Source organism: Lacerta agilis, chromosome 3 (assembly GCF_009819535.1).
Source record: "Lacerta agilis isolate rLacAgi1 chromosome 3, rLacAgi1.pri, whole genome shotgun sequence".
NCBI classification, from domain to species: domain Eukaryota; kingdom Metazoa; phylum Chordata; class Lepidosauria; order Squamata; family Lacertidae; genus Lacerta; species Lacerta agilis.
The window spans coordinates 78,383,613-78,455,701 of record NC_046314.1 but is presented as its reverse complement, the minus strand read 5'-3'; positions in this window follow the sequence as shown (position 1 = coordinate 78,455,701).

The following is a 72,089-nucleotide window of genomic DNA, read 5'->3' as shown; positions in this document are numbered from 1 at the left end:
CTGGGATGGCAAGGGAGCCAAAGGAGGATAAGGATACGTTTTGAACTAAATCTCCCATCATGCCTGGTGGCTGGGGCTGCTGAGAGCTGGAATCTATCCACCTCTGGAGGACATCAGGTTGCAAAAGGCTGTTTTAAGAGGATATTCTGAGCACCAGCATGGTAGTTTTCAAAGAAGCAATGTATCCCTTGAATCCCTTATTTGCACTGCCTGCATTGTGAGGCTCTATCCTAAGTTACTTTGAAGCCTATGAGAATAGCACAATCATATTTTTCTACATAAATTAACTTCTAAATAATTGAGCTTTCAATAATGTGTGTGTGTGTGTTCAGCTACACGTGCTTGTTTTTAATCTTGTTTGCTATGTTGCTAGATGAAAAAGAGAAGTTCTATACAATGAGAAATATCAGGCCCTTTAACAGGTGCTAAAATGCTTGACATGCAGGTCTAGTTGCATGCTCCTGCCGTGACAGAGTTATGTCTCGAATAGATAAGCAAAAAACTGCGGTGAAGCCAAGTGTTACTACCTGAAGGCTTCGCACATGGCTGGTTTCTTTTTTCCTACTTAACCTCATGTAATTTGTTTGGCAGCAAAATAAGATCATTGAAGTTAAATTGCAGATTTACCTGAATTAAATGTTTCCAACTTTTTATTTCTTAACTGTAAACTACTTTGAGTTTCCCTGTAGCTGAAAAACCACCTATAAAGTGAAGAAACACAAACACACACACACACACACACACACACACACACACGTACTCAAAAGAACCCAAACAAATGCACACTATTGCCTTGACAAATGCATGTTATATTAATGATCTAATGCTCTATAAAGTATAAAAGCAAAATGGACAAACAGAACACCTAGCCTTTCAAACCATCTTCTGTGGATCCTTGGTACATTTTTACAGAACTAGGCATGTGTTAAGAGCTGCCGCCATCACCCAAATTCAAATTTAGTAAAGGGACCCCTTACCATTAGGTCCAGTTGTGGACAACTCTGGGGTTGCGGCGCTCATCTTGCTTTACTGGCAGAGGGAGCCGGCGTACAGCTTCCGGGTCATGTGGCCAGCATGACTATGCTGCTTCTGGCAAAACCAGAGCAGCGCATGGAAACACCATTTACCTTCCCCCCGGAGCGGCACCTATTTATCTACTTGCACTTTGGCATGCTTTCGAACTGCTACGTTGGCAGGAGCAGGGACCGAGCAACAGAAGCTCACCCTGTTGTGGGGTTTTGAAACGCCAACCTTCTGATTTGCAAGCCCTAGGCTCTGTGGTTTAACCCATAGTGCCACCCACACCCCAAATTTACTTTACATCAAATCACATATACTGATAGTGTCTCAATTGTCTGAGTGCCAGTCTTTATGTAGCCACCATGGCAACATCAACACACAGTAGGGTTGGGAAAGCCCTGAGGTTTGCAAGAATACAAAGAGGAGGAGGAGACCCTTAAAGGGGAAGCTGGCCAACAAGAATGTCAGATGAACCCTGCTTGATCAGACCAAAGGCCTATCTAGCATCCTGTTCTCTCTTTGGCCAACCAGGTGCCTATGGAAAGCCCATGAGCAGCATCTGAGTATGAGGAATGAATATTCTCAATGGCCACGCATAAGTTCCTGTTAGGAGGAAAAACTGAAAATTGGAGAGGAGGGAGAATGCAGTGGAATATCTGGGATTCTGAAGAGGAGGAGTTCACACTGTAACATTTTGTTGAGGATCCCACTTTTAATCATTAATAGTAAACTGAGAAGCCTACTAGGATGTTCCGTCCCCCTGCAGTTATCTTTAGTGTTGTCACCAAACCTTGCATAAAATGGAAATCGAGTTTAATTTGGAGGTTCCTGCTTAGAGGGAAATGTCTGAGAAATCATGAGTGAAGCAAAATTGAGTTTTTGGTAGGACAAGGAAAATTCCCCTCTGGCATTTCACACAATATTAGGTAGACATTGGTCACACACCAAAGAGAACATTGAGGTTCCTACTTGGGCAAAATGTGAGAGGAATTTTGAGGACAGCTTAAGTGTGTGTGGTTTTTTTTTAGCAAAGAGGCAATACTCCCTCCACGTGAGTGAAGTAGGAAGAGTGCCTGCCATTTGCAGATTTTCAAATATATTTACGTGACAATGAAGCAGAAATGTCTCTTTTAAGATAGTACCTGTCATCCTCAGATATTTATATTAATATTAAGAAATAATAATAAATAAATGCATCCAATGTAGTGCTATGTGAAAGTTCCATCAGCGTTTAGTTTTCAACCATAGAGTAAAATTCCTTCTTAGCATGTTTGTGTGAGTGTTTTTCTGTGTTGAGTTCATACAAGCTCCTAGTAGCCATTTGCAATCACTCCCTTAGCAAATAAATTCCTTAATGGAGGTGTTTTATTTGCACATGGCTACCAAAGAAGCAGTAAAAGCCTGGCCTGTGTTGTATGGAAGGAAATGAGGCTTTGGCCATTCACTGCAGTTGGGAAAGGATCATCAAATCCTATGATTGCAAGGCTGTAAAATACATTTCATCAGCATAAGGAGCTATAACATTTTGTAGGCAACATGGCGACATCAAATGAAGTCAAGACTGCAAAGGGAACCCCCCCCCCCCAAAAAAAAAAAACCCAACACCCTACCCATGTTCAAGATATACAGGAGCACAAAATTTAACCTTCTGTTTTGTCCCTTTATGCATTGGGGAACTAAATTAAGAGGAGAACATATAAACGAGAGGCACTGAAAGCCACTTACCATTTTCAGCCCTTGGCTACTCTGTAATGACTTTCTATTATGGGCTAAAATTAAACCGTTATAAAGAAGTGATAATTTCATGGCTAACCACCCAGGAACTTGGTTGAGTTAAAACAGCAGTGCAGAACTTGGAGATAATGTTTTCTGAATGCAAATAAGTGCCATCTCATTTAGCTTCCAGGGATTTTTTAAATTTTTTTATTTTAATCCAGAAAATGTGGCAGTAGTCAATAGGAACGCGGAAGAATCATGATCGGTTTGAATCTCAGAAATGCGTAATAAAATACAACTGCATGTAATTCAATCCAGGAATGGATGAATTCATAAGTAATAAAGGAGTGAATGTTGATCCATTTGATCACAAGAGAGATACTCTGAGGCTTTGAAAACAAGAAATAGCAACAGGACAGGTTGCAGTGGTCTGCCAGGCTCCTAGGTTAGTTATAACGGACAAGTTTATTAATTACAACCCCTTTTCCAATTTTAAGATGTTTTCTGCAGCCTTCCAGTCTACTTCATAGTTGCAACACACACACACACACACACCATGGCACCCCTGAGGCTCTGTGCCCAGGGCAACCAAGCAAGTCATGCTCCCCTAAATCTGCTTCTGCTGTTACATGCAAAGCATGTACTCTCCACCAACCTTGTTTCAGGTGGAATAAAGATAGAAAATGCATCTGGTATACTCAGATGGTTTGTAAACAGACCTGTTTTAACTTTGTGCCATTTTCCCTTTAAACAGTTACTGCTCTGCCTGCTGCTTTACAACTTAGAAAGGCATTTCAATTAATGTTTTTAACTGCCTCTCCAGTATTGGCCCTTGAGAACCTTGTCCACTACTGTGCTGACATTCAAAAGGCAGCTACTCAATTTCCTGGCTCACCAGTCAGGACAGGAATCCTGGCCGTTATTATGTAACAGCGCATTCTCAATAAAGTTGTGCAAGCCTTAAAATGCCGGGGCACACCTTGGGACCTGCAGGTTGCCAGCAACCCAAAACAAGCATTATGGATTCACATCTGGCTAGCAATGAGTGGAAATGGGACACTCAATCCAGATGGGGTGGGAGCTTATTGTGGGTGTTAATTAAAAGTGAATGGGTTATTTATGGCAGGCTTCACCAACATACTGATTCAAGTGGCTCAAGTACAGATATATAGTTATTTCTGTGCTTGCAAACTTTGCACATTTACACGGTTGTTTACTGCTCATTACAACAGGCAAATAAAAGTAAGGGGGGCCAATCAGCATGTGTTCACACCCACACTGCCCACAACATCTAGTGGATAAGCATATTATGTTACACTAAGGAATTTTTGATAGGGCGATTTTCTTGTATGTGCAAAGTTGCTTTATGATAGCTAGATTTGAGAACCTATGTCATGGGGCAGCTAACAAATGAATGAATAAAAAATGCGTTACTAATTTCTGTTTTAAGTGAAGATAATTTTTTGCTAACCCAAAGGAAACCCAGCTGGCTTACACTACACACAAACAAACCTGAATAAAATAGAAGGAAATGAAGAAAGGGGAGGAAGGGACATTGCAAGGTTATAAACCTCTGTAAAATTATGAATACAAAAACAAGCAAAAGGCAACTGCGGTCAGTTCTGGAGATGCAGAAATGTCCTCATCAGTCTGAGGTGCACTGGGGCCCAGTGGACTTGCATGAGGAAGGAGTTCAAAAGTGGGGACCTTAAGTGGCCAGAAACCTCGTCAGCATGACAGCCCGACTCCATGGGTGGAAAGCAGGGCACAGAGACTGGTTCTGCCCGTGAGAAAAATACAAGGTCTGGGTTTATGGCCAGTGTGGTGTAGTGGGTAAGAGCGGTAGACTCGTAATCTGGGGAACCGGGTTCGCATCTCCGCTCCACCACATGCAGCTGCTGGGTGACCTTGGGCTAGTCACACTTCTTTGAAGTCCTCAGCCCCACTCACCTCACACAGAGTTTGTTGTGGGGGAGGAAGGGAAAGGAGAATGTCAGCTGCTTTGAGACTCCTTGAAGGTGAAGGTGAAGGGACCCCTGAATGTTAGGTCCAGTCGCGGACGACTCTGGGGTTGCGGCGCTCATCTCGCTTTAGTTGCCGAGGGAGCCAGCATACAGCTTCTGGGTCATGTGGCCAGCATAACTAAGCTGCTTCTGGTGAACCAGAGCAGCGTACGGAAATGCCGTTTACCTTCCTGCTGGAGTGGTACCTATTTATCTACTTGCACTTTGATGTGCTTTCAAACTGCTAGGTTGGCAGGAGCTGGGACTGTGGGATCTCCCACAGTTGCAGCCTTGGGTTGAAGCAGAAACCAGCCATTGCTCTTTGATCCTCTGCTCCAGCTTGCTGCCTTTTACAGCCTGCAGCTTTTTGCATCCAGCTTCAAACTTACAAACCAGTAAAAACTCCAGTGACTCTGGCACTTTGGTCTTCCATATTCTTCCATCTTTAAACCGGGGCATCATTTATACACAGCAATTAAAAGCAGCGGCTTGTTTGGGGAAAATATAGGCTAGTTCATGAAGGAATTCTTTTTGAACCTCTGCAACCCAATCCTATGCATGTTGTCCAAGTTCAATGGGCATTATTCCTATATAGGAGCACATAAGATTGCAGCCCAACTAGTTAACTAGCCCGCTAAAGGTCCCAGGGGCAATCCCCAGCATTTCCAGGTGTAGCTGGGAAAGATGTTCTTTTGAAAACCACTGTCAGTCAATGTAGACAATATTGAGATGGACAGACCAGTGGCCTCAGTATAAGGCAGCTTCCTATGTTTCTAATATTCTGTGAGAGGCCTAAACTATATGTTTGCTTAAATGACTGCACTCTCCATGATTAGATGATTTACACTTCCATTCCCAAATGATTCTGCAGAAAATGTAATAATCCGGAGAGGGTAAAACACCTGTATGTTTCTCCATCAACCTTCCACTTCCATCAACATTAATTGACTAACTGTAAGCCACACGAAACATTTTGTGGATGCTATGCCATTTAATACAAGGTGGGAATGTTTATATAAATCTTACCCATCACTTACTGTACATTATTTAATTTAGGATGTAGTGTTTTTTGTTCCTACTGGCTTCCAGAAATTGGCAGCTGCTACAGAACTGTTTAGATTAGCTCATTCACTGCTAGGCATTTTATTATGTTCTTTCAGTCATGTGGGAACAAAGGAGGTCGAACCTTTATCTACACAGAGCATATTCACCACCTAAATGAGAATTCTTTCTCTCAAACATGAGATATTGACACAGTGGTTGTCAGCCAACTGGCTCAGTATGCTCTGATTCGAACAGATATGTAAAGGAGAGATGCAACTGATTTGACCCAGATGTAGCATTATTTGACCCAGACTATGGACCCTGAGAGAATGGCAGTAAATCACAAGATCAAAGAGTAGGAAAGGACCTCAAAGCACCATCTACCCCAGCAATGTCTCCCAAAGTGACAGTGCTTAAACCACCCATTTAAAAAGCTTATCCATCCTCTTGTTAAAACCTCCTCATGAAGATGATTCTGCAATACCAGTAGACCACTGGTTTCATCATTCAGCTCCACTTAACATTGGCCTTAGAAAGCCTCGCTAACAACAAGGCCAGTGGAAGTGATGATATTCCAGCTGAACTATTTAAAATTTTAAAAGATGATGCTGTTAAGGTGCTACACTCAATATGCCAACAAGTTTGGAAAACTCAGCAGTGGCCAGAGGATTGGAGAAGATCAGTCTACATCCCAATCCCAAAGAAGGGCAGTGTCAAAGAATGCTCCAACTACCGCACAATTGCACTCATTTCACATGCTAGCAAGGTTATGCTTAAAATTCTACAAGGCAGGCTTAAGCAGTATGTGGACCGAGAACTCCCAGAAGTGCAAGCTGGATTTCGAAGGGGCAGAGGAACCAGAGACCAAATTGCAAACATGCGCTGGATTATGGAGAAAGCTAGAGAGTTCCAGAAAAACATCTACTTCTGCTTCATTGACTACGCAAAAGCATTTGACTGTGTCGACCACAGCAAACTATGGCAAGTTCTTAAAGAAATGGGAGTGCCGGATCACCTCATTTGTCTCCTGAGAAATCTCTATGGGGGACAAGAAGCTACAGTTAGAACTGGATATGGAACAACTGATTGGTTCAAAATTGGGAAAGGAGTACGACAAGGCTGTATATTGTCTCCCTGCTTATTTAACTTATATGCAGAATTCATCATGCGAAAGGCTGGGCTGGACGAATCCCAAACCGGAATTAAGATTGCCGGAAAAAATATCAACAACCTCAGATATGCTGATGATACTACCTTGATGGCAGAAAGTGAGGAGGAATTAAAGAACCTTTTAATGAGGGTGAAAGAGGAAAGCGCAAGATATGGTCTGAAGCTCAACATCAAAAAAACTAAGATCATGGCCACTGGTCCCATCACCTCCTGGCAAATAGAAGGGGAAGAAATGGAGGCAGTGAGAGATTTCACTTTCTTGGGTTCCATGATCACTGCAGATGGTGACAGCAGTCACGAAATTAGAAGACGCCTGCTTCTTGGGAGAAAAGCAATGACAAACCTAGACAGCATCTTAAAAAGCAAAGACATCACCTTGCCGACAAAGGTCCGTATAGTTAAAGCTATGGTCTTCCCAGTAGTAATGTACGGAAGTGAGAGCTGGACCATCAAGAAGGCTGATCGCCGAAGAATTGATGCTTTTGAATTATGGTGCTGGAGGAGACTCTTGAGAGTCCCATGGACTGCAAGAAGATCAAACCTATCCATTCTCAAAGAAATCAGCCCTGAGTGCTCACTAGAAGGACAGATCCTGAAGTTGAGGCTCCAGTACTTTGGCCACCTCATGAGAAGAGAAGACTCCCTAGAAAAGACCCTGATGTTGGGAAAGATGGAGGGCACAAGGAGAAGGGGACGACAGAGGATGAGATGGTTGGACAGTGTTCTCGAAGCTACTAACATGAGTTTGGCCAAACTGCGAGAGGCAGTGAAGGATAGGCGTGCCTGGCGTGCTCTGGTCCATGGGGTCACGAAGAGTCGGACACGACTGAACGACTGAACAACAACAACATTGGCACTCCCAAGCCTTCCTAAATACTTTTCCTTGAAGTTAAATCCTGTTGATTTCAGTAGAACATAGTTCAAAGTCAGTGTGGTCAAAGAGAAGGTTAAGGGGTGATATGATAGCCATGTTCAAATATATAAAAGGATGTCATATAGAGGAAGGAGAAAGGTTGTTTTCTGCTGCTCCAGAAAAGCGGACACAGGGCAATGGATTCAAACTACACGAAAGAAGATTCCACCTAAACATTTGGAAGAACTTCCTGACAGTAAGAGCTGTTCGACATTGGAATCTGCTGCCCAGGAGTGTGGTGGAGTCTCCTTCTTTGGAGGTCTTTAAGTGGAGGCTCGACAGCCATCTATCAGGAATGCTTTGATGGTGTTTCCTGCTTGGCAGGGGGTTGGACTGGATGGCCCTTGTGGTCTCATCCAACTCTATGATTCTATGATTCTAAGAACTTTATCTTAGGGCTAAAGTAGACATGATGGTAAACATACCACCACTGAAAATGACAAACTCGGAGCTAACTCTCCCTCAGAAACATCTAGTAGAAATTACTTAGTTACGACATCAGGATATTTTGGGTCTTCTCCCCACACCTGCATCCAGAACAGGCTATATATCATTGGCTGCCCCAGGTGAGAGATGAATAAATGTGGAACATGACGTCTACTAGGGATCTTATGGAATGGAAGCTAGATGTATTTTTGCAATTCTCAGCAGCAGTAACAGATTTGCTGTTACGGCTAGTTTGGCTTTCAAGGTAACTTCATGAAATTATTTCTGAGAGGAAAAGTTCTCTATGTTGTCAATTTCCCTTCTAACTCTCTTGCAGTTAAGCTTTCTTGTGAACGGCTCATTACATGGTCTGATTAGATTTCATCACATTTTCAACTACATCTAAAAGCAAAGTTGTTTTAAACGGAGGTGGAATAGCTTCTGACAATCTGTGGGGGAAATTACATCCATTTGTCTTATTTTGCTTTCAGTTGCAAAGCAGAACAGGCAGCCGCCATTTTCTGTAAAGCGGATATTACATATTTCAAAAACAGGTGCTATATTCCTTCCTAATCAGGGCTTGAGAATGAGCAAGAATTTTGGATGATTTGTCATTCTCTGTGGTGGTGGCAATGGTTGAATCCAATGAGCTGTTCCTTGTGCATTCAGTACAAACAAGTCTCACTGCATCTATCTTTGACATATATTGGTTGCCCATCATTTTCGCAACAGATAAGTGGGACCACTGTGTTAGCCCATAGAGTGTGTTCAGCCAACATAAACAACAATTCCATTACATGTCTTATCGCACCTCTTTCTGGAACTTCTTTCCATTCACCTGGTTTATTGATTTAGCTGCCACAGATATGCTTCCTACACTTACACATCAGAAATTTGTGGTATCCTGCTGGAAAATGTTGGTCACTTCTACTACCAAGGCAGTTATCTTTCCACAAGGGCAGACTATTGATGCTGAAATCCAGCATCGCCAGAGCTCTGCAAGTGCAGCGTTCTCCCAACTGAAGTGCAGAGTGTTTGAAGACTGGGACATTTACAGGGAAACCAAAATGCTTGTTTACAAAGCTATTGTACTACCAACCTTACTGTATGCTTGTGAAATGTGGACCACTTATAAATGCCATCTCTAACTCCTTGAAAGATTACATCAACGGTGTCTCAAAAAAATAATAATTACACATCACTTGGGAAGACAGGCAAACTAATGCTAGTGTACTGGAAGAAGAAGAGATCACCAGTGTCAAAGCAATGGTTCTTCAACATCAACTTTGTTGGACTGGTCATGTTGTGCGGATGCCTGATTATCATCTTCCAAAGCAACTACTCTATTTCAAACTTAGAAATGGAAAGCGTAATGCTGGTGGTCAACAAAAGAGGTTCAAAGACTCTCTCAATGCAAATCTAAAAAAAAATGTAGTATAAACACCAACAACAGGAAAACACTGGCCTGCGAGCGCTCCCATTGGAGAACAGCCTTTACCAAAGGTGTCATGGGTTTTGAAGACACTCAAACTCATGACAAAAGGGAGAAATGCACTAATAGGAAGGCACATTTCCTATGATCCCTCACCATGATCAACTCCAGCCCAGAAACCTATGTCCCACTGTGGAAGGACATATTTGATCCAGAATTGGCCTCCACAGTCACGGACTCACAGTTAAAACCATATTTATGGAAGACACTCCTACTTGGCTTTGAGTGATCGTCAGAGAAGAAGACCCTAGCTATTGCAAAAATATAACGTCTCTGCACACCTTGAGTTCATTCTCAGAGGGCCTTCTCCAGGGGCCACCAAGATGACTACTTGAGGAGAGCCTTTTCATTGGTGCTGCCCAGCTGTGGAATGCTCTCCCTAGAGACTTGCCCAGATCCTTCTTAGTGATCTTTGCAATGCCCAGTGAACACTATTTTTGTTTTTCCGGTGCCTTCAAAACTTTTGACTCTTTTAAAGAAAATTGGCTTAAAATATTTTTGGTGTCGTTTGGGAGTTAAGATCATTGTGCCTTACTTTCTACTGCTGGATTTTTAAAATGGTGCATTATATATTATGGTTTATTCATTGTCACGTTCTCAATGTTATTGTTAGCCACCCAGAAAACTTGGCTATTTAGTGTCATGTATATACTGTTAATAAATAAAGAAATAGCATTGTGTCACCTGCATTGTAGTGATGTCATCATGCAAGCATTGGACGGCAATAGGTTGGTGAAAATACTTTGGATTTCGGAGTAAGTGGGCTTGTGGTTACTTGTTCATTTTAAATTGGCTTCAAACCTTTATTTCTGAACCACGCTTGCCCATCCAAATATGAGTCGATCTGAGTTCAAATGCCTCCTGTACTTATTTGTCAAAGATGCTGACAGGACTCACAAGAGTATAATAATGAGGGATTAACCTGTGACTTTCAAAGGTGAACACTGTTAGCTAATGAAATTTCCCCCAAAGCATACAGAAGCAGAGCAGATGTACTCTGCTTTTTGACACGATTGCATGATTTATTAGCTAGCTGTTTGACTTCACTCTGACTTCAGCTTACTTAAAGCTTTGAAATGTTGCATTTAGTGATACACACAAAAAAGTACCAGCAGTCATAGGAGGAATGAGGGTCAAACAGTAAATCCAGCCTCCTTAGAATTTCCATTTCTTCTCATTGACTTGCAACGTAGAGGCATTCCTGCTCTCATTTACATACATTAAAGAGTGCAATTATAAAGCAATCCTTTATCCAGCAAGTTCAAAATGCAAATATTGGCTCTTGGCTGAGTGTGGAGATTGGTTTATGCAAGTGAATTGCAATTTAACGGAGACTACTATGCTCTTACTGATTTCCTTAAATTAATGTAATTATTATCTGGCTAATTAGCTGGCAGAGTGACTTATTCTGTTATTCATTAACTGTGAACATTCTTCCTGGATACTGAGGGATAAATGGAAATCCATCTATACAATGTACAAATACTGATTAGGCAGACCACGCTATCCATGAAGAATGGTAATTATCCCCTTTTAAAAAAATTATTGATGCAACCCAATGGTCCCTTAGGAGGGTGTCCCATGGGGCATATGATTTTGTGGGTCTCCTCTGTGTGTGGAGGGAAATTCTTGGGCAGAGCAATGGAGGTCTCCTTGTTACAGTTGCTGAAATCACTGTGGCTGTTCCTCTCGCACCATCAGTGCTCTGGTGGCAAAGAAACCAAAAAAGGTCTTCTGGGCCTCGTGGTGTCAGTGCAAGTCCAGAAGGGATTTGGATTTTGCAGTTCTCTGTTTCGGGTTCTCCCTCCCTCTCCCCCTTTGGATCACTTCCCAGTCAGTTCCTGAAAATACATCTATTGAAGGTATTTTGGATCACCACCCACGCTTTGAAATGGAATGATGCTTTTTAGTGGATGCACAGACACAGATATGGCACAGCTCTGATGGAATGGCTTAACAGATACGTAAAATAATCCACAGCATAAATAAAAAGAGATTTAAAGGAGTGAAATAAGTAGAAAGATATGTTCTACTTTCTGCTTTTGCACGCTGAAGAAAAAGGAAAAAAGAAAGCCTGATGGTGACAAATCTAAAACATTTTAACCGTTATAGGTTTAATCTATGCTTTTTTTCTCTACTGCACAAGTAGTCAGCACACAACCCTTTCATTGAAAGAGAAAAATGGGAGAGGAAATGAGAATGAATAGAGAAAGAGACGGATAGGAAGGGTAGCAGGGAAAATAAGAGAAGAATGAGAAAATGACAGAAAAGGGGAAAGGAAGAGAAAGGTAGGTTGGAAAATGAGAAGGAAAGAAAATTGGGTAAGACACACACACACAAACAAACAAACACCAAAAATCTCCATTCAGTCATCTCCCTTTTCTATAAGTGAGTACTGATATGCCCCCTAAAAAGGGGGGGGGAGTAAATGGCTAAGCCCCTTCCCAATTATAATTGTGAAGACCAGGATTTGTCCTATGTGGCAAAATGATTATTGTTGCTTTAATATATGTAGACAGGTCTGTTGATATTTACTGTGGTTCACAGGTACCAATTCTGGGAGGCCCTGGGTGCCTTGCATAGCTGTCAACCTTCCTTTTTTGCATTGGGAAACAGCCATAGCTGTCAACTTTCCCCCTTTTTTGCAATGGGAAACAGCGTTGGAATAAGGGAATTTCCCACAAAAAGAGGGAAAGTTGACAGCTATGCAAGGGCCTTGGCACACACAAAATTTCCACAGTGGGTGCCCAAGCCTGTCTGTGGCTGCAGTGGGCCCCAATAGTGGGCCTGTGGTGGAGGTCCCGGCCCAGTCACTGCCATGGCACTGGAGAGCCAGAGGTGTGGCAGCGAATGGTGGCAGGAGGCAGCAGCCCAGCAGCTTGCACGATGTGACATCATGACTTCATGTTGCATGGATGTGGTGGCACGAGTGACATTATGACGTCATGCACGCACCACTGGGCACCTACAATCTGGGGTCCAAGTCAGCACCACTGCTGTGGTTGTCTATTTGGGGTTAATGGAAGCTCTTCACAGACGGTCTGATCAAATTCTAATCTGCTGGGTTTTTTTATAGCACTGTCTTGGGCACAAAGTGTTTCTGACTGAGATTTATCTGGGGGCCCTTTGCCTCTTGGGACCTAACAAAGTCAAAATCTGTAAAGTCCCACAGTCAATTCATCATCTCTCTGATAAGTTGCCTCCTGAACCTTCCAGAATTCTAACCAATGTGATCCGAGTCTTCTCCAAACACCAGTTCTCCAGAAGACAAGTGGTACAAAACTAATACTGGCAAACAAGAAGAAGTCCTAAGAATCCTTGGAACTGTAGAACCCGACACAATGGAGACCTATCCTATGCTGCTGCTGTCATAATTGAGAGATGATAGAAGAGCTGGGAGAGGAGAGTTGAGGAACGATCCTGTGGCTGGCCAGTTAGCCTACTGTAAGGGGATACAACAAACTCTCCTACCAAAGCCCTGTTTGGCTGAGGAGAATTGTAGGTACTGGAGACAGCTGGGTTCGTAGCATGGCCCTAGCCCCTCCCCGGGCTTCGGACAAGATCCACACCCCCGGATTCCTTTAACTGAATACCCTTAAGCTTGGAGAGGCAGGTGATGGCCACACCTCCCCTCCCCCATCATAAGATCAACCAATGCCTAACCGCAAAACCTCACAAAGTTGTGATGATTGCTACGAGGTAGGCGAAAACCAAATGGCCCATGCCAATTTGCCAAATGGAAAAATTCCTACCAGGCCCCTCAACGGCAACCAACCGAGGCTCATAGCAAGGCCAATTATGAAAACCTGCAAATTAGGGAGGGAGGGCAGGAGAGAGATTGGGGAAGCGAGCAGAGAGGAGGCTCTCCGGCTCGCACCTTTGTTTAAATGGGTCCCAGCCATGCCTCCCCAGCCAGCGGATTGGTTGGCTGGTTGATGACATAGCTGGAATCCTCCGGGCAAGCAGGACTCCATCCCCCACCCCCGGAGGGGAGTGGGTAGCCACGTGGTCCACCGTAACTCCTCTCCACATTTAAGTGGAGTGGATTTGGACCACGGGCTGCCAGACATGAAGCCTGCACAAAACTGCACCACTTTGGAAATAATCCATTGTGGGCTATATGCTTGTAGGGATATTTAGACAGGACCAGGTGGAAAAAATCAGTTACCCTTCTTTCACTTAGCCCATGTGTTCAGTTCAGTCACTTTAAGGATCTTATTATAGAGCAGTGTTTCCCAAAGTGGGTGGCACCACCCAGTGTTAGAAACTGAGATATGAAAGCTAGGAGCTAAATGGCACCCTAAACCTAGGTTACGGGCACCACAACAGAATGTCTAGGCATGCCTTTTTTATAACCAGAATACAAAGCTGAAAATGAGTGAACTGCAGCTAAAATCTTATATTCATTTTTCACATGGTCTAGTCCTCATCTGGAGACTGCAAAAAAAAAAACAAAGCCATACTTCCCCTGCCCCGCCCTCATTAATATTCTTACAAGGGTCCCTTCTCCATTCCTCAGAGCGTGGCTGGAAGTGGAGAGACAGATAAAGGTCCTTCTTTTTAATCCCAGTAGTAGCAGTTTTAATCTGAAATCTTAGGCACAGTAATGCGCCCAGAGCTCCGAAGCGGCCTGCATTAATGAAATTCCCTGTTGCAAAATGCACCTAGAACTTCAATTGCTGATACCACTCCCTGGGAGTGGGAATACCTAGAGAGGTGCAAAGAGGTAAGGGGGCTGCAGAGAAGGTGCTGGAGGTGTAAACAACTATCAGACTTTGAAAAGCTGGCATCACTGAATCAAGTTCATCAATTTTGTTCAATTAATTAAACTAAATAATTGTGCATTTATTTAGAATTCAAGTAAGTTGTTATTGTGTTGGATTTTACTGTGTTATTGGCTTCCTTAGTGTGTGATGCAAACTGCTATTTTGAATAATGCTTTTTATAGGGTAGGGGCACTGGGGATGAGTTCATAGAACCAAGGGGATAGTGGCATGTTAAAGTTTTGGGACCATTATAGATCATAATGAATCAGGCAGCACTTTGCCATTGCTAGCTCCTCTGGCTGAAACAGGTCAACTTGTTAATTGTAAGAACGCAGAGAAACTGGCCAGCTTAGTTGTGGAAAGGAACATTTCCTCCTTCTGTAGCTCCAAGAGTTCTCCAAACATGGCAGCAGGTCATGGAAGGGGCACATAGCCTGTAGTGCCAAGGGAATCCATATTTGATATCTGACCTGCTCATCCTGTGGTGGTCTTCAGGAACGTAGGCAGAGATTCTGGTTCTCCACAGAGACAGCAGGATGTGGGCTCACTTTGAAGGGGCAGCAAATCCCAGCTATGCCACATGCCCACATTGTAGGAAGCAGCTGAGCAGAGAACTCTCTTCAACCAAAGGAAAGCAAAATTTGGAGCTTTTCTCTGGACTTTGCAACAGTCACAGAAGTGGAGAGTCCTAACAATACAGTAACATAGCAAAATAACAGTGTATTAGAGTCATTGAGATTGCATGCATCGTTTTAGCTATTGTATGAATCTCATTTATAAAAATAAGGTTAAGAAAATAGCATCTGTGCAGTGCTACCATAAGACACACACACACACACACAGAGAGAGAGAGAGAGAGAGAGAGAGAGAGAGAGAGAGAGAACATCACATCAGCACAATTTCAGTGAAACTACTGAGATGGAATATCTGTCATTTCTGGCTTGCATACTGTTTGCTGAGGAACTAATAATATATGGTTCAGCTTTATTTTCTATTGCAGTTAATGTCCCATGGGGCTCAATTCTTCTCTCAACATTGTCGTCCCTTGAGTGATTTTTATGATTGAGCATGGAAGTAAAGAGCATCTTTATGCCTCCACAGAAATATAGAATTTTTTCATTGATTTGCTAACGAAAAATCCTGACTCAGCAGAATTAGTCTTTTAAACAAAGTTGCTTCATCTTTTTCCCTTCCCCCGGTCCATGTATCAATTGTTGTCAGATGCTCCACATAGAACTGTACCGAGCACTATTTGTTTCATACAACATCATCTAAATGAGCAATAAATCAATACTGTGATAATGAAAGATTTGGGAGAGGAAGGAGAAATAATGGAAGATTGGGAAGGTAATACATATGGCATCAGCCGCAAACACTTGTTACATTAGTTTACCCACTCATTGATCAGTTCTGACCTTTTAAAAGCAAATTGGAGAGAAAAGAAGAGCATGGATATTACTGGCAGGACCAGCTCCAAGCCATTTGCTGCCAGAGATCCATTCAAATTTATGGCCTTCATTGCCTTCTGTGCCACAATTTTTGCTATGCACTGCATGAAGGAGTACATTCTTTTAACGCGGTCACTTGTTTCACAATGACAGCAGGCCCAGGTTCGGATGGGCCTGGAAATAACAAACAAAGTTTGTTAAGGACTAAATAATGTTGCTTAGGAGTGTGATGCCTGAAGCAAAATTATCAGCATTCTTTAATGAAGTAAAGAGGGCCAGGGTGTGTGCGCTCAGGCCATCACACAATGAGACAAAAGCACAAAAGTCAACGGAATGTTCATCTGCCCTTGTGGACTGTGTCCAGCTGCAATATAGACTGAAGTTTCACTGCCATCAGCAGTAACGTTAAATTCCGCCGCTGTAACACATGGGGTAGTGAAGACGTAGCTTTTTAGATTGCAAGCAACCACCGATTGGGAAATGTAACTGGATCATCAGATGACACATGGGACAAATACAAATGCTGAACTGCATCCCTAGTTGAGAGAGAAGGTCTGAAAGGAGATTCTACATGTACAGTGGTACTTTGGTTAAGAACAGCTTACCGGTAGTTTATGAACAACCTGGATTAGGAATGCTGCAAACCTGGAAGTAGGTGTTTAGGTTTGTGAACTTTGCCTTGGAATAAGAACATTTTTCGCTTCCTGTTGAGTGCGTTCCATTTGTAAATTGAGTCCTGCGCTGGTATGGGAAAGCACACCTTGGTTTAAAATGCCTTGGTTTAAGAACGGACTTCTGGAATGGATTAAGTTCTTAAACCAAGGTACCACTGTACTTAGAAACCATCCTGCATTATTAGAGATCCCAACTGCAAGAATGATAAGCACACTCACTCAAGCACATTCAGAATCCCTCTTCAGAACTTCCTTCTCAATGCTGCAAGGTCTGAAGTGAAGTGGATGCATGTGGAAATGCAGGGAAGAAGCCTGCAAACATTTGCCTACCCCCTTTTTGAACCACATGTGTGATAACCCCAAATGCCTGAGAATAGCTTCCATTGAATGCCAATGGAATAGACCTTGGCAATATAGCACCCTATGCAAGGCAAAAATGTGATGCCCTAGCCCCAGCCTTTGTGGTGCCTTCCCAAAGCCAGTAAGTGGGATGCAGGTATTGGGAAGGAGGTGTGAGGCTCTGGCAGGATTCTAGAGCCCCCCCTCCTTCCCAAAGCTGGGAAAGTTTTGGAAAGGAAAGAGGAGGACTCTATGACCCTGTCAGAGCTCTTACACCTCCCTCACAAAGCAAGCACTTACTAGGTTTTAGGATGGAAGTGGGAAGGTGCCCCCTGGATATAGGGGAACCTGTTGCACTTCCCTAAATCCACCTCTGCATTCTTCTAAAGTTCCTTTTAAAAGTGAGGTTAGCAGAGGGTGAAGTGAACAACCTTCTGAGCCAAAGTCCTATTCCGCACAGTCTCTCAAAGTGAAAGACTGAAGGTGCAAACAAACTGAGGGCAGGACTGAGGGCAGGGATGGAGGAAGCCTTTCAGCCACCCCCCTCCCTTCATACACCCCTGGCTGAGGGGAGTCAGAGCCACTCATGAGCTTATGTTTGTGAAATGAACTTTGTAAAAACACCCGTTGATGTGTACAACTTGTGGCCTGCCAAAGGGAACAGCCTAACCTTCCACTCTCCCAGTTCAGCTGGGACAACTGTGTTTGTTAGGGCCTTCCCATGGGGAAATCCCACCTGTGAACTGACACAATTTTTTAAAAAAGGAGCTTGGTTTCTTTTCATCCAAGCCTACTCATAAGCCACAAACATCCCAAGTTCAGGGTTTGTTGTGAGGTCGTGTCCTGATGTCATTTGAGACAAATATAAATCCGTTTAACTTATTCCTCTTTAAGCTTTAAGGTTTCAAAGACCAGAATGCCAAACGACCTGTGATTAATGCCTTTGCTTTGTTCTGATCCCCCCCCCCCTTTGCATTGATTGCTATAAGTTACTATTGCTTGTACTGTGCATTGCCAGGAAATGCCATTATGTTGCTCCTAACTTTAAAAATTAACATTGATTAGCAAACGAGCACAGTACACATTCAGCACAAAATCATTTACCATGCTTGCTGTATTGGTTTTACTAGGGTTTCAGCATTCTTTCTCCTCCACGATTCTCTGAACAGATTATTCCTGCCTGACCTGCATGAATGTTATGTTTGCCAAAGTGCAGTAAACAAAACACTGCTATTATCCATTTCCCATTCATTTCTCAACAGAGCACAGATAGAGGACACATTCAGCTCATTAGTATTATACATATTAAATAGCCTTGGTCCTACCATAGAGATATTTCCCTGCTTCATTGTATTTTATTGGAATTTGTTTCCCTGATCTAGGAATCCCAAAGGTATCCATATTGATTTTCATTACAAACAGCAACATACAATCGATTCATTTTACCAAACAGAGTGTTTGTTCCTGTAGGAGCTCCACATGAATATGGTTGAGCAGCTGGAGCATTGGATCGGGCATCTAGGATTAAGTATGCGATGTCCACATGGAGAGGCAGCAAACGGTGTTGATTTACAAATAAAACCATTTCCATCAATTAGTGAACATGATAGACACAGAGGCACAGAAGTGGTAGGTCCCAGAGCAGGTTACAACCAACGATAGTGCTACTAAAATATAATCAGAAGGTACTTGGTTATCAAGTTTAGGACTGAGCAAAAATATCCCCTCCCTGTCCAAATTCCATTCCCATTTGCAGTTTATTTTTTTCTGGGGCTAAAGTTTAATGCTAAATTAAGGATTCTGCAAATGTTACTGCCTTGCTTTTCAAAACAGGTTGGTACCAAATCTCCAGGACTGCACCGAGTCAGCTGAGGATCTTTCTCTTTTTAAAAAAATGATGATCAGTAAAAACTGCTCTTAGAGTAATGCAGTTCCTCTTTGCTCACTAGTTTCTTACTCAGCTGCTTCAGTCACACACAAACCAATGGCCTGGCACCAGAAAAGTATCGTTGTTACTGAAACCTTTCTAAAGCTCCAGGCAGGTAAGAAAGCAAATGAAGCAGAATTATATATTTTCTGTAAGTGCAGACATCCTGTTCTGCATCTGAAACAGAATACTCTTATACATGTCAGGCTATACAAACCACTGTTCTGCTCCAATGGGATGAAAATCCATTTTAAAACATATTAGGATAAACAGCAAAAGTATTGGCCCCTTCTTGATTTTATTCACTGAATTACAACTCACATAGCACACAATACAGCCAAAAAGGTTGTGATGGCCTGGGACTCGGGCTCGGACTCAGCCTGCACAGGATCCTCTACCTGGGACATCAGCTGAACCAAGTCTGGGGCCTGATTCCAAGGAGCCTCAGTCTGCACAGCCTCCCCTGCAACAAGTATCAGCTGAGCCTAGTCTGGGGCCTGGTTCAAGATGCAGGGGATACCTCATTGCCCTCAGCTGGGTCGTCACCAGCATCTGGCCCACTACCGACTGGGGCTGAGGTAGCTCCTGGGTCCAGTAACCCTCCGGCGTCTCCTGAGCTGCAGAGACTCAGGGTTCAGAGAAGGAGGGACCTGAGGAGGAGGAGGAGTGCTCGCCTTCAGGCAAAGCAGGGTGGTAAGTCATCAGGGGATCGGGACCAGCCATTACCTCGTCAGAGATAAAAGGCGGTCAGACCCTGCCCCAGGTTTCCGGAGCAACATTACTGCTTGCCAGATCCTGCCCATGTACCTGCTCCTGACCTCGCCTAGTTTCCTGCCTTGCACCCTGCTTTAGCTTCATCGGACTGACCCCTCGTGACTCCTTAGACTTTGGACTGGACCTGGACCTCACCTCTTGGATTACCCTTGGACCAGCACAAAGGTAAAGGTAAAGGTACCCCTGACTGTTAGGTCTAGTCACAGGCGACTCTGGGGTTGCAGCACCCATCTCACTCTATAGGCTGATGGAGCCGGCATTTGTCCACAGACAGCTTCTAGGTCATGTGGCCAGCATGACTAAGCTGCTTCTGGTGAACCAGAGCAGTGCACGGAAATGCTGTTTACCTTCCCGCCAGAGTGGTACCAATTTATCTACTTGCACTTTGATGTGCTTTCGAACTGCTAGGTGGGCAGGAGCTGGGACCGAACAATGGGAGCTCACCCCATCATGGGGATTCGAACTGCTGACCTCCTGATTGGCAAGCCCTAGGCTCAGTGGTTTAGACCACAGCTCCACCCACGTCCTATAATACAGCTAAAGTTAAGTGTTTTTTATGCTTTTAGTTGGAAATTCACATGCTTAATTCTCCCACTGAAATCCATGGCACCCAATTTAGCACATGCAGTTCCCAGGTGATAAATACATCTGTTCAGACAAAGCATCCCTAGCTTATTGTAAGCCATCATTTATGAAACTAGGAATGCGTGTTGAGTGTGTACACCCTCCTTCGCCTCTTCCCATCAAATCTCCTGACCTGACCTGAATGAATCATTGAGAAGTCACCTTTCCTGGAAAGCAGAAGCCAGACCCTGACTCTTTACCATACATTTATTCACAAAGTTGTCACCTCTCAGTTTCACCTGTGAATTTTTCCCCCTTGCATCCTTATTTGGTTCCAAAATGCTTCTTCTGGATAGCACCTTCTCGTTGACTGACAACCCAGATTCATGCAGCAGACCTGGCTTTAGCAAGTGCAAGTGAAGTCTGCTTCCTTTGCATCTTTACTCAGTAAGACTGTGCAAAGTAACACATTCTGGTGTCTGCTTGTGTTTTCAGCTCACGTTTTTCTCCAGCTCTGTTCCTCTCTTCATTTCTTGCTATAAATCTTCTCAAAAGTTGTGTTTCTTAAATCTGACAAACAATCAAAAAGCTAAGTCTGCTTTGTGCACTGCCATGATCCAAAAACATTCAGCACATGATAGTCTCATTCTTTTGAGAAGATTAGTGCAATCCTATACATGCCTTCTCAGAAGTGAGCTCTGCTGATATCAATGAGACTTACTCTTAGGTAAGTGTGTATAAGATTGCAGCCTACAACGTCTACTAATATTTTTTTAATCATCTTCCCTTCTCGAATTGGGTTCTCACCACATATTTTTCCTGGGCCAAATATGATAAATCACTTCCATTAGTCAAGCACATTTTATTTTTCTTTCCCATAACCATAATAGTTTGTTTATTGTTTTGATACTTGCTATAGCTGCTTTGAAGGGCATCATTGTTGTTGCTGTTTTTAAAAAGGTCTATTTCGTATCTGGCTCTGTTTTATCATTTTCTTTGAATTGAAACCAAACAGCTTAGCTTTTCCTGCCATCATCACGAACCAAATGATAACTTTGTCTCCCGAACTTGAACTCAACCCTTATCTCAAAGAGAGAGTGGGGGGGGGGGAGAGACACACACAATAATCTTCTCTGCAAATTCAGAACTGCGTAAACTGGCATTGTCTCCTACTTGAGTTATTTTGAACACATCTGAGGAAAATAAATCGTGTGACCTTGAAGTTTTGCTGTTATTACAGTTGCTTCAGTACAGACAGAAATGCATATTTTATAGAAAAGCACAACATCTGCTTCAGTCAGCAATCACTTCCTTTGTTATTGCCAACACACCTGAGTGAAAACTCGGGACACAGTATTGTGGAAGGGAAAAGGTTATATTTTTAAAATATAACCGTGTCAAGGATCTGAAAACCAAATTAGTCCAAACAGAAAGTTCCCCAAGACAGGAGGAACCTGGGTGTGTTTACAGGTGATGCTTGTGGCAAAGGATTGGAAGGAATACTTCTTCCTTGTCCCAAGAACCTTTGGCACATGACTTCGCATGCATGCAGTGTCCCCACCCAGCATTCACCCCAACATGTATGCCAAACCTAAAGGGCACTCCCAGTGACTCCACACAAAGCAGAGTAAGGTGATCAAAGGATGCCTTTGACCCAAAATTGCCTCAGTTATTTACCCACTATCTCCTTACTTGTCATGCTCAACACCATTTCAAATGCAAAACAAACTTCCAGCAGTATGAAGTAGATGAAAATGAGGAGGCCTAAGGCAAGTTAGGGGCTCCGCCCAAAATTCTTAAAAAGATAAAGGTAAAGGACCCCTGACAGTTAAGTCCAGTCACAGACGACTCTGGGGTTGCGCCGCTCATCTCACTTTACAGGCTGAGGGAGCCGGTGTTTGTCCACAGACAGTTTTTCCGGGTCATGTGGCCAGCATGACTAAGCCACTTCTGGTGCAATGGAACACCGAAACCAGAGCAGTGCACAGAAACACCGTTTACCTTCCCACTGGAGCAGTACCTATTTATCTACTTGCACTTTTTGGCACGCTTTTGAACTGCTAGGTTGGCAGGAGCTGGGACTGAACAACGGGAGCTCACCCCATCGTGGGGATTCGAAGCGCCAACCTTCTGATCAGCAAGGCCAGGAGGTTCAGTGGTTTAGAAGACCACACATACACCCACTTTTAAACTCCTACCCAGCTCTTAAACAGGCAACTAGCAAAAGCCCACACTGCATAGGGAGTGAGGGTGCTACAGTGTCTGAGGAGGAATAAGGTATTTAAGGCTTAAAAAGCTTTGCTCCTCTCATTACCTTGAAATCCCTATTTCCCAAACCTTTTCATGCAACCCCCCCCCCCCCAAGCATGCACCTGGCATTGCATGGAGACAACACCACATCTGCTGAGAGATGCAAGGATATAACCTGCAGTCATACACACATTTGCAGTAGAAGTTCCAGCTGTCAGTATCTCACAAAAATAATTGCTGGATACTGCAAGCTGTATCCATGGTCCTACAGAGGCTCACCTAGGCAATGGGAAAGATCACACAGAGAAGTAAACCTCCAGTTTGCTAGAATGAATCTAACCTACAATATACCATAGGATATTCTAGTGTAGAGTTGGGGATTGCCTCATTGTTTTTGAAATGTGCCAATATTGTTTTGTAAGCCTGCAGGTAGGGCCATGCCTGCTTTAACTTGTTCGTTATGCCTAATGTAACGACAGGCAAGATATAACTAGTATGTGATGGTTATTCTTTCCTTGTCACTCTGTTTAGATTTCCATTGCACACAAAAACTGACATTTAGCTAGTGACAAAATACATTTCTTGGAAATGCAATACATTTCTTGAAAATGTTCAGCCACATTCCGTGCCTCTCATAAAGTTGTGTTCTGTGATGGAAATTTCAGGCGAGAATTAACTACCGAGTAATGTAACTGTCCCTTCTTCACACATTAGCAAGCTGCTTCTTATTGTCTCTTTTGGGTAAAGTTCAGCTGGCATCATTAAAACCAAATCAACTGTTTAACACAGTAGGAGTAATTTTATTCTGGGTAATTCTTCGCCTCTTGATATGCCTTTCTCTACTATTGTAATAAAGGTTTGTGTATTAATTATTTCTTAAGTCTCAGTCCTTAATGCCTGACAATTTATTTATACCCCAGATTTCTTAGTCTCTGAATTGACAAGTGGGCACAGTATTGTCATGTAAACACGTGCCCTAATTTGCTTTAGCAGAACTGCACTACTCAGGTGCTTACAGCATTCCCCCCACTTGAGATGCATGGAGGGGGATTTTCACCCCTTTGCCTAATGTGCAGATTTCCCCCTAAATATTGAAGGTCCATAGTTCAGTGGTGAAGCTTGCACTTCTCAGGTGAAGGTCCCAGTCTCAGTCCCCAGCATCTCCAGATAGGGCTCCTCTAAGAGAGGTCCGAAGGGTGGCAACACAAGAATGGCATTTGTGGAATTCTCTCCCAAGAAAGGTTCAGTTGACACCTTCATTATGCGCCTTTAGGCACCAGGCGAAAATGTTCCTCTTCTCGACATTTGATGCCCTTTTAAATGTGGTGGGTGGGGTGGGTGTGTTATTGATTTGTTGTTGTTCTTATTTTTATTATGTATTTTGTGGTTTTTATATTGTAAATCACCCTGAGATCTATGAATGAAGGGCAGTATAGTACTACGACAAGTAGTAATGATAATAATAATCAGTGTTTTTCTTCTAAAAAAAATTAAGGGTACTCTCTTTTTGACTCAAGAAAATCACTAGGAAAAATAAATACAGTAAATGGACAAAAATCCCCCCCCCCCGGAAAGAAAGCACTGATGAGGATGATTATTATGATGATTGATGATGATTGATGATTGATGATGATGATGATGATATATTTTCCCCTGTCTGAAATCCTGGAGAGCCACTGGCAGTCAATATGGAATCTACACTGTAGACAATACTGAGCTAGATGGTCTGACTCAATATAAGTCAGCTGCCTGTGTACATAATGTAAAAAGATGTAAGGTGGAATGTCACAATACAATTCAGAAGATCTGCAGAGCATTGGTCGACATATTTTCACCACATGGACTTTTGGAGAACCATCTTGCCCTGGGGGAGCAAAGAAGCAGCAGAAATGGGTTCTTCAAGATGAAGAGTTGTTTTTCTTTCCTGTTTCACTGTCTAATTTTTATTGATACTTATTACAATAAGAATAAGAATTTATTATTTATATGTCACGCATCTGACTGGGTTGCCCCAGTCACTCTGGCGGCTCCCAACAAAAAAAGTAAAAAAACAATACAACAATAATTTTATATAGTCTGCTTTGTGAGGTCCACCTGAAAAATGGTGCACAATACCACTTGTCTTCCAACCAGACTGTAGGCTCTCAGGACTAAACAGGCTGCAAAGTTTAATGTTGTGGATTATATGTGTACAAACAGGCAAAGTAAATGGAAACTTTCAATAGTAAAACTATTCTACAACCAGTCAGGATACTCTGGATTGCTGACCACAATGATGGAATGGATCCACCATGTGCCTTATTTGTGATTGAAACAGAAAACATGTCAATTGAAGACACATTTTATAGCAAACCAGTCAATTGCATTTCGGAATAATGGGCAAGTGTGATGGGCATGCATTCAGGAGAGATGCGCCCCTTTTTTATAAGTACTTGCTGCCACCACTTCAAAATCTCCCTGGTGTTGCAGCCAGAGACACTTCAGAGTGGTGAGGTTCCTAATGAATTAACACTCCTTGCCCCCTGCATTTAACTCACCAAACAAATCTATAGCATGGGCCCAAGCTGGTTAGACATGTGAGTAAGACAAGTCCCAAGCCATGTACCAAGTCAGTCAACTTCAGGATTCACATGTTAGACATTTTTCATGAATGGCCTTGGGTAGAAAAAAAGGGGGGGTAGTAGGCTACATTTTAAAGCAAAACAAAATATTAAATTTCTAACTTATTCTAGACTAGTATAATTCTAAATTGATTTTCAGCACTAATTTAATGGACAGCGACCTTCTTACACTCCTCAGTGTGACAAACGGAAATCTCCAGGCAAATGGAGACAAAGCATGGTTAAAAACAAGAGCTAGTCATGTTTATGTTGTCCTCAAGAAAAGTGAAGGGTTGGGTGGACAAAGGGGTCAGCATCCAGTCAGAGAGGCATTATATTGGTAAGATATAGTGAACCCAGAGAAACATCTGGAATAGATGTAATCTTGATATTTCCTCAACAAACAAGCAGAAAACATGTATTTGTATTGTTATGAGAGTGTTTTGTTTTGTTTTGTTTTTGAGGTATGGAATAGGCTGTATGCCAAGACCCTTCTAATTCCTGGATCCAGCAGTGTTAAAATTTAAACAAGGATTTGAATTCCTGGAATAGCCAGGCTAGCTTCCTGGTGAGGTGAAAGCTGGGTGTTAGAAAGTCAAAGGCCAGAGTTGAGAGTTGAGAACTGATAGTCATGTGAGCAAGAATCTGGAAGCAGGAGGCTGGAAAGCCAGAGAAAGGGCCATGCCTGATTTCTGCTTGAATCCAAAGCTGTGACTATGGGAGAAGCAATAACCTCTTGGGGTGTTAATGCTGTGAACCCCTCCACCATAGGCTTAGGTTGTATATTCATGTAAATAAACCATATATAATAAATACACCACGGCCTCCACTTATTCCGAAGAAAACACAAACCCTGGGTGAGCGCCTGGAACCCCTGGAATTTCACACTGCCCAGAGATTGGGGTGGTGTGCAACAGTATATTCAGCCAATGACACTTATTTAACTGTTCACTTTGAGGATCATGCAGTGCTTTTTCAAAAAAAAATGTTTAGGGGTACTCTCATTTTGACTCAAGAAAACCACAATTTTGGGGGAAAATAAATACAGTAAATGGACAAAAGTATGAAGGTTCACAAAATGTTTAGGGGTATGCGTACCCCTGCTTCCCCCCAGAAAAAAGCACTGGGATCATAACAATAATAATAACCATGGAGGTACAGAATTCTAGAGAGAAAGGGGAGACGGGTTGTAGAATATAGGGAACTGTGCTATGCTGTGTCAGACCATCTAGCTCAGTATTATTGACAATGATTGGCAGTGGCTCTGCAGGTTTTCCCTACCTAAAAATGCTAGAGACTGAACATGGACCTTTGCTATGTAAAGCAGATGCTCTACACTGAGCTATGGAGCTTGTGCTGGTCATGCGTTCTAGAACCTGCCATCCAAGCTGTTATTGCAAAAGGTGAAGGAGTACCAGGCCCAACCTGGAAGGTCAAAGTTTTGTTTCAAACCTCAGCTCTGGACCCACACCAATGTCCCTGGTTATTCGCCATTGTTGTGCATCTACCTCAAACCACTAGTGTTGCTGCAATGTCGCAGCTGCTGGATTTGTCATAGCACAATTTTGAATGGCAGGAGCACAGATACATATCTACATCTGTGAAAATCCTACTGACGTATCTCACAGAGTTATTGTCAAGATAAAGTGCAGAGCTCAGAAATCACACCTTCAAAGTCAACTCTGAAAGATAATGCAAATGATGATGCTGAGGATGATTATGATAAATGCTAATGCATTTCACATGACAATAGCAGTGAGTGAGTGGAGGTACAGAGAGCAGGTGGAAGGAACAGCTCCTGGGGATAACTTCAAAAACACTTGCTTTTTAAAAAGGGCAGATAGTCTAAGTGGAGTTTATCAAATCCTACATGAAGAGTCTGCATGTGTCTATAAGCTTTCCAACAAAGGCTTCAGAGATTTCTGCAGAGAACCATCACACCATCATGACCCTGATTTTATGTCAAGGATATCCATTATTTTTCAACACTTGGATAGTTATTACCATTTCTTTGTTTGGCTTCATATGTCATGAAAAGTGGTGAAAGAGAACACAAGAGTTTCAGGTATGTGTGTGATCTCTTCAGTGAACATAACAAGAGGCTGCTGGATCAAGCATCCTGTTCTCATAGTGGCCAACTAGATGTTTATGGGTAGCATACATGCAGGGCCCTTAACACAACAGCACAACTGCCCACCAATTCCCAGTGATTCCCAGCACACGTATTAGCTCCAGAGGTGGGTTAATGGTTCACATTTTCCTGTTATAGAGATGAAAAATTTGCCCATCTCGATATGTTGCAGGAATAATGAAATTTGAAAACATGACTCTATTGCCTATTTACTCGTTCAATGCTTTTAAAACATGTGTCGCCACCTTTAGGTATCTTTCCTTCTGTGTTCTGGTGCATCATGGGAGACTAAGAAAGGGGTTATGAAATCCCACTCTAATCTGTGGCTTTACTGGCTTGTATGAGCCACTTGGAATAACTGCTCCTTAAACATCCTTTGCAAATGTCCCTGCTCCTTGCTTGGAACACAGGTAATTGGGAATACATGGGTTGTTCTAATGAGGTCTAGTGAGCCAATTGCCCTGCCTTTGGGGAAGAAGTAGGACTAGGGCTATGTACACGTTAGCAGCTTGTAACTCAGTGAGGTCCCCGTGGTACACATATTGCATTTCAAGTTGCTTTTTCATGTTACTGTTCACATCAGAGTGGGGGCAGGGCTGACTTCACCTAATGCACAATACCTGATTTACTTCCCGGCACTGACTTCCAACTCAATGAAGCCGCCATCTGCAGGTGTGTTGTCATCTGTGCATGCACAACGGCTGCCTCAGATGGAAGCTGCTTTGAGGGGAAAGTGCATCAATCAGGAGCATTTCTCAATAAGCTAAAGGATATCTATGGATTGTGGCTAACACCATGCGTACTCAGCTTCAAACACCAGTGGTGAGATCGTGCTGGAGTAAACGGTAATGTGAGCACAGCCTAGGTGACCTCCTTATTCTTTCTAGCCCCAGCGATGTTTACAGTGCTAGCGGATAGCTGAGTCATGGCAACTGTTCATTGGCGCTGCATGGGGAACTGTTTTACTTAAAAATAAATGTGGCATTGTATGCACACAAGCCTGTGCAGTGAAAAGCACCACACAGAGAGAAAATAGCTTCAAACTGCTCCTGTTTCAGGAATTCTTTTCCTGTTAAAAGTCAAAAGGTTACTGTGGGAACCGTCTGCCCAATTATTTACTTATTTTGCTTCTGAGAGCCATTTCTTCTGAGAGCGTACATGTGAGGGCAGAATTGTGTGTTGAAACAGCCTCCAATCAGCCCTGTGTTCAATTTTTAAAATACACGTTTGAGAACAAATGGAGATCCTAGAAGCAACAGGGGATCATTTATGTTTCAGAGAGAAAGAGAGGGTAGGGGAGAGAGAGAAGAGAGAATGAGGAGTTGTTCTTGTTGTTTGTAAAAATATAATGCTGAATTTCAGAAGGTGACATTCCTGTATAAAGATCACAGGGGCCGATGTCATCACCACTTTGGGCCAAACTACATGTGATGGTGTACTGGAAGAAGCAAAGATCACCAGTGTTGAAGCAATGATTCTTCAACATCAACTTTGTTGGACTGGTCAAGTTGTGCGGATGCCTGATTATCGTCTTCCAAAGCAACTACTCTATTCCCAATTTAAGAATGGAAATTGAAATACCGGTGGACAACAAAAGAAGTTTAAAGATGCTCTCAAGGCAAATCTTTAAAAAAAATGTAGTATAAGCACTAATAATTGGGAAACACTGGCCTGTGAGCGCTCCAACTGGAGAATGGCCTTTACCAATGGTGTCATGGACTTTGAAGACGCTCAAACGTGGGACGAAAGGGAGAAACATGCTAAGAGGAAGGCACATTTGGCAAACCAAATGGTTGGACGTTGCAGCTTCTTAGGTGGAAATTCAGTCTGTGAGTAACTGTTGTGTATGCCTTATCTCTAGTTCACATGCATGCTATGTTAGGCATAGTCTGCTATTTGGTTTGCTGCAGACTGCAGTTGGTAAAGTGAATTGTGAACTGTTGATGATATACTGTAAACCCATTCTGTGTTTGTGTGTGTGTTTTGTGTGTTTAGTTTATCTTTAACCAAAAGACAAACAAACAGCCTTTCTTTCTTTTTGAGATCACTGCAGGGCAAGTTATAGCAGGCGAAATGAATCCAGCCGGTAGAAAAATATAATTTGGTGATGTGTGATAATGGGGTAGGGGGCTGTTAGGAAGTAGTCTTTGGTATAAGGATCAATAGGTTATAATCAATTAACTTTGCTCAAAGTAGACCTATTGAAATTAATTAGCCTAAGTTAGTCATGGTCATTCATTTTAATGGGTCTATTCTAAGTAGAACTTGAAGGCAACCCAGTATATTAACTTACAAGTGCACAAACATGTTCCAATTTTCAAATGCCACCTTTCAGAGGGTTCAGCTCCATCTCAGTCCAGTCTTCTTGAGATTCTTGCTATCTCTCAGTATGGAGGCCTGGGAGGAAAGGAAAGGAAAAGAAGGGGTCAGTGTAATTATTTATATGCAGAGATGCATTACTAATATTGAAGCTTCTCCACTTCATTGACAAGTCAGATAACCACTTCAAATATCCTCCTACGTTCTCCCCAGTCCTACTAGAATTAGTACAAGTGATAATATAAGCAACTGAGTATTGAAAATGTCACCCCAAACTGAATATACAGGAAAATTATAAACATCCCAAACTTGTAGAACTGATGAGAGTCTGTATCTTATGGCCAGCACACAGATCTCCTTCATTAGCCAGACTTAATCTCCTTGCAATCGAAATTCATTATATCTCTCCCAAGTAGACTGATGAATGTGCAATCCGATGGAAACAGAATTCTAGTTCATCTAAAATTCTGATTTATCCCACAAGTCATGCAGAAAAAAACCAGATTGCACTAATTTGCATTTCATCAATTGATCAATAAGAAGCACAGTTTCATTATTGTCCTGTCACTTATCATTCATGTGCTAATCATGGATGAGCAACTATGTACCATGACTATCGTTCCATGATGTAGTCAGGTGATCCAAAGGGATGGTGGGACACTTGTCCTGCATAACAGTGAGATTTTGGGAGTCTTGTGCAGAAAGGATGAGAGAGAAATTTGTTCGATTCACATTTCTTCAGTTTACCAACCTAATTTGCACTTCCTGAACCCATAGGTGAAGTGGAGCACATCAACCCTTCAGAGTTTGCACTTCTCTGAATTTTGCAATGCAGCCCTCCCTACAACTCCAAAATTTGTACAACCAAGTATGTATTAAGGGGGAGTGTGCACAAAAATGCACATATTTGTGAAAATAACACTTTGGCTGAGAACACAAATAAAAAGGATCCATCCAGCACAGATACTATTCCTACAAAAACAGAACAAGCTATAAAACTTGTCACCCGCAAAGCCAATTGCCACCTACCAGCCATACAATCTGGCCTGCCAGTGCGAAATGACACCCTTCCTATTTTTGCAGTCCAAGGCAAGCAGAAAAGAGAGGAGCTAGTAAGCATTTGGTGAGCTTCCATGGATTGTTAATGGGTTATGCTAAGCTTGGTGTGGAAGCATGAGACAAACCCCCAAATCTTGGAAGTATGGTACATCCCTATTGATAGAAACACCATTTGTCTCACATGCACTGAATCAGCAATGCCTAGTTTGGAAGACAAACCAACCTTCTAGTGAGATCTTAATTGCAAAGGCTAAGTAGAAACCTAACATAATACCAAATCCTGAGAACTACCAAATCTGTGAACCGATTTAGGATTCAGCTACAAGAATGACCTTTTGTTGGGTTTGAGGAACCTGCTCGGGATCAACTGGGGCTAGAACCAGGAATGCTCAGCAATGTGTTTTGCTGTCCCAAGTGGTGCATGGCCAGAACTGCAACTTGAAACATCTTCGGCACTATAAAGTGTTCTCAGGATCTGGACTAGCTTTGCCTACTCAAATTGGCCATTGGGCCCTCCTAGACAGGTAGGAAGAAGAAGAAGAAGAAGAAGAAGAAGAAGAAGAAGAAGAAGAAGAAGAAGAAGAAGAAGAAGAGTTTGTATTTGATATCCCGCTTTTCACTACCCGAATGAGTCTCAAAGCAGCTAACAATCTCCTTTCCCTTCCTTCACCACAACAAACACTCTGTGAGGTGAGTGAGGCTGAGAGACTTCAAAGAAGTGTGACTAGCCCAAGGTCCCCCAGCAGCTGCATGTGGAGGAGCGGAGATGCGAATCCGGTTCACCAGATTACGAGTCTATCGCTCTTAACCACTACACCACACTGGCAAAGACTTCCTAACTGGCTTGCAATTTACATGTATGTATGTATGTATTTCTATTATACTTTTTCTTATCTTACCCTCACAGGTGAGGTTGGTTAGACTGAGAGACTGTGAATGCCTCAAACTCTCCCAGCTAGGTTAATGACTGAGTGGAGATTCCACCCTGGTCTCCCAGATCCTTGTCCAACACTCTATAACCACTACACCATACTGGCTCTTAGGAAAACAGCAGGCTTTCCAGAGTTCTCTGGGTACAACTCCTGGCTTTGTCTATCAGTTTTGACCCCTCAACTCTGGTACGCCCCATCCTCTGAAACCATTTTTGGTTCCTGATTCCTGATTCCCAGTTCTGTTCTGACATCTGGCTGTAGTTCAGTCCTGAAAAAAACCCTGAACACTGTCCTTGTACTGAATGCCATACAGGAAAATGTATTTTACTTAACCCCAGTTCAGGCAGTGTTCCAAACAGAGTGGTGGTCAGGCATATGCCCTCTCCACTCCAACACATGCTGAAAATAACATCACCCAGGCATACTGTTTATATGCAGATTGTCCCAAATGATGTATCCTTCCCTCTTAGTTGTGGTAAGAGAATGGTACAAATCTGTCCAGTTTGCCTGTGGGCTTCTGTAAGGAACACCTGCCTCATATGAATAATAAGCATTGGAACTGTGCTTTGGTCAACTGCTGGAATGGGGAACCTCAGACCCGGGGGTGGGGGGCAACTGCAACCCTCCAAGCCTCTCTTATCTGTCCTTTGGGATTCTCTTCACACTGCAGTTTTAGCCATCCACACAACCTCCCCCCCCCCCAGGCCACACCCTTTACTTGCCCTCCATCATGCCCTTCTTTGGTGCCTGGTTGAAATTCCTCTTGCTTCCCTGAATGAACGATAGTGAGGTGTATGTGACTTTGTGTGGTGTATGTGACTGTGTGTGGAAACTAGCCTACTGTACAAAAGTAAAATTTACATTTGTTGCTACACTCACTTTTGCCTCTGGCTGCACTCAACACTGATGTGCACTCTCTGGAAGATTCCCCTGAAGGGAATGTGGCTTTGGGGCTAAAAGAAGTCCCCACCCCAAGGAAATGATAGGTCAGATGGTCTCCACCATACAGTCTCTCAGCAGAATGATGGGGACAACTGGTAATTATTGCTCCTGGGAGCACCAGGCAAGCAACTACATCGAACAGGCTGGAGCCCCACAGATTCAGCATGAGATGAACAGGCTGTGTGTTTATGATAGCTAGGCTCTGTCCCCACATTCAGAAGCAGTAATGCTTCTGAATACCAGTTTCTGGGAACTGCAAGAGGGGGACCTGCAGTCATGTCCTGCATGCATGATTCCCAAGGCATCTAGTTGGCTATTGTGGGAATAGAATGCATTACTAGCTGGACTATTGGCCTCATCCAGCAGCTCTTCTTATGTTCTTACAATGAATGAGAAGTCAATCTGAGAGGAGAAGAAGAGGAGAAGGAGGAGGAGGAGGAGGAGTTTGGATTTGATATCCCGCTTTTCACTACCCGAAGGAGTCTCAAAGCGGCTAACATTCTCCTTTCCTTTCCTCCCCCACAACAAACACTCTGTAAGGTGAGTGGGGCTGAGAGACTTCAGAGAAGTGTGACTAGCCCAAGGTCCCCCAGCAGCTGCATGTGGAGGAGAGGAGACGAGAACCCGGTTCACCAGATTACGAGTCAACCACTCTTAACCACTACACCACATTGAGAGAGAGAGAGAGAGTATACAGTGTGTGTGCGTGTGTGTGTGTGTGTGTGTGTCTGTGTCTGTGTCTGTGTCTGTGTCTGTGTCTGTGTCTGTGCATGTGTGTGTGTGTGTGTGTGTAACTGCAGAGCACACCAAGCCAAGGTGCAATTATGCTGCAGCCACCCAGTACAACCTACTGAGCTGAACTATAGCTAAATTCCTACTGCCAAGCCAGTTCAGCCCTGTGCTGCACATTTTCCTTCTCCCTAGAGATGCCTTCCTCAGAATGGATGTGACAGAAGGGCAGAAGAGTTCAGCTCTGCACACCGAGCTTCCAGATCTGTTAGCTATATCGCCAACAGTCTCTAATATCTCCCTTGATAGATTCAGTGAATCCTCTATTTTCTCCTTCCATCCCAAAGGATAGTATTCTTCACCAGCAGATTATAGTCTTTTAGCAGCATCTCTGCATGACAAATTGCCAGAATCTTATCATGCCTGACATCAAGAGACTACTTCTCTCTCCTACTATAAAGCATTGCCCCCACATCTCACTTGGCAGATTGCCCCAAGGCCATGCTTACGCCTTAGACCAGGTGCTATTTCCCCAGAAATCTAACAATTTCTTCCTCTTTCATTCCAAAGAAAAAATAACAGTGTCTCTATAGTTTTGTTTTCAGTAAGGATGCTCTTTTGATATGCCTATATATACTACTGTTTTTGTTAAGAAAAATACTGGGCTACATTAAGTTCTTTTTGCTGTATGAGAATGTTCAATAACTCTCAATAAAATAGTTCGAAGGAAATTCAGCTATGATGGCACCCTGCTTTTATAGGCGATATAAATATCTTTAAAATGCCTTTCTTTATCAGTCTGCAGAAAATTGGAGTCTAACAGACTCCGAGAAATAAAGAAAAAAAGAAAAGCCACATATCTCTGCAAAGGAGGAAACACCTCTAACCATTAGGGCACCAGGTAATTTTGTCTTTTGGTCTGCTTCACTAAACTGCAGTACAGGGAAGTGACTGTCCCAAAGTAAAAATGCATTACTGCAGAGAACTAGGACTTTTATTCTGGAAAGAGTGGCTTAATTAAATATATAGAAGCAAATTTCAAAGAACCTGCAATGAAAATATAAAGACTGAGCGAGAACAGAGGGTTTGCTTATTTAATACTGGGTGCAGGCTTGATTTCTTTATGTGAAAAGTAAGGCTGAAGAGAACCCCCTGATGACACAAGCACCTGAAGTCACAATGATGTCTAGTAACCCATTTTTGCCCCATTAAGCTCACAGCACTTTGAAGCCCTGACAATCAGCTGCTGTCTAGGCTTCAAGGCGCTGTGCAGGGCTCCCAGCAAACACTGCCTACCTGCTGAGAGCCCTGCACTGTGAAGACTTGACAATCAGGGTTCCAAAGCAAGCACCACCAATCAGTATTTGCAAAGGGCCATGTTGGGTGCTATGCATGTAGACTGCATAGGCAAACCCCTTTTTTGACCCAGCTACAACTTTACTTGCTCCACACCTGACGTGTGCAAGGAGCACCTTTTCTCAATTAAGGCTTGTAGACCAACCTCACCCTTTCCTGGACTGGAACAAGTTGACCACTATGATTCATACATTGGTAACCTCACCACTGACTACTGTAATATACTCTGTGTGGGGCTTGCATTGTGATTGGCTCAACAGCTGCAGCATTGAGTTGACCACCTGGACATGCAAATATTGCACCTGTGCTGAAGGAACTGCACTGGCTACAGATCAGCTAAGGAACCACAATCATAGTTTTGTTATCAACATATAAAGCAAAGGCAGCAACCTAAGGCCTATGGGCTGGAAGCGGCCTGCGGAGGTCATTAGACCAGCCCATGAGCCGCCCATGAACTGAGCTGCCCACTGTGCTAAATCAGCACAGCGCGGCATGGGGACTCACTTCCGCGCACCGAAAATTGCGGGCGCACACGCGCATGCACAATCTGGTCCGCGGAGGGATCTGCACGGGACCGATACGGCCCAGGCAAGATAAACCTTGATGACCCCAATATAAAGCCTTGAGCAACCCAGGAGAAGGTTACCTGAAAGACGGCCTGCCCCTATTTAGACCCATATGATCATCTGGGTAAATTTAACTTACAGTATTGTACCCTACAACATGTCATGGGGCAGTGATCCACAAACAGACGTTTTCACTTGGACTAGGACCAGAAAGCTACAAGTTCAAATCCCTACACAAACTAACCTACCTCACAGGGTTGTTGCAAGGAAAACGTGGGGTGGGGGACAGGGAGAAAAATGAACAGCACCTGAATATCGTTGGAGGTGTACGACATAAAAACAATATGATTTTTTAAAATACAACACAAAACCAGTAAAACAGTAGTATAAAAGCAAATAAAACAGATCCAGGAGATTCATACACATAAATCAGGGTCTGATCTTATGCTTCAGGAAAAGCCTGGACAAAAAAAAAAATGTGTTTACAAGATGTATGATTGCTGTTGCTTCATGTATGGCAGAGGGAAGGGCATTCCATAATACAGGGATGACGACACCCAAACCATCACACCTCACTGGGTAATCACTGTCCCATAATTTTGACATGAATGTTAGTGCAAACCTGAGATGAAAATGTGTTTAAAAAATAAAATAAAATCTCAACTTGGAAATACAGTGGTACCTCGGGTTACAGACGCTTCAGGTTAGAGATGCTTCAGGCTACAGACTCCGCTAACCCAGAAATAACGTTTCAGGTTAAGAACTTTGCTTCAGGATAAGAACAGAAATTGTGTGGTGGCGGCACGGCGGCAGCGGGAAGCCCCATTAGCTAGAGTGGTACCTCAGGTTAAGAACGAACCTCCAGAATGAATTAAGTTCTTAACCCAAGGTACCACTGTATGAATATACACTTTAATTTTCTCTCAGATATTAATATTTCTGAGCTGTCAGTGCTTTACTGCATTTTCTGCCAAAATTATTACAACTCTGTGATTTTGCCGATTTTTCAAACCTCTAGTCAATAAGAGCAGCAATATTGAAATAAATGGTGGTGGCTTCTTTGAATGCTATCGATTGAGTCTGCAATCCTTTATGCACGTACCTGACAGTAAGTCTTGTTGAAACTGGTGCTTAATTCTACATTAATTTTGTGAAGACATGTCTAGGATTGCACCATTACAGCCCAACCCCTCCAAATGCCTACTCAGAAGTAAGTTTTATTAATTTAGTTTCATTCCAGAAAAGCATAGGATTGCAGCCTTGGTCTCCTTTCACTTAGGGGTGAAGTGAAGTCCTTGTTAAATTGTTCAGTTTCGTGGAGTGCATTTTGCCTTGTTAGAAGAATTGGGTTAAAGGGAGAGGGAGTTAAATTAACATACATGTATATCTCACTGCAGATGGTGACAGCAGTCACGAAATTAGAAGACGCCTGCTTCTTGGGAGAAAAGCAATGACAAACCTAGACAGCATCTTATAAAGCAAAGACATCACCTTGCCGACAAAGGTCCGTATAGTTAAAGCTATGGTTTTCCCAGTAGTAATGTACGGAAGTGAGAGCTGGACCATCAAGAAGGCTGATCGCCGAAGAATTGATGCTTTTGAATTATGGTGCTGGAGGAGACTCTTGAGATTCCCATGGACTGCAAGAAGATCAAACCTATCCATTCTTAAAGAAATAAGCCCTGAGTGCTCACTAGAAGGACAGATCCTGAAGTTGAGGCTCCAGTACTTTGGCCACCTCATGAGAAGAGAAGACTCCCTGGAAAAGACCCTGATGTTGGGAAAGATGGAGGGCACAAGGAGAAGGGGATGACAGAGGATGAGATGGTTGGACAGTGTTCTTGAAGCTACTAACATGAGTTTGGCCAAACTGCGAGAGGCAGTGAAGGATAGGCGTGCCTGGCGTGCTCTGGTCCATGGGGCCACGAAGAGTCGGACACGACTGAACGACAACAACATATCTCACATTTAACCCCTTCAAAAGTAAAGGCAAGTACCAGATGTAGGTTTGCATTTACCAGAGGCAAATGTGGTACATATTAGGGATATGCAGCGATCACAAGATTTAACTTTCGTCTGCCTTTGTAGCGTTCAGAAGCAGCCCAATGAATTTTGGATCCAATTTTGTCATTCCACTCGGTGTCAGATCCACTCTTTTGATTGCTATACAAGATTCCTACCGCATCATAATTAAGGAAGGCTTAAGTATTGCCTCCAATGCACCTTTTCTGAGCCTCTAGTGCATAGATCGATGGTTGGACAGTGTTCTCGAAGCTACTAACATAAGTTTGGCCAAACTGTGAGAGGCAGTGAAGGATAGGCGTGCCTGGCGTGCTCTGGTCCATGGGGTCACAAAGAGTCGGACACGACTGAATGACTGAACAACAACAACAAGTGCATAGATCAGTAATCACATCTAGATTCAAAAGGGAAGAGGTAATCGCAACATGTTCATGAGCCCAAAGGCTGTGCCTTGGACTTCCGGCGAGGTCGCCATCACGGGCGGTCGTGGGTTGCCTCGGCAGCGAGGCGACCCAGTCCAGCCCGGGGGTTGGAGCCCCGCTACCGCTAAGCGGGGCTCCGGTGAGGCGCGGGAAGAGCGTCCTGCGCCTCGGGCTCCCCGGCGGGCCCGCTAGGCTCCGTACCCTTCCCTCGTTCCCCCTGTAAAGGGGGAGTGGGGGTGAAGGGAGCGCGGAGCTGGGCCATTAGGGGAAATGCCCCAACCGGGCGGAAAAGCGGCGAGCACTGGCCGTGACGAGCGACGACGTTCTCCCTGTAAAGATGAAAGGAAACAAAGCCCGGTGGTCGTGAGTACTTGATTGGATTAACTTGTGAACTGAACGACTTAATGATCCGGGAGGTTTTAGAGAATGGAAGTCTGCCTCCCTCCCTTCGGTGGCAAGAAAATAACGGTTTATGATACTGTTGCTACTGAGATGGCTACAATGTTAAGATTTTTTCATAAGTGAGACATTATAGATCTCCCTTTGGGGAGGAAGAGGATGGAGAATATTCCTTTTGAAAGTTATGGTCTTTGCGCCCCGGTCTCAGAGAAAATGGCTGCGAAAAGTCTGAGCCGAAGTGGAAAATTACTGTTATAAGATGGATAACATTGAAATAGAAACTGAAATTTGATACCTATGCCCGTCCTCACCATGTTGGGCTTTGTTTTTGAAATCGTTTTGAACTCTGGACTAACTGATGAACAAAGGATTATTATGTTGAAACTGGAACTGCTTAATCAGAAATTGAAGGTTTTGAGTGGGGATATGAAGAAAAATTTACTTCCCACAGAGGAGACCTTTCAGGTATTCGACACTATGGAAGAGAGCCTTGGCAAAGAGCTGAAGGAGATGATTGAAAAACTGAGAGAGATGGCTTGGCGACTCCCAGAAAAAGAAACGTCCTTCGGCGGTGGCAGCACGGGGATGGCGAGGAATGTTATATCCAGCCCCCGAGGTGAGAGCTCGGGAGCGAAGGGCAAGAAATTAAGATATCTACAAATAGAAGAAGAATGCAGCATTGAATGGGAGAAGCCGAAAGAAGATGAACAGTGTACCCTGATGCTCGATGCAAGGACTGTTGGGGACTATGTCTGGCTCTGTGGACGTATAAGTAAAGAGGACAATTTGAGGAGTGGTTCCGGTGTAAGATGGAGAAGGACATTGGACAGAGGGGGGATAGGGTGAAGTGTGTTAAGTGCAGAATATAAATGCTTTGTTATGGTAATCTGAAATCGGAGGGTTAAGACATGAAGTTTTATTTTATTTTTTAACAAGAAAAGGGATATTTTGAATTTTTTTGTTATTAGCAGCAGTTTAAGGGAAAGAAGAATAGCTTAGATTTGATATAAGAATAATTTGTTAAGATATAAAGTTATGTTATCAATTAGTATGGATTAAGATGATTTGTTCATTTAAGATGATTGTTTAGATTTGAATTTCTTTTTGAAATGAATTCAATTTTTTGAGAGATGAAGTTATTAAAATAGAATCTGGATTTGGAACCGAAGGAGAGAAGGCAGGGGAAGTCAACTGTAAAGATTCGAAACTAGATTTTTTTTCTGTATGTGTGTAAAAAAGAAGAAGAATCGTGGTTATGTTTGTTTTTGCTTTGTATAAATGTGGGTGGGTGACGGTATTCTTTGTTATGGAAAATACCAATAAATTCTTTATAAAAAAAAAAGGCTGTGCCTTGAAGGCTATGCCACAGAGACCAAGATATTACTAGCTCTTTCTTAATTGGTTTCAAGCCCAGTTGCTGTCTAAAGCAGAGGATCCTGTGTCCCAAAATCTACCAAGCTGATTTAACTGGAGATACTGGTGGCTCAACTCAAGGCCAGGCACACACAAGAAGGCCTGCATCCGATCACTTGACTAGATATTTCTAAAATAAAATCAGCATACCCTTTTGTTTTCTTTTAGCTGTTGTGCTTTTTTTGAGCGGATACATTCCATTAGAACTTCATCAACCTTGCAACTGTATCTCTGGCCCACTTTTTTTAAAAAAAAAACTTGCATAAAAAGCATCCAACACTCTAAAAAGTAACACTCTTCATTTTTGCAAGGCTGGGATTGCTGCGAGCAAGTTGTATTTTTCTTTGTGGTTGTTCTAATTGCCTCCTTTAAGGTCTCTGCTTTTCAGGTCCTATTGATTTATGGCACTGCTGGAAATTATTCAGGATATCTTCAGTTTTCTTCCTCATTATTTGTCATTTCTCATGCACTTTTCATTGTAGCCTGATGCTCTGAAAGCACTACACTTAATTGACAGATCGGGCATATTTGTTCTTTAACCAGCCGCCCTTCAGTTTGAAATAGTAGTGAGCTTCCTGCCACATCCCTGCAGTAAAGGCAAAGCTCAAGGTGTGATTTACCCATCCCCGCAGGAAAACAAAGAGCACCTTTACCATTGCTTTTATATAGTTTCCTCTTTCTTAAAAGCAATTGTTCAGCAGGAGAGGCACACATAACATACACAACACCTTTCCTTGTGGTCCTGTCTGCTAAATATATCAGGCATTCAATATTTTCTAGCCTTCCAAGTTCCCCAGTTCTTCCTTGCAAAACTAGCATTTGGCCTCACTTGCTCTGCCTATTGTTATTCTTCACTGGGCCCAGTGCCATTGTGCTGCTTTTTAAATTTCACTTTCTCTATACATTAACTAGCCACTACTGAAAACAGAACCTCCAAGTGTCCCTATTTTCCAGGGACAGTCCCGGATTTACAAAAACTGTCCTGGTTTCTGATTTGATCCCAGAATGCCTTGCTTTTGCTTAGGGCGTCCCTATTTCTTTGGAGAAATGTTGGAAGGTATGGAGCTATGCCAGAGTGGCTGGGGCAACCCGATCAGATGGATAGAGTATTATTATTATTATTATTATTATTATTATTATTATTATTATTATTATTATTATTTGAATAGGACATCCCTATTTTCACTGGAGAAATGTTGGAGGGTATGTGAAAGCATAGAGTCTCTACATACCTCTCCCAGCACTTCTATTTGCAAATCTCTGCTCCATTTTGGCATACACGTGTGTTTCTCATTGCACTGCTTCTTTAACAGACTCTGATATATCTTGGAGAACTACTTCATCCCATTTCCCCCAATAACTTATGATTATTTCATAAAGGTAAAAAAAGGTAAAGGACCCCTGGAAGGTTAAGTCCAGTCAAAGGCAACTATGGTGTGTGGCGCTCATCTCACTTCAGGCCAAGGGAACCAGCATTTGTCCACAGACAGCTTTCCAGGTCATGTGACCAGCATGACTAAACCACTTCTGGCGCAACGGAACACCTAGACAGAAACGAGAGCACACGGAAATGCTGTTCACCTTCCCAACACAGCAGTACCTATTTATGTACTTGCACTGGTGTGCTTTCGAACTAACAGGTTGGCAGGAGCTGAGACAGAGCAACGGGAGCTCACCCCGGCATGCAGATTCGAACCGCCGACCTTCCGATCAGCAAGCCCAAGAGGCTCAGTGGTAGACCACAGTGCCACCCACTCCCCTTAATTGGTTCATACAGGAGTGTAATTAATACCAAGATATAGCTGTTGTTGTTTAGTCGTGTCTGACTCTTCGTGACCCCATGGAACAGAGCACGCCAGGCACTCCTGTGTTCCACTGCCTCCCGCAGTTTGGTCAGACTTATGTTGGTAGCTTCGAGAACACTGTCCAACCATCTCGTCCTCTGTCGTCCCCTTCTCCTTGTGCCCTCCATCTTTCCCAACATCAGGGTCTTCTCATGTGGTGGCCAAAGTACTGGAGCCTCAGCTTCAGGATCTGTCCTTCCAGTGAGCACTCAGGATTGATTTCCTTAAGAATGGATAGGTTTGATCTTCTTGCAGTCCATGGGACTCTCAAGAGTCTCCTCCAGCACCATAGATATAGCTAGTGTGCCTGCAAAAATGGAAATGTTTCTCCCTCAAGCTTGCCACAGATTTTTCAAAATCAATATCTCTGAATCACCCAATATCTCTGAATCACCCAAAAATGCTTTGGCGGTCAAATAAGCATGGAATTGTAAAGTTGAAAGGGACTCAAAGGGTCATCTTGTGCAACCCCCTGCAATGCAAGAATCACAGATTTGAAAAATCCCTGGCCCATGGCAATCTGTCAAATGGCTGGCTTTGTATTGAAGTAAACCTAGAGGGTATCAAGGGTATCAAGATGCAAGAAGATGCTTTTATCTTCCAACCTGGGGGCTAAAGCATAGGGAAGAAAGAGGAACATATGCAAACAGGGTATGAATGCAAAGCCAATTAAAAGTTCAGAGAATCAGCATTATTGAATGAAAACGAAGAACAATGGTTTATGCTTCTGAGGGCAAATGCCAAAAAGGTACTTCTCCCTCCCCTTTCAAAGATGCCATGATATACACAGGATATTGAAACTTTACTCCTTTCTGTATCAAAACATTCCATTAGCATAGTGATAGGCACTATCTCCTTGCCTTAGACGAGCAGTTAATGCAGCAATTATTTCAAGATGATAAAATCTCCTTTCTTTCATTATTCTTTGTGAATTGCCCATTAAAAATCTCAGATGCTTCAGAAATTAAAATATATTAATAGGAACATAATTAAGTTCTTATTGCTTTTGTCATTTAAAGTAAGTTAGCCAAATGGCAAGAGGGTCTCCAAAAAGTGTCTTTCAATGTACAATTTAAATTTAATTAATGCACAGTAACAAGGTCATTAAATTTAAGTTAAATGCTGATTTCTGACAAATGGTAACCTTTTAGTTGGCTTAAAGCTTCCATTTACCTTGGCTGGCAGAGCAACAAATTGCACTTTTGAAAATGAACAAAGAAAGCATTATGGGCTATGTTGACATGAATATATGATCCATTCCTCCTGCCTTGAACATCATACCTCCAGAAACCCCTTTTTATGAAATCCAATTGTAAAAAATAATTTTTAAATGGGGCCAACAATCGATCCTAAACTCACCATCTACTGCATGGATGCAGAAGCTGGTGCCACCAGATACTGCTGCACTATAGCTCACATGACCCCAAATCATTGGCCATGTTACTTTGGACTGATGGGTCAGTCCAACATCCAGAGACCCAATGGTTCCTTGTTCCTGTTTCCTGGACTAGACTAGTAACTTACTTTTTCCAGCCTGGCTTCTTACCCATTTACAGAATCCCTATTCTGAATTCATTCCCTGGCACTAATCCCAACTCCCCTGAGAAGGGGACTTAAAGGGGTTTTGCCCTGGGGAGGAGTTGCAGAAGGGTCAAGTCATCTATCAGGCCATTCAGGATGGTGAAGGAGCTGGGGTTTGTATACTGCCTCTGCCCCCAAACACATTTCCAACTAAAATGGAAATGCAGTTGCCTTCTGACTGCACACCATGTTTGGTTTTATTTTTGGCGTTAAAGTCATGCCAACATGAAGCCTTCATCATTCAACCCTGCAGGTGGGTTTCTCTGCTGGACATATGTTATTGCCATCTGTGCAGGAGCACCAGAGGATATTTGTAGTGGTGATGACAGCTTGAGGGGAACTAAAGTATAATTAGTTTGCTTATTTTTACTTACAGAGCAATCCCTAGCATGATTACAAGGAAGGAAGCTAATGTCACTTTGTTCAGTGCGGCTTACTCCCAGTAAGTGGGTTTAGGATGGCATGCTTTGGTCTTTTATTTAAAAAAGAAAAAACTATATCAGGGACTTAATTTTAGGATCAGACATGGGAGAATGCGATTGAACTCCAACCTGATGCCTGAAGGAAGGTTGTTCAGATGGGGGGAAGCTCTGGATTATTTTGGCCAAAGTTTTATAGGGTTGGGTTGCCGTTGCCATCAAATTATTATTAATTATAATAATTATAACTATTATAATTAATAATAATTTTATTATTTATACCCTGCCCATCTGGCTGGGTGGCTTACAGCATATATAAAACATAGGTGTGAATACCTGATGGAGTTCCAGGTTGGTTCTGATGCAGTGTAATGAGAAATTAAAATGAACAGCAAAGATATTGATAAAAAGGTCATGTTGTTAGGAGGAAAAACCATGAACAAGAGAGAGCTGAGCATAGGCATGTGGCTTTAGAACTCAGATGTCAACAGTCAACATGATTTTCTCACTGCACCTGCTGCAGGAAAAATTCTGAGAGGAAAAACGCCTGTTGTGCATCACCTTCGTAGTCCTGAAAAAAGGCTTTGGATCTTGTAAGCCAAAATGATTCTTCATAGTGCTAAACAAGATAGAGTGCATAACTAAGCTTCACAAGATGATTGTACAGCACCGTCCTATATGACCACTCACACTCAGGCACCTTCCCTATAAAGAGCGGTGTGAAACTCCAACTCTCTTTGGCATATTTGTTTCCCTATTGCTTTCATAGGCCTCCAGCTTGACTGAAGATGGTGTGTTCATCCATTGAAGGAGCGACAGGGGGCTGTTCAACCTGGCACATCTCTGCGCCAAGACAAAATTTGGCCTTACCATCAGCCTGACAAAGACTAACATTGTGAGTCAGGACGTCGCCAGAACTCCACACCTCAACATTCATGATCGCACAACAGGCTTTTTACAGCTGATGTCTTATTCCACCTTTTTCCAAGGTTGTTTTCCTGATTAGCAAAAGTTGAAGACTTTCAGTTGAGTGCTGTTGCTTTTTTTGGGGGGGGAGGAACTGAATTATTTTAGAATCACTGATTGTGATCCCAAGATATCAGATTTGAAATACCGGGTAGCATTTACATCCAACCCCCAAAGGAAATAGATGGGTGCAGTGTTTTAAAGTATTTATTTTTGCCAACTTGAGCCAATTATATATAATTTCTGCCAAGGGGACTCGCAGCTAGTCACAATGGGGAAGAGATGTTTTAATCCTAACAATCTAATAGGTCCTTTAGTGCCAGCAGATAATTCCAAGAGTGGGAAGAGGGAACACTGTCCAAACTTATAGAGATTCCCCCACATGCACTGCATTAAAGCATGTACTTTAAGTGAAAAATGTAAAAGACCTTTGGATAAATCATCATGGGATGGAAGAGGAGATATCCTGTAAGATAAATGAAAACTTCTGGGGCTTAAACCTTGACCTATCCTGAAGAAAACATTCCATAAGGATACAATGACAGACACTGTGTGTGTGGATGAATTGACTTGATAAATAAGTAGCACCTTGAAATGAATCCCTCTGGCAGAAGGGGAAGATCAGGGGGGAAAACATTCAGCTGAAAAATGAAAATCATAATCGTATTTCAGAGTCTCTAAGAAAACACAGTACCTGTATATGATACAGTAGTTCCCTGAACAGTTTAGATGAGAAGTGGACTGAGCATTTTCAGCCAATGGTAGCTAAAATAAGGGTGGGAACAACCTATTTCAGTCCAAGAGTCTCTTTCACCTATTGGCCCCTTACTGGGGGTTGCATGACAGTGGTGAGGGGCACCAGGAGCAACAAGCAGGAAGGGACTGCTCAAGAGACTTTGCGGGGGGGGGGGTGGATTCAGGGAGCTGCAGTCGCCTGTCCTGAGCTTTCATTCTCCATTTGTAAGCGCAAGTCTTTGCTCGTCAAATTTCAGAGAATTGAATGACTGGACTTCAGATGCAAAATTCTTTTCTGAATGTGCCAATGTACCAGGCTGAGTTCTCCTGGACAATGGTCAAGAAGAATGATAAAGTGACCCATTGGTCAAACTATATGTGACACATTAGATGCATTTTTCCCCATGAAGTTTTCTTGTTTTGCAAAATGGATCAACAGAAGCTGCAAAATCTCAGTTTGATGGGGGAGGGGGAGAGAGAGAGGGAAGGAAAGGAACTTCTTGGCATTTCCTTTCTGGCAGTTTTTCCATTAAAAAACCGATCAGCCATTTCCCCTATTTTTTCAGCTAAAGATTTCTGAAAATCGTGGTCTGGGAATGGCTCCCGGGGCTGGAAGGTGAGGCAAGGCAGGCGGAAAAGCCATTGCCTGATGACCATCAGAAAGTCTCTCTCCCCTCACAGTTCCCGTCACTTTGCAAGCCAGCCTGAGGATCTTCATCCCTGCCTTGCAAGGCAGCTGGGTCTTATCCACCTGTGAAGGAGCCTTAGGGGTGCTGCAGGGGGTGTCACAACTGGAAGGTGAGAGGTGGGGAGATAATGAATTTTGGCACCCCAAAGTCCGCCACTGGTAGCCCTGGGACTTTGAAACAGTACATGGCATTTTTATTGCACCATAATTTTGCTTAAACATTTCCAAAGCATTGCCTGTGCTGCCGTTTTCTTTCCTGTTTTTGTCTTTTATATATTTGCTTCATTCTTCGGGGTTTTGTAAATTTGCATTTCACTGAAAGCTTTTCTTGTTTCATGCATCATTTTGTGGGAACAGACAGAACAGTCCCCTCAGTGTCATACCCTTGTTACAGAAGACATGCCTAGAAGCATTTACAGGCACAGATGTTGGGTGTCCAACACTGCGTGATGAAATTGGTTGATCCCTATTCTAACGTTAACAGAGAGATGTTCATTTTGCTATTTTTCTTTGCCTTGAAAGGTACTTTGAAAACGTTTAAAATTTTGGGGAGGGGGAATGCCACATGAATGCATTTAAAATGAGTACAAAGATAAATAATAGAAATAGGTTACTTTTTCTCCCAGGACCCAGAACTCATCTGCATGTTGAATCTATTTCCCTGAGCAGACTTGAGGGGAAAACAACTGAGGAGCATACGTGTTAATATTACGCTTTTATGGTTAATTGCTCTTCTCGGCATGTTTTTCCCCACTCTGTAAAACAAGTAATTAGAAGTATTTACCATAATTAAAGACCAATTAAATAATTTCTGTCTTACCCTTGACGTGAGGCAAGTGGCTAATTAACCCAAAATTGGCCACAATCCATGAACCACTTACAGCAAAACATCGTCATAGACATCCGTAGATCTCCTACATGGTAAATGAGATGTGGTCTGCAGCATCATGCAGCATTATGCCAGGACTAGGCTTATGTCCTACCTCCACTGCTGGAGTCAGTAGGGCTCTAAATGCTAGTCGCTGGGTGAGAAGACTGCTGTTGCTCTCAGATCCTGCTTGCAGGCTTCTCATAGGCACCTGATGGACCGCTGTGAGAACAGGATGCTGGACTAGATGGGCCATTGGCCTAACCCAACAGGGCTCTTCTTAGGTATCAGGAGTACATAGTATGCAGGAGAAGTCCTCATGGGGGGAAGAGCAGCAGGAAATGGGGAAAGCACTCTGAACCAGTCATGTTCAGTACAGAATGGGCCAGCAGCTAGACTCTTGTGTTGGCCAACCATGCCTCCCCCTCAAAAAAAAAAACCCACATGACCACTCCCATCCCTGTTATGGTGCCAAGTAGATCAGCACCACCAGCATGTCTGCAGGCCTACCAGTGTGGTGTAGTGGTTAAGAGCAGTAGACTCGTAATCTGGTGAACTGGATTTGCATCTCCGCTCCTCCACATGCAGCTGCTGGGTGACCTTGGGCTAGTCACACTTCTTTGAAGTCTCTCAGCCCCACTCACCTCACAGAGTGTTTGATGTGGGGGAGGAAGGAAAAGGAGATTGTTAGCCACTTTGAGACTCTTTAGGGTAGTGATAAAGCAGGATATCAAATCCAAACTCCTCCTCTTCTTATTCTTCTTCGTCTTCTTCATCTTCTTCTTATTCAACATCTTTATCAATGACTTGGATGATGGGCTTGAGGGCATCCTGATCAAGTTTGCAGATGACACCAAATTGGGAGGGGTGGCTAATACCCCAGAGGACAGTATCACACTTCAAAATGACCTTAACAGATTAGACAACTGGGCCAAAGCAAACAAGATGAATTTTAACAGGGAGAAATGTAAAGTACTACACTTGGGCAAAAAAAATGAAAGGCACAAATACAGGATGGGTGACACCTGGCTTGAGAGCAGTACATGTGAAAAGGATCTAGGAGTCTTGGTAGACCACAAACTTGACATGAGTCAACAGTGTGATGCAGCAGCTTAAAAAGCCAATGCAATTCTGGGCTGCATCAATAGGACTATAGCATCTAGATCAAGGGAAGTAATAGTACCACTGTATTCTGCTCTGGTCAGACCTCACCTGGAGTACTGTGTCCAGTTCTGGGCACCACAGTTCAGGAAGGATACTGACAAGCTGGAACATGTCCAGAGGAGGGCAACCAAAATGGTCAAAGGCCTGGAAACAATGCCTTATGAGGAACGGCTTAGGGAGCTGGGTATGTTTAGCCTGGAGAAGAGAAGGTTAAGGGGTGATATGATAGCCATGTTCAAATATATAAAAGGATGTCATATAGAGGAGGGTGAAAGGTTGTTTTCTGCTGCTCCAGAGAAGCGGACACGGAGCAATGGATTCAAACTACAAGAAAGAAGATTCCACCTAAACATTAGGAAGAACTTCCTGACAGTAAGAGCTGTTTGACAGTAGAATTTGCTGCCAAGGAGTGTGGTGGAGTCTCGTTCTTTGGAGGTCTTTAAGCAGAGGCTTGACAGCCATCTGTCAGGAATTCTTTGATGGTGTTTCCTGCTTGGCAGGGGGTTGGACTGGATAGCCCTTGTGGTCTCTTCCAACTCTATGATTCTATGATTCTTCCTCCCATCCTGTTCACCTGCTGCATACCTGTCTGTCATGGAGCTTGCAAGCAACGCCGTGGAGCATCCTGGAGATTTCTGCTAATCATGGCGGTGGTCCTCACTTGTGGTCAGCATTTGCAATGGAACCTGCTCCTCTTGGACCACAAGTTGATGTAATTGTGGAAAACGAGAAGCGACACACCAAGAGAATAATGAGCATGTGCTTCATTGTCCAGAAGAGGCAACAGGTGTTTTTGAGGAGGTGCGAGCTTATCTCTCTCCTTGTGTGTTAGCTTACCTGCCCCACTGAGGGAGAAGGAGACTGCATTGGCTGTGAGTACACTTTCTCCTTTGGGGTCTGTTTGTGTGCAATGGCTGTTTCTTCTGCTTCATGCATCTGGGCCGTTGAATCCACCAAGCCAAACGTGCTGGTGAGTGCTTGGCTTGCAGGTGCAATGGATGGCATCAAATCTCTTGCTTGTCTTCCCCCCTCGTGGGGGTGGGGTGGAGTCTAGATAAATCATTAGTCTCTAATGCCTGGTATGAAATTTGCCAACTGTGAAAGGTAATATAACAAAACATTGGGGCCCCCTAAGAAATCTGCATTGGTGACATGGTTTCTGATTAGAACTTCACTAGGAAGGTCTAACAGAATGCTGCATAAATGCACCTCCTAAATGCATATTATTTTAAAGGCTGGGGAAAATGGAGGTCTTTGAATTTTTGTACCATATTTGTACCAGTTAACCTAACTTTAAAAATTATGAGTTTTTCTAAAGACTCCAGATGGCATAATCTTTCTATATTTGGCTTTATATCCTGGGAACAGATCATGTATTTTAAGATTACCATTTGGGAACATCAAGAGCTCTCATGAAGAGGGAGGAATATTCTGTACTTTAAAGGCAGGGCATAAAATAAAGGCTAGGGCTGAAATGACTTCTTAATTAACTCAAAACAAACATTTACCTACCACTCACCATGGGAAAAGTATATTCCAATTAAGAACAGTCTTTAAACAGACTGAGAAATGTTTTATTCAAAGCAATCACTTGCATTTCATCTTTTCAGAGCATTTCATTTCATTTTCTTTTTTCAAAAATAAAATAAATTGAAAGGAGTGTATATGAAAAGCTTTTTTCATATTTTAGAGGGCATATCATTCAGGTTACTGGTTTAGTGGGGGGGGAATCTAGCAAATGTGAATGATAAGAAAGTGGCTGTTGCCTCTAAAGATATTATTCTGAGCTGCATGTGGTCTCTGAAATGTACAGTGATCAGTGCTGGGCATCGGAGTTCAAGGATGCTGTTGGCAAATTGGAAAAGACTTGGTGGAAAGCTACAAAGATTATAAGGAGCAACAACTGAAATAATTGGATACATTTAGTCTAAAGAAAAGGAAATTGGGGAGGGGAACAAAGAGGTGAGAGGATCTCAGAATGAAATGAGAGCAGGAGGAATTGACTGCTATATCTACCAAGCGTTGGATGATAAGCAATTACTGAAATGTAGGTTGAGTTCACATGACCATCCTGGCATCTTGTGGCCAGCAGTGTATTGGAGCAGGAACATGGCAGAAAGCACAGACGGTGTGTATCAATTCAATCCAGATTTACATTTGGCATGGTTATGTTTGTGGTTCCTTGCCATAAAGGGAGGTGGTGCCCTCTGAATATTGTTGGGCTGCAACTCTCAGCATCCCTGATCATTCTCCATGCTGGCTTGGGCTGATGGGAGCTCTAATTCAACAGTATCTGGAGGGCAGAACATTGACTATCCCTGACATAAGGTTCTGTATTATCCGGGCTGTATTAAGCACCTGACAGCAAGCACAGAACTATCATGGATCAGACAGACTCTAATGTTGTGTTTCATATTTACTAACACATAAACCAAATCAAAAGCAAAATAACAAATATTACGTTAACTGCTGGTGCATTTATTTGAAATTTATGAAACATTTTACACCATCTTCTTTTTAATTGATATGATTTCTTTCTGTGATACCATTGAATGGTTGAGCCCTTTTTGTTTGATTGCAAAAACCACATAATATTAGAAACTAATTAGGCAAATATGTGACTCATGGAATATTGAGCAAGCTGTTTCCTGAGATAGAACCAGTGATAAATAAGAACCTTTCAAGAACTCTGTAGCTTGCTACCTAGGGAGTCCATAGGTGATAACTGAGCATGGTCTAAATTTTCAATATAATAGCAGCTGCAAACAACAATGTAGTAGTAGTAGTAGTAGTAGTAGTAGTAGTTACACTTTTGATCAAGAATCCCAATTTATTCTGTAAGGGAGGTCAGCATTATTGTCTCCATAGTACAGATATATATGAAGAAGAGTTTGGAAGAAGAGTTTGGATTTGATATCCCGCTTTATCACAACCCTAAGGAATCTCAAAATGGCTAACAATCTCCTTTCCCTTCCTTCCCCACAACAAACACTCTGTGAGGTGAGTGGGGCTGAGAAACTTCAAAGAAGTGTGACTAGCCCAAGGTCACCCAGCAGCTGCATGTGGAGGAGTGGAGACACGAACCCGGTTCACCAGATTACGAGTCTACTGCTCTTACCACTACACCACACTAGGCTAAGACACAGTGGCTCCCTGAACTTTATGAGTTTATGACAGAGGACTTCACAGCTCATTCTCTTAGCCACCAAAAAACCAAAGTCCCTTAGCATATATGGAGAACCCAACAGTTTTGCCTTAATTTTCTCAATAATCTGCACCTGCAATAGATATTTTGTCACTTATCTCCCATTCATCACTATTGTAGTTTCCTACCCTGGAACTTCTTTTGCACAGTGCTTGTTCTGGCTCACTTGCTGTTTGCAAACTACTATTATCATTCCTGGTTCATGAGGCAGTCGGTCACTGTGTGTTTCTGGACTCTCTACAGGGTTCTCAAATAAAACTCCAGCTTTTCTGCAGTTCGGCACTGGAAGGGTTGCCAAGTAGCCAGGAGCTGCATTTTCCACAAGGATCAGAAGGATGACACTGTGCAGCAGAGTGATGAGAGAGCAAACTCAGCAGAGGCAGGGAAGGTGGGTTCGGTCCAGAAACCACATGCACAGTGGGCAGCCAGCCTTGCAGACCTTGCCATCCTTTTTCAGCTGTGATGATCTGAAGGATCACTAGTGCTGAAATAGCATTTGATTGTGCATGTTAGTTCCAACTCAGTGGTAAGCAGCTGGTTTTTTCTGGAGAAAGTGATGGGGGGGGAGAGAGAAACAGGCATGGAGCAGGAAAGTGTGAACCTGTGCCTAGAAAATGCAGCACAATAGGAAGTCTAGATGAGCCCTAAATTTCCTGCCAAACAAACAGTATAGGAACATTGGAAGCTGCTTTATACCATCTATCTTAGTATTACCCACAGTAAAGGTAAAAGGTAAAGGATCCCTGGATGGTTAAGTCCAGTCAAAGGTGACTATGGGGTTGTGGTGCTCATCTCGCTTTCAGGCCAAAGGAGCCGGCATTTGTCCACAGACAGCTTTCTGGGTCATGTGGCCAGCATGACTAAACTGCTTCTGGTGCTACAGAACACCATGACAGAAATCAGAGTGCATGGAAATACCATTTACCTTCCTGCTGCAGTGGTACCTATTTATCTACTTGCCCTGGCGTGCTTTCGAACTGCTAGGTTGGCAGGAGCTGGGACAGAGCAACAGGAGCTCACTCCGTTGCGGCGATTCGAACGGCCGACCTTCTGATCGAACTGCCGACCACAGCGCCACCCGTGTGCCCACAGTATGGATTGGCAGTGGCACTCCCAGGCTCATGGGTTTGAGCCCCACGTTGGGCAAAAAGATTCCTGCATTGCAGGCTGTTGGATGAGATGACCCTCGTGGTCTCTTCCAACTCTGCAGTTCTATGATTCTGCCAGTGAGCTAAGACCCTTCCTTGACACAAGGCTATCATTTTTGGCAGGAGGCTGCCCTGTGTAACAGATAGTTCCACTCTAGCATGCCACTCACAGATGTTGAAGAGCCTTAGGAGTTTCTACAAGACTACAGTACTAGCAATGGGCCTTGATGGATGGATATAGAATGTGCTGAATGCAGATGTCATTTAGATCACTTCTTTTCGCTCTCTCAGCATTTCCGCATCTGAAGTCCAGAGCCAGAGGAGCTTGTCCTTTTCCCAAGAATTGTACATGTCACCTTCTTCATTTAAAAACCGGCTCCAAAGAAGCTCCTCTGGTTTTTGCTAGCAGCAAAACAGAATATTATAGCTGGCCTAAACAAACAATATGTCCTTCCTGGCACTCGATTGCCTAATTCATACTACATAGAGATGGAAGGTTCCCAAATGGGCCATCTGCTAGCTCCGTGCTCTGCCTTAGGCAGGACTTCTTATTTGTTTTAAATCTAGGCAACAAAACACAAAAACAAACTGAAGACGTGGTATTAAAAAGAGGGGAGATCAATATTAAACAGGTGAGGGGACAGCTTAAAATCCATCTGAATAACAACTCCCAGGAAATTGCAACCTTGCGTTTCTATTAGCAAGAATTTTTCTAGCAGGGGAAAAAAATGATTATATATCTTAGCTGTTGTGACTTAGTATTCATTCTCTTTTCCTTTTTTATTTTTTATAAATATTTTTATTCATTTTCAAAAAGAAATGCAAACATAATACAACAAACACAAACACAAATACAAATACAGACACATAACAAAAAATTTCCTTCTCTATCTTAACGTAAGTCCTCTCTCATTTTAAAGGTGACTTCCCTCAATCTCCTCCCTCTGGATTTCATTCTCCTTTTTAGTTGGCAGTTCCATACAATCTATCACCTCCTATATATTTTATCCTGTCATTCAATGTTATATAATTCCTCTCACTACTGAAAATCTATAACTCCCTAAGGTATATAAATTTAAATAAAACAATATTTTTTTCAAATAACATCTAATTTTTTTCAAATCTTCCTGCACCGATTCTTCTCCTTGGTCGCGTAGTCCTGCCATCAGGTCAGCAAGTTCCATAAAGTCCATCATTTTCACTTGCCATTCTTCTACCGTGGGGATGTCTTGAGTCTTCCAATTTTTGGCAATTTGTATTCTTGCTGCTGTTGTAGCATACAGAAAGAAAGTAGTATCTTTTGGGGGGATTTCTCCCCCAATAATTCCCAATAGAAAGGCTTCTGATTTCTTAGTAAAAGTGTTTTTCAACACTTTTTCATTTAATTATAAATCTTTTCCCAGAAGTCCTTTATTTTGGGATACGTCCACCACATATGAAAAAGGATTCCCTCTTTCTCTCTGCATTTCCAACATTTGTTATCTGATGTATGATATATTTCAGCAAGCTTCACCGGCGTTAAATACCATCTGTACATCATTTTCATCATATTCTCTCTCAATGCTTTACATGCAGTAAACTTATAACCATTTTCCCACAACCTCTCCCAATCTTCCAACATAATATTGTGCCCCACATCTTTAGCCCAATCAATCATCACCGATTTCACTTGTTTCTCTTTCGCATGCCATTCCAGCAATAAATTATACATTCTAGAAAGATTTTTGAATTTTGTATCCAACAATTACGTTTTCAATCTGGATTTTTCAAATTGAAAACCAATCTTATTATCCATTTTAAACATTTCATTAATCTGATGATACTGTAACCAATCATTTAATTTATTTTTAAGTTGATCATAAGGCTTTAATTTAACCTTATTTCCTTCTTGCAACAGCAAATCATCATATTTCAACCACTTAGTCTCCATATTTAACTTTTTACGTGCCTTGGCTTCTAATGGTGAGAGCTATCTTGGTGTTTTCCTTGCTAGCAAATCCTTATATCTCAACCAAACATTGAACAATGACTTTTTAATTACATGATTTTTAAAACCTTTCTGCGCCTTTATCTTATCATACCATAAGTAAGCATGCCAACCAAACAAATTATCAACACCTTCCAGATCCAGCAAATCAGTATTTTCCATCATGAACCAATCTTTAAGCCAGCAAAATACTGCTGCCTCAAAATATAACTTTAAATCTGGCAGGGAGAAGCCACCTCTTTCTTTACTATCTGTCAATAATTTAAATTTAATTCTTGGTTTTCCCCCCTGCCAGATAAATTTGGACAATACCTTTTGCCATTCCTTAAGGCATGTTACATTATCAATACTAGGCAACACTTGAAATAAAAACAGCATTTTGGGCAATAAATTCATTTTCACAGCAGAAATTCGGCCTAGCAAGGATAATTTAAGATTTGACCAAATCTCAAGATCTCTCTTGATTTCATTCCATAACTTTTCATAATTGTCTTTATATAAATTTAAATTTTTTGATGACAAATTCACACCAAGGTACTTCACCTTCTTAGTAAAGTTCAGACCTGTGGTAGTCTCTAATCTAGAAATCTCTTCTGTTGAAAGATTTTTAGACAAAACTTTGGTTTTATTCTTATTCAGTTTCAGACCTGCAAACTGACCAAACTCTTGTATTCACTCTCTTTTCCATGACATAATAAAGTTTGATTGTTTATCTCCATCTATGTTAAGGAGCCAAGAGCGGCACATAATCAGCCAGTGACAGCATCCCAAATAATGAAGCCACCCACCTACTCACTGCTGTAAATGTGACTTTATGTCTGGATGATGTTAATCTGGTATCTGATGAGTACAACCAGAAATAACAGGATACAGCAGGGAGGATAATGTGGGAGTTGATATTTCATTCCTCTTCTAGTTTTATGTGAATATTTGTCATTGCTTCTGACAGTGTTCGTATTTTGTTCTTCTCTTTATTCGTGTCACAGAAATTCCTCTGGGAGAAGTTGGTTAAAATGCAACTTAACAGATAGCCTAGCTGCAGTATATAGGAAACTGGTCTGAGACCATGTTGATCTTTGAAGACCCCAGGCATAAAACTGTAGAGTTGGGAGGGAAAAGCAAAATAAAGTTGATAGTATTGTAAAGAACAAGCTTGGATAACAGAAAACAAGCTTTCTCTGTAGCCCCATGGATGGTAGGGTCATATCATTTATAAGTCTGTTTCCATATTAATGAGTGATTTTCAAATTATTGCACAAATACAATAATTTAAATACGTGTTTGTAAACATATCTCCTCTCAAAATAAGATTTCTAACCCTGAAATCCTGTGGCACTGGATCTTCTTTACCAAGAATGGAGAAAGGTCCAAGAGCAGAGAGAAGAGACCAGATGCACCCACTTAGACACAGCGCTGGCTTGCCTCAAAGAAGACTATTGTGAGCAAGCCCATGTAGTCAAATGCCTTGGCATGGAAATTTTGCTGGAACAACTTCTCAACTCTTGTGCAATCTTCAACTTCTTATAACTGACCCTGAACTTGTGCACCTTGGCCACTGTTCTTAGACTGGGCCTGTCCTAGCCAACCCTTCACCTTGTGAGAGCATTGTGACTTTAGTAGCTCTTTTCCTGCTGCTGAGTCTGTATTATTACTGTGCCTTAATAGAAGCCATTTCCTACTTACAAGTAAAAGCATCTGCTGTGGTGTTCTGGGCTGGCAGCCAGGAAAGATGTAGCATATGGAAAGGTAGAGAATATGGAAAGACAAAGCAAAAAAAAAAAAAGGTTGTTTGTTGACATTGTGCTTTAACTCAGTGGGGATAAAACAATTCAAAATCATCTTAATTCACCTTGTGTTTGAGCTCTAGCCCTGAGTGGTTGCACACACATGGTGGGTATTGAAACTGAATCTACTCTTTACATATTATTCTTTATATTATTTTATTTTTTATTTTATTTTTATTATTTGTTTATTAAATTTCATCTGAAGATCCCAGGATGATTCACAAATGTTAACCTTCCACGCTCAGTCTTTCTACTTTCTTGTATGATATTTCTATACTTGTATGCCAAAAGAGTCTTCGAAAAGGTTTCTCCCTCAGTTACTACTTTTGAATTTACTGACTTTGGCAGATTTTGCTCAGTATTCTGCGTTGTATGGTTCTAGAAATACCTGGTGAGTTTTGTGTGTATACTTTGCAACATCCGCAATTATGCCTAATTCAAATTTACGCACTTGCTTGACTAATAGAAGTGTTGGTGTACATTACGTATTGCCCCCACATTCTTTCCAGTGTGGCTCTCGGTGATCAAAATGTAGTGCACTCTGACAGTGTAGCATATTCTCAGCTTTATTCTGCCAGCTCCATAAAAATTTGCCAGTAAACAAATACATTCAAGGAACACACTTGGAAAGCTATAAAGTTCTTTGAAATCTAGCCTAATGAAGACAAATGAGGTACTCTGATCTAGATCCCAATCTGTAAGTTATATTTACTAGTGCCAGAGACAGGGCCTCTGAAGAAGTAAGTTAAAGAGAGATAATGAGATGAAGTTATAGGACTGATGGGCAACTTTAAAATGAACAAAATCACCAGGTCTGGATGTGGTTGCACCTGAGAGAGCTCTTATAGAACTGAAATGAATATGGAATCCTGTATTTCCAAGAAGAATAAGAAAGTTCCACTGCATCCAATGGGATTTGCTCCCCAGAAAGTGTTTATAAGACTATGGCCTAAGCCAAGGGATGATATGATAAAGTTTTATAAAATTATGAATTGGGTGTATTAAAAGGATAGAAATTTTCTTTCTTTCTTATAATACTAGAACCGGAGTCAGTGAAATTGATTAGCTCTGACAAAAGATAGCACGTCTTCTTCACACAGCACATAATTAACTTACAGAATATGTTGCTCAAAGATGTGATGATAGCCATTGGTTTAGCTGGCTTTAAAATAGAGTTAGGCAAATCAATGGAAGAGGGATCTTTATCAGCGGTTATTAGCTCTGATAGCTAAATGAAATCTCCAGTGTTCAGAAATAGCGTACTTATGAATACCTGTTGCTAGGAAAGAAACAATGGGGAGTCTGTTGCATTCATTATATTGCTTGGGGGCCACTGTCTGGCCATTGTTGGAATCAGGATGTGGAAGTAGATGGACCTTTAGTCCGATCCTGCAGAGCTCTTCTTTTGTTCATATAATTCTCAGCATGTCTCTCAAATCTGCAAGCTGAATGACTCAGTGCCTGCAACCCAGTACTTCTGAAATATCATTCTGTGGCTGGTTTCAACAAAGGAGGAGAGTCTTTCAGAAAACTGGACTTATGGCCCAGAAATTGCTAACTTTCTTTCATTTTCTCTGCTAGGATACTTCATGATTCAATGGAGATCTCTGTCAAAATTCTCCTTCAGCACAATGCCTTATTTTAGAACTCCTGTAGGAAAATGCCATCATTAAATAACGGCAAAGTATGAATGGCTCTAATGTCCTAAATTGTAGACTAACCTTACTTAGCTCATAAAAAAATGATAGGAAAGCTCTTAGAGGTATAACTATCTTGAAAATTATTGTATCAAGAGCATATTCCCAACTACATCCTCTCAGACATGAACTGAGATTCATTATGGGATTCAACCATCATATTTATTTATTTATTTATTTATTTAAAGTATGTATATACTGCTTTGCAAAGTGGTTTACAGTGGGATGGGGGGGGGCAGACACAAGGTTAAATAGTGCACTATATAAAACCATGAAACATCAAAAGACATCCAAACAGGACAGCACAATAATACCATAAGAGCATTCTAATAAGATAAACCACAAACCTGGCTGAATAAAAATGACTTAGCATGGCAACAGAAGCTAAGCAAGGATGTGGCTGTCTGTCCCACTAGGAGAAAGGAGTTCCAGAGCTGGGACACCACTACTGAGAAGGCCCTGTCTTGCATCCCCACAGAGTCAGCAACACTCACTGGGGAGACAAAAACCATCACCATCCTGCTGATCTGGGCAAAGGAGACTGAGAGGAGTTATGATAACCATCTTAAGGGCTGTCACATGGAAGAGGGGCCAAGCTTTTTTTTTCTCCTGCTCTGGAGGGCAAGATCCGAATCAATGGCTTCAAGTTACAAGAATAGAGATTCAGCAAGAACTTTCTGACAGTAAGAGCTGTTCAACAGTGGAACAGACTCCCTCAGAAAATGGGTGGACTCTCCTTCCTTGGAGGTTTTTAAGCAAAGGTTAGCTGGCCATCTGTCATGGATGCTTTAGTTGAGATTCCTGCATTGCAGGGACTTGGACTAGATGACCTTCCAATTATACAATCCTATGATTCTACACATAAACCAATGCCTAAGAAACAAATCAATTGTATACAGAAAGAGCTATCGCTGTACAGGTATTGGCAGTTGTGACAGTGATTGTAGTGATGTAGTTAAACTCTTCACCAAACTCAAATTCCACACCAAAATAATAGAGATGTTCCTTTCCTCTCAACCAGAAGGATTGCTTCCTGGTGGAGAAAGGAACTGTAGTGACATGCTAGGAGTTCAGCAAAGTCATTGCACAGCAGAATAGGGACTGGGTAGTGAGTGTAGCTGTCAGGGGCAGGAACAGGTCAACAATAAATCACTAGGCATCAGTAAAGTTCAAGAAAACAAAGTCGACTCAGAAAGCCTGGATTAATGAGCATAGCAACTCATCCTGGTAGAACTAGCCCCTATGAGACAGCTGTGAGGACTGAAGGTCCTCGCCTTCCCACAGTTGCCTAAGCCTCTTCCTCCCTCAGGTTTTTCCCAAGCAATCTGAGACTCCATCAATGAGTCTGTCTCTACTCTGCCCTCTTCATACCTCTTCTGGTTCTGGGAGACCAAGGGGGAAGGGAATTTGTCACAGCAGGAGCAGGAGAAACCTGTGTTTCTTCACCAGACTGACTCATCTCTGCCTCTTGCCTTCTCCCATCCCACTCTCCTGCTTCCACTTCTGATTCTGGACTTCTCTCTGCCACAGAATCTCCCTGCTCACTAAGTCCTCAGCTTCCAACACCACCACCTCCCTATCTGCTCTCTCTTCTCCCACTGACCACTCATCGTCATCCCACCACCACTCCTCGGGCTCTGAGCCTTCTTCTCTTGGGGGTTCCCCAGCTGGTGCCTCACAGGCAATTCCCCCAAAGGGCACCACCATTAACTGGGTCCTCTAATCAGGATTCAAATTTGCTCATTAGCAACTCAAAGGGACAGAGAGTAAATAATGATTATGAAGATGATGATATTAATAATAATTTATTATTTATACCCCGCCCAGCTGGCTGGGTTTCCCCAGCCATTCAGGGCGGCTTCCAGTAAAATGTTAAAATACAATAATTCATCACATATTAAAAGCTTCCCTAAACAGGGCTGCCTTCAGATGTCTTCTAAAAGTCAGATAGTTGTTTATTTCTTTGACATCTGATGGGAGAGCATTCCACAGGGTGGGTGCCACTACCAAGAAGGCCCTCTGCCTGGTTCCCTGTAATTTCACTTCTTGCAGTGAGGGAACCGCCAGAAGGCCCTCGGCACTGGACCTCAGTGTCCAGGCTGAAGGATGGAGGTGGAGACGCTCCTTCAGGTATACTGTAAAGCATACCCAGTGATAAAAGAGATTGTAACTGAAATGAATGAGTTGGTTTATTGGTGTACAACGCTTCATTCAAAGCATATCATTACCGTCATATAGAAGATAATCTTATGAAAGCCGAAGAAAATAAAGCAAATAATAGCAGCAATTTCTCCCTGTAAGGGTGATGGGCCTTTTTGGATGGACTGCCCTTGAAGATGGATGGAAAACGAGTCTAGCATCCTGTTCTCACAGATGCCTGTGGGAAACCCACACGCAGGACCCAAGCACAAGAACACTCCCCTGACTGTCTGCAGTTTCCAGCAAATGGTATTCAGAAGCACTGCTGCCTCCAACTGTGCAGGCAGAGCACAACCATCATGGCTAGTAGCCATTGAAAGCCTTATCCTCAATGAGTTTGTCTAACCTTTTAAACCCATTTTGCTGACAATCACTGCATCCTATGGAAGCAAGTTCCATATTTTGATGTCAGTGAAACTTCTGAGTTGAATTCAATGCAGTGGACAAAAAAAATTGCGCTTGCAATTAGTTTGGCAACTCTATTATATGTTAGCACGTTTCGATTTCTGATTGTTAGCTGGGTATTGTTACTGGAAAATATGTAGAGACTGAATAGTTCCTTGGATACTGAGTTCATGCTGAACATTTTCCAAAAAAAGAGTTCTTTCCATGTGGGAAAATCCTATTGTCCGAACCAGCTCCAATGAGACAAAATGGAAGGTTTGTCGAGGCCACAAGGAGCTACCAAGTAGTTGACCTTGGGAACAGTAAATGAATGCAGATATAAGATTTCTTTGGACAATCATATTTTCTAGCAAAGAAAAGAAATCATTAGAGGATTTCATCATGTTGTTGGCATTAATCTATATGAAATCTCAGCATGCCACTATAGTCTGTTTACTACAAAGCCATAGGAGACACCCTTCTCTTAACCCCCAAGATGACTTTTGCTAGTTTTTGTATGCTGAGCAAAAGCCATGTTAAGAAGCGTTTCCTGCTGTTTCAAATAAAGCTCAGAATCTTTTTTGTGCAGGACTGGCTTTGGAGGTTCAGGGTTTAAACTACTAATGCTGTGGAAGTTTAACATTTGTGGGGATTTGGGGGGTTTTATCGGCTTGTGGTCACTTTTCTATCTGATTTCTAATCTGTCCTGAGAGTTTTGGATGCGCCAACATCAATTTTAGATGCCCATGGTATTGGTGAGACTAGAATCCAGATTTCCAAGCTCTGTTCAGTGGACTGCACAGATTCTGAGAAGGAAAGGCTAGCCAAAAATCTGCTGAAAGTACTGCAGGCTGCATGTATTGACTGCTTTCATATTCCTAAACACAACGATAAACAGTGAAGAGACACAATTTTGGGGTGAATAGAATAGAATAGAATTTTATTTACAGCCATAGGCCCAATTTTGGGGTGTTCCATCATTCCACAAACATATTACCTTTCAAGTATCGTAAGATCTGATCTGAAGAGCAAAACTCTATGGGGATGGAATTTAAAGCCGCTTATTTACACTTCAGATTAGTATTTGCAAAGATTTACTAGTGACACTTATTTTGATGGTGGTTGTGGTCAGTGACAAAAAAAAAAATGCCCTATATTTTATGCTTTATAAAGGTTTTACAAGAAAGGTATGATGAGAATGTGTGTGTGTTTTTCCCAAAGGGCAGCTGAAGAATTTCCAACACTCAAGATTTCAGGGGGAAAGAGAAATATTATAGAAAGTGTGGCCCATAGAGATAAGTCAAAAGAAAGATGATAATCCTACGTCGTAATTATTCTTAAATTTACAAGTACACTAGCAAAGTGTTGCACAACTATTCTGTTAACTGGCATTGTATTTATAGCTGTATGTTCATTTTCTAAAGAAAATTAATCCAACTCTGGGAAATGGAGATAAATTCATTCCCTTGAACTACAAATTAAATATCAACGTAATTATAGTAATTGTATTATGGAACCTGGGGTGGTGGTGGGGGGAAGTGTGTTATATATTTTGGAACATCTAAAAAGTTGTTGTAGCTGGAGGATAAGTAATGGAACAGATCAAATGAGATGTTCTGTGTAGACTAAGGATCTAATTGCATTCCTAAATTTCTTTTCTTATAAATATTTTAGGATGATTATTAGTATTATTTAGATATGATGTGCTGGAAAGATATTGGGAGCCAAGCTCAAATTGAATAATTTTCTTAGGTTAAAGGGTACTTTTAAGCTGAGATGGCCCATACAGAAACGTCACACATGAGTAGTGAATGTATAACTGCACAGTTCAACACAGAGGGCTGTCAGGGATGTACAACGGAGGATGAAACCTTTCCTGGATAATTCCTCCTCCGCCACTCTAAATCCTCGTGAGATGTTCTGCGTTATAGGGTCCCAGCTGTACCCTATGTTAAGGGTGATTTAGCTAACATTCTGCCATTATATTGAGGATTTGGGGTAGAGTAGGTACTACAGCTTATTGCTGGAACAATGGACTACACAATGAAGAATTTCTCCCTGATGCATGCATTAAACGCATTGTGTTCTCTCACCATAGCAACGTGTGATGTAAGTATGTACATAGAGTTTTAAAAACACTTTTAAAACCCCTTAGCGCCCACACCCCATCCCACACCCCAAAAAAAGAGTTGCTTTGGGGGTGGATCTAAGGTGGGAATGGTGGCTCCAGGGCAAATCAGCCCAATTCAGGTGCCTTAAATTGGGGCTACAGGACAGATCAGGGGGTTCATGCACAGACACATTGCACCACAAAATTAATAGGAGAACTGTAGTTTACTCTCACAGAGCTATGATTTTGAGCACTGAGTTGCTTGAGTTCCCAGGATTTCCCTTTGCAAAGGTTGTTTGACATAGCTTGGATTCCAGTCTGGGAACAAGCTATAGGCTGTGGTCCTGGGGGTTGAGGCCTAGCAGCAAGTGATGATGGTCACTAAGGCTCTTCTGACACACAAACACCAATGGGAAGACACGGAATCAGATGAGCTTGAAACTCAAGCTCTTGAGTTTTACATTTTCACCTCGTAATAAGTGACATAAACGGCAGAAGAGCCATGGAATTTGACTCCTTAATGTGGTCAACCGCATCACCATGTTTTTTTGCACACAGCTAATAAGACCCCAATATCTGGATCTAGTCTGCATCCGCAACGGTTTTATTTAATAAGCACTCGGGGCAGACACATTTATTTTAAAGTTCAATTTTAATTAAAAGATAAGACTAAGAAGCAGCCTGGCAGGAAGATTGTTTGTTTACGACAGAAAGCATCTGCTTTCGTTTTTTTAAAAAAAATAACTGCACTTAATGTCAAATCAGGAAGCTACTTTTATATTTTTAGTACCTTTAATGAGTTACCCCAGCTCAAAACATATATAATTATCTTCCCTCATCTGAAGATTTTTATGCCGAAATGTTAACAGCATCCGGTGCACTTTGATTTTAAAAGGCTGTAGCTCAGTGGTAGAACACATGCTTGGCATGCAGAAGCATGTTGCCGGTGTCTCCTGGTAGGGCTGGGAATGTCTCCTGCCTAAATCCCTGGAAAGCCTCTGCCAGACAGTGTAGACAATATTGTGCTTGATGGACGCATAGTCTGAGCTGCCATAAGGCAGCTTCCTATGTCCCTGTGTCCTAGTTCTTACATATTTTACCTACTACTAAACAGCTCACTTCAAAAACTATAGTGAAGACTCCTTCATTAATTTGTTGAACAGAAGCATCAATTTAATCACAAAATATTAATGCATTGTTAGGTAAAAAAAGACTGATGTCGCCCTTGGAAGCACATCATACACCTTGCCCAAACAAGGTGTCAGCATCACTGTGGCTCTGCTGCACAGTACAGATATTATCAAGGCTGGCAGACAGAAGGCTGCCTTTCATCTTCCGCTTTCTGAATCATATTTCTCCATTTCAAGACGCCTTCCTTGCCTCTCAAGCTTGTCTCCTTACATGCAGCAGTGACTGTTTCTCCCTCTCTTCCACGTGCGCTGTCCCATTGACCAAATTACATTGCGAGCTTTTACTGTGCTGGGGAAATCCAGCCAGATGGGTGGGGTACAAATGATTATTATTATTATTATTATTATTATTATTATTATTATCATCATCATCATCTGTCAATGAGGGTGAAAGGAGATGCATGGGCTTTGTCCTGCTCCCAACTCCTAAATGGGTAACTGGTTATGTCAAAACAATAATGTTTGAAGTGGAAAGACAATGAAGGAAATCCCTCCATGAGTGTCTCTGTCAAGTTCAAAGTCTGTGTTTATTAACCACCTTGGAGGCCTTTTGAAAAAATGTCTGGATAATTTATTTTAAATAAATCATATATTCTAACTTTCTGTTTATCAGAATACATCTAAGGTGGCTAATAAAAATGTTAGGAAGGGATTATTGTTTCTCACTTCTTGAGTTTTTAAGCTTACAACTTAACCTGTAGTTGGAGCTTGTTTTATAACTGGAGCATGCTACCAGATTAGCCTTCTTCTGTCTCTTCATTTTTTCTCAAACAGAATATAGCAGATTGCCAATGTTATTGAGGCCTACCATTACCAGCTACCTCCTCCTCCTCCTCCTTTTGTGATCACTCGTAGCCACAACAGCTGCCACTCTGAAGATCTTCCTATTCATATTACCAGTGCTTTTTTCTGGGGGTATGCAGGGGTACACATACCCCTAAATATTTTGTGAATCTAAGTTTGGCCACATTGAAGGGCAGTATTTCAATATGAGTAGGAAAATGAGAGTACCCCTAAACATTTTTTTAAGAAAAGCACTGCATATTACTACAGTTACAGGGAAAGCTATGGTTTTCCCAGTAGTAATGTACGGAAGTGAGAGCTGGACCATAAAGAAGGCTGATCGCCGAAGAATTGATGCTTTTGCATTATGGTGCTGGAGGAGACTCTTGAGAGTCCCATGGACTGCAAGAAGATCAAACCTATCCATTCTTAAAGAAATCAGCCCTGAGTGCTCACTAGAAGGACAGATCCTGAAGTTGAGGCTCCAGTACTTTGGCCACCTCATGAGAAGAGAAGACTCCCTGGAAAAGACCCTGATGTTGGGAAAGATGGAGGACACAAGGAGAAGGGGACGACAGAGCATGAGATGGTTGGACAGTGTTCTCGAAGCTACTAACATGAGTTTGGCCAAACTGCGAGAGGCAGTGAAGGATAGGCATGCCTGGCGTGCTCTGGTCCATGGGGTCATGAAGAGTCGGACAAGACTGAACGACTGAACAACAACACAACATTACTACAGTTTTAACTGTTAACAGAGTACATTAGAATTTGCTGTGCCTGTCAGCACTGCGCCTTTCTCTGGACAAGTCTAGGAAACCAAAGAAGCTTTCAGTGATGAAGCCATGAAACCTTCTCCAAAGGTATGTTTTTGAGGATTGGGAGAGGGCAGAAAAGAGGAATATGAAAGTTGCATCAATGAAAGAGAGCGGAGCAGGATATAATGGGTCTTGGTTAAAATGGTCAAATATTAGGATAAATCTCTTGATGTCAAGAGGAATTTGAAAACAGAACCAGTTACTTAGAGGGGTGGAAAACTCAAATTCACTGGCAATTTTCAAGCAGGGGTTGGGCAGAATAGTATTGCTCTGGATTTCTTCCATTAAGCAGGGGGTAAAGTAGAAGGACTCTATGGACAATGGACCAAGTTGTTATATAAAGCTAGGAAATATCCTTCAAAAAAAAAATCTAGGGGTGGATTCAGGTGAACGTCTGAGGTGATAAAACTACTATGGGGTGTTTTTCTTTTGCCAGCAGTGAATACCGGAACATTCTGACAATTCACAAAAATATCACCTCCCGTTCAACCATATTTCATATGCTTTCTACCAGGTGGTAAATCATGATTTCACCACTTATCTGTGACAAAAATGTATCCCTTGCTGGATTCATTTCCTTCATTTTTCATCTGAATCAAGCCCAGATCAGCAGCTGTCAGAGATAGTTTGATACATGAATCCTCCTATTTCAGAAATGCTCTCTATATAATAAAACAAACAATAGGAGATGAGATTTTGTATCAAGATTGACAACTGTAGGTTATGTGTCTTTCACGTGCTATGTATGCCCCCAACTGATGTACCTTACCAGAGAGGTTCACAGTCATTAGGAACTGTTGTTTTTCAAGAACTCTGAGTCTCAGCTGGCTTGCAATTTATTGAAGAATCAAGACCTGCCAATGGGAGCTGGATACAGCCCAAATAAAAAAAATTGCTCAGAAGAATGAAGCCTGGCATAAACCTGAGCACGATGAATCAAGACGCCATGTTGACTGGTGTCAGCAAGGGCACTGAAGTGAAGAGTGCAGCATTTCTCTTTGACGACAAGCACCATTAAAAATTTGCCTGGGGGGGGGGGCTTTTTCAACACTTCTGACACACTTGGGCTGTGACAGCTCGATCGATCAGCCACAGCAGATGCTGGTGAAAACAGTCATCTGTTGGGACTTTGATATCAACTTCAGGGACTATGTAAGACAGTTAATATTCCATTTCTCAACAAATAAAATTCAACTGGTATTGAATGTTTTGGCTTTTCTCCCCCAATGTCACATTTGCTGTTTTTAGTCCCTCTGCCATTCCCAGCTCAATTTTTCTGTCAAGTGTGATTCCTGGACCTCACTTTAATTCTATACAAGCAGCTGAAAGCCTCGTGGTGTGCAAACTGCTGGTCCTCCCTTGCAGTACCCTGCTGAGAGGAAGTTTGGGTTTTTACTGCATTTACCGGGGGGGGGATGTGGGTTAAGTTGTAATTTCAAAGAATGTTATTAATTAGTAGGTGCACCCAGACGAATGTGTTTGTGGGGCTTCTTTAACACAGCAAGATGTATCAAGGTTGTGCCATGGCTCCAAAGAGGCATGAAAGGAAGGAAATAGAAACATTCTCTCTGCGGATAGAAGTCTTTCCGTAAATGCCCTTGAAAGAGATAAGCAGAAATAGAGCTGACCTTTATAAAGGAAGGGGAGTAGAGGGATCAAGAGTCTGCCGCCCCAAAATAGCTGTTATCTATTGCTGCATCAATTTAAATGAAGGTATAAATTGAGTTTGCTAACAGAAATGGTTCCCATATTTTCACCCATCTTAGCAAAAGCCTCAAGATATGAGAAAAAAATTAATCCTTGAGTGAATAAGTGCTAGAGCATGTCAAAATGGTTTTCCATTTGTTATATATATAAAAAAAGGTTTTCCATTTGTACAAGTTTGATTTATATATATAATATGCAAGGGGGGAGAGGGGAGCTGCTGAATTTGTCTTTGACCTTGGTTGCATCAGTGTCATAGAATATTCAAAACAAAATAAAAAATTTAAAAAATCCTTCCAGTAGCACCTTAGAGACCAACTAAGTTTGTTTTTGGTATGAGCTTTCGTGTGCATGCACACTTCCTCAGATGGAATGTTCACCAATTCTTTAAATGCTTTCTCGTGAAAAGTCACCCCACATTCTACCATTTCTCCATGGCAAGTCATTTCCATGCAGCTATTCTAGTGCCTTTTACAATGTGGATTTTGAAGAAAGCATGGCGAGTTTCCAGGTTAGGAACACACAACCACAGGAGCATTCCGATCTACATAATAGGATTGAACGAACATGGCAAAGGAGTGGGAAAGGGAGGAAAGCAGGGCTTAATCTGAACTGGGCCATAGTGGACTTCAATTGCAGCATTTATTTGCAGATCAGGCCTGAGCATCCAAAGCTACTATTTTCATTTTTCAGAATATGACGAGCTCAATCCAGGAATCAGAAGCTGGAAAGCAGTACTAGACATTGACAATGGACCTCATGTAAGATCTGAAGAGGAGAAGGGATCCCTGCAGTTTGAAGCCTACAGCCTTCCCCATAAAGAACCGTGAAGGAACTATGCTGTGGAAATGCAATTCTGTGCACGTTTACTTAGGAGTAACTCCTACCATGCTCAGCTGGTCTTCCTCCCAGGGATGTGTACATAGGATTGCAGCCTCAGTGACTCAGATGAGGCAGACATATTATCCTGGGCAGGGGTGCCAACTTGAATGAAATATTGTGGGGACGCAGGTAAGCCCCGTCCCACATAATCAATCACATGACACGGTGCACAGACACCACTTGAATGTCAATGCTCATCAACCATAGCTGTCAAGTCTCCCTTTTTTGCGGGAAACTCCCTTATTCCAAGCCGTTTCCCGCTGTTATCCCTTATTGTTGATATCCCTTAAATTTCCCTTATTTCCAGGAAGGAGAGTTGTAGTCTGGGGACTCCTTGGGTTCCTGCCTTTCTCAGCCCTGCCTGCCTCCCTGCCTACCTCACAGGACTGTTGTGGGGATTAAATGAGGACTAGGGCCAGGGAGCTCCTTGGAGAAAAAGGTGGAATATAAATACCTAATAACAAACAGACAGACAGACACATATATAAAGAAGAAGATAAAATAGGCAAATGTTTCTCGGCAACAGGTGCTCAGATTAAGCATTGCTGCCCCTAACTGGAGGCAGAGCAGAGCCAACCTGGCCAGAAGCCATCAGTGGTCCTCTCCTCCTGCATGAATTGGCCTAATCCTTTTCTAAAGCCATCCAAGTTGGTGGCCATCACTGCTCCCTGTGGCAGGGAGTTCCAGAGGTTAACCGTGTGCTGCGTGAATAAGTGCTTTCTTTTCTCTGCCCTGATTTCTCTTTCCTGGGAGCTCTTCCCTGGTGTAAATTAATTTGTAGCCTGGGGGGATTATCGCGGCGTGGACTGTCCCTGAGAACTGTAGACTGTCCCCGGGACAGGTGAGGGTGCTGATCCCTTATTTTCAAATCCGAAACTTGACAGCTATGTCATCAACTCACTGATTTGTCACACCCTCAAATATTGTATTGTGGGGGACTGAAGCCCCCACATCCCCAAGGTGTTGGTGCCTATGATCCTGGGCCCAAAAAAAAATTTCAAAAGGCATTTCCTCATTTTTAAATGCCTCATCTAGCCCTGCCCTGCCCCATGTATGCACCCAAATCCTACTCACATGATGCCTTTGAAGTTCAGCTGATCTTAACAGTTTGATCATATAAGGCAGCTCTAGGTCACCTGCCCACATTATTATAATATACCGGTACTGTTTGTTTGCTTGTTTCACTCTATTTGCCTAGCTGTCTATTAACATATATTATTTGGATGGCTTGCAAAAACGAAAATAAAATGCAATTTTTAAAATGTAATACAAAATGCTTAAAGCAGCTTTAAAAAAAGTTCTGTCTGCCAGGTAGATTAGCTAAAACAAGAACTGAGTTTTTGAAAAGCCCTGGGTAATTGCCATTAAAATATTAAGGCACATATTTCTCTCCTCGGTTCTAGATATGCAAGGTGGGATCCATATGTGGCAGCTGATGGAAAGCTCTGTTCTATAGGTAAACCACCATAGCCCTTGAAACTACTTCCAGAATTATAACCACAAACCTCTCAGGAAGGTTATTGCCAATGACTTATTCCGGCCAGGATCTTACCAAATAATGACAATGTTTTCACACAAACGTCTGCTCTAAACCCATTCATTCTGAGCAACTGTTTGCTACAATTATCCTTTCAATGGCAGATATTTGAGAGTAATGAGATAGGAATTCAGATTAATACATCTGCCTAATTTCTCATAAAACTGAAGTCTTCAGTCAAATCAAAGTACAGTGGTCTTTCCAGAAGCAAAGGTGACCATTGCACAATTATGCCAGAGCAAGCAGGTTGCAAATGACAGCCTTTCCCATGAGACTTTCTCCCTAGCAGGTGAAGTCTTGTCACCTTAGATTTTTTAGTAGCTGTGTGTAGGCTTGCTACTTTACTTTAATGAGACAACCCATGAATTCCTGCTGTGTCCCTTTTATGGAAAACAGGGAGATCCAAGCTACAGATCCTTATATTATGTAGGCAACAGTGCATATATTATTCCTAGGTTATGGCATGGATCCTTGAAGAAACAGGACAGATTCGGGGGGGGGGGGCATTCTTAAGCCTCTGCTACCCTAATGGTCTTAGGTAGGTAGCCTTAAGTTACAAATCTTTATTTAATCAAGGGGATGACCTTCATCTGTATTCAAGAGCTAGTTTTGTGAGTTTAGCTAATGGGGTTCAGTTTGTGATAGCTAAAAATGGGACTAATGAGATGCCATGCATCATAAATTTAGCTCTCTACAGTTCTGAATGCACAAAGCCACCACTTGTTTTAATGCTTCCTAGAGTTTACATTTGTCCTTGAAGGTTTCACCTCTTTGGAGACCAACAAAACAGGTTCCATGAAGTTCTGCCTTTACAAATCCCACTGCGGCTTGCATTGCTAAAACGTTTCCTTTTTTATCATCATAGCACTTAGTTCCTTGGTATACCCTTTGGGGTTAGATGCATCAATAGAAAAATCAATAAGGCTGAGGTAACTAAATATTCAAGTCTCATATGGAATAGAGATCCATGATTACCCTCACATAAGTCGCATAAGTGGCTGTAGCCTCATTAGATAACTAGATTTGCACATCCTCATCCATGATGAGGATGCCTTGAGGCCAGCTCAGAATCGCATGGTCTCCATGGCAACCATGGAACTGCCCCAGATTGCCATTTTTCCAGCATACAGAGCAGGGCATACCCTTGAAATACTTTCTGCTCCCAGTGGAAAGATGGGATAACCTTAACCTGGTGAAGTTTGGATGTTTGGTGGTGACCCTATCCTTCAAGAGTGGGGAATGCAGATATTTGCTCCCACAGATAAATGGAGCCCAATAGGTGATTCTGTTGACACCCTGGTCTCGCTATGGGATGGTGAGAAGAAGAGGTCTATTGACACAATTGCTTCTGAGGTTCCTCTCCAGTTCTGCATAGCCCTTGGTATACTTAGGGGTTGTGGGCAATGAAGCAGGCTGAGAGACAACTGGAGCACTGGCATTCTATACTGGTGATAGTCTGTCCCCATCAACAGTCTAGCCCCATGTAGACAGCATTGTAATAATCAAGTCTTGTGGTCACTAGTGCACGAATCCCCACAATCAGACTATTCTTGGCCATGAACAGCTGTCATTCACATCCCAGCTGCAGCTGGTAGAAGGCTCTCCTAGCCTCTGAGGCTACCTAAGCCTTCAGCAACAAAGATGAATCCAGGACCACCCCCAAATTCCAAATTGAAAGGGGCCTCTATGCTGTTCTGCTGAATGTGTGTGACTGGGACCTAAAACACAAGCAAAATGTGTCATTAGTTCTGTACCAGGAAGGCATAAGAAGCATGAACTGATGGACCACCTAGGGGTGGTGGCATTGGTAATAGAGCAAGGGGCATCTCACTTTACACTTCACGTATCCCCAAGCCCCCTCCCCTCCAAAAAAAATCAGGTTAGCTCAAATGTTGCACCTGTCAGATACCTAAAAATATTATGCTATTAATGTGTTTCTGTAATTTCCACGTAGAGAACAAAGGGGGTGAGAATGGTGTTGCGCAGAACAATAAACTAACATAGAAAGGTCAGCAATTAATAGGTAGTTTCATTGTGTCGGATATGGAAAGTTACTGCCTCTGCTGGAGAAGTATAAATAAGCAGATCAAGATGGATTAACTCTCAGCCCCTATCTCTTCCTCTCCATCAAGTTAGAGTTGGCTAACAGGACTATCTGTAATATTGGAAGAGAATTATTTGGGGTAGAAAAAGATGGTGAGGAAATTGCTGGGATAATGTCTCTCTCCTAGTTTAATTTGATACTCAATGCATTTTAAAAGGTAGATCACTGATTGCTGATCCCAAGGGTTACATCTGGCAAGACACATTATTGCTATTTATCATACACACACACACACACACACACACACACACACACACACACACACACTACTTAGTGCCCAAAAAGGCTTTGAAGTGATTAAGTAGCTAAATATGAGAATGGGGCAGCTCTTTAGGAAGACACAGTCTTTTTCTTTTTAGTTAGTTTCTGCTTTTGCTATCATTTTGTTTTGCTTACTATAATGCCTGTGTAGTTTGTGAACCAGTCCTAGTAAACAGGGGCATAATTTATTCTCTTGGTTGCTTCTGTCTGAATTACAGTAATTATCTCTTGTGTCAAAGGTACTACCACATTTTGTAACTGGAATTTCCTATCAAAACCCTTGGAATTTGCCCAAATTTGTTTCTTTTTTAAAAAAATCCTTTGATGCTCATTGATACTCCAACAATCTGTGGCAAGGAAGTTCTACACTGTGCAAAGATGTGCAGCATGATTTCACATTCAGCCCAATGCCTCTTATGTTCAGTGGGTGAGGGAAACACATTGTGACTAACATTTCCCAGTTCATTCTCTCTACGTCACTCGCAATTTTAACATCCCACTCTCAGGTTGGAAAGCCCCAGCTCTTTTAAATAAAGACAAGTTCTGGGCCTCCAAATTCCAGTAAGACAAGAGAGACACCCACACTGCCTGTCTGAACTTCTACTTCTTTTGTTTTAT